Source organism: Tasmannia lanceolata, unplaced genomic scaffold, assembly GCF_043159265.1.
Source record: "Tasmannia lanceolata isolate RefF3 unplaced genomic scaffold, GAP_Taslan_0.1 ptg000018l, whole genome shotgun sequence".
NCBI classification, from domain to species: domain Eukaryota; kingdom Viridiplantae; phylum Streptophyta; class Magnoliopsida; order Canellales; family Winteraceae; genus Tasmannia; species Tasmannia lanceolata.
This window is the reverse complement of record NW_027518695.1, coordinates 33,328,401-33,400,489: the sequence shown is the minus strand read 5'-3', so window position 1 is coordinate 33,400,489 and position 72,089 is coordinate 33,328,401.

Here is a 72,089-nt window from a genome sequence, read left to right as displayed (position 1 = left end):
AAGGATGAAGATTGAAAAAATAGAAAGTTTCTTCTTATAGAATTTTTTTTAAATATCTATCTTTTAGACAATAAAAACTGTAGAGATAGTGTGAAGGAGCTTTTAGCTAAGTTTTGAGATGAGGATGGGATGGTATTAAATCATAAATTTAGTTGATGAAGGATGGGGATTGTAAAAAAGAAAGTTTTTGAATTTAGAAACTATATAAAACATCAATCTTTTAAATATAGAAAACCCTAGAGATGATGTCAACGAGCTTTTAACCATGTTTTGAGATGAGGATTAGATGGTATTGAATCTTAGATTTAGTTGATTAAGGACAGAGATTAAAAAAATAAAAAGTTTCTAATTTTAGAATATTTATAAAACATCAATCTTTTAGCCTTAGTAAACCCTAGAGATGGTGTTAAAGAGCTTTTAGCCAAGTTTTGAGATGATGAAGAGAGGGTATTGTATCTTAGATTTAGTTGATTAAACTTGGAGATTTAAAAAATAGAAAGTTTCTTATTTTAGAAAATTTATAAAACATCAATCTTTAAGACATAGGGAACCCTAGTGATGGTATCAAGGAGGTTTTAGCCATGTTTTGAGATGAGGATGAGATGATATTGAATCTTAGAATTTGTTGATAAAGGATGAAAATTGAAAAATAGAAAGTTTCTTATTTTAGATTTTAAAAACTTTATAAAACATCCATCTTTTAGACATAAGAGACCTTAGATAATGTGTCTGGTGCGTTTAGCCATGTTTTGGGAAGAGGATAAGTTGATATTGAATCTTAGATTTAGTTAATAAAGGATGGAGATTGAAAAAATAGAAAGTTTCCTGTTTTAGAAACTTTATAAAACAATAATCTTTTAGACATAGGAAACCCTTGAGATGGTGTCAAGGAGCTTTCAGCCAAATTTTGAGAGGAGGATGAGATGATATTGAATCTTAGATTTAGTTGATAAAGGATGGACATTGTAAAAATAGAAAGTTTCGTATTTTAGAAACTTTATCAAACATCCATCTTTTAGACATAGGAAAAGCTCCATATCATTCTCATCTCAAAACTAGGCTAAAACATCCAAAACTTTCTATTGATTCTTTATACGACGCCCATCTTTCAGACTTAAAAAACCATAGAAATGATGTCAAGGCGCTTTTACCCAAGTTTTGAGATGAGATTGAGAGGGTAATGAATCTTAGATTTAGATGATGAAGTTTGTAGATTGAAAAAATAGAAAGTTTCTTATTCTTAAAACTTTATAAAACATCCATATTTCGATATAAGAATCCCTAGAGATGATTTCAAGGAGCTTTTAGACAAGTTTTGAGATGAGATGAGATGAGATGATATTGAATCCTAGATTTAGTTGATTAAGGATATAGATTGAAAAAAATAGAAAGTTTCTTATTTTAGAAACTTTATAAGACATCCATCTTTTAGACAAAAGAAACCCTACAGATGGTGTCTAGGAGCTTTTTGCCAAATTTTGGGATAAGGATGAGATGAAATTGAATATTTGATTTAGTTGATGAAGGATGGAGATTAAAAAAATATAAAGTTTCTTAGTTTATAAACTTTATAAAATATCAACCTTTTAGGCATAAGAAACCCTAGAGAATGTGCGGAGGAGCTTTTGGCCAAGTTTTGAGAAAAGGATGCGATGGTATTGAATCTTAGATTTAGTTGATAAAGGATGAAGATCGAAAAAATAGAAAGTTTCTTATTTTAGAAAGTTTATAAAACATCTATCTTTTAAACATAGGAGAACCTGGAGATGGTGTTAAGGAATTTTTCACTATGTTTTGGGATTAGGATGAGATGATATTTAATCTTAGATTTAGTTTATGAAGGATGGAGATGGAAAGAATAAAAAGTTTCTTATTTTAAGAAGTTTATGAAACATCAATCTTTTAGACAAAGGAGACCCTAGAGATGGTGTCAATGACCTTTTAGTCAAGTTTTGGGGTGATGCTGAGAAGGTAATGAATCTTATATTCAGTTGAGGAAGGTGGAGATTGAAAAAATAGAAAGTTTCTTATTTTAGAAACTTTATAAAATATACATCTTTCAGACAAAGGAAACCCTAGAGATGGTGTCAAGGAGCTTTTAGCCATATTTTGGGATGAGAATGAGAGGGTATTGAATCTCAGATTTAGTTGATAAAGGATAGAGATTGAAAAAGTAGAAAGTTTGTTATTTTATAAACTTTATAAAACATCAATTTTTTAGACTTTATAAACCTTAGATATGGTGTAAAGTTGTTATTAGCCAGGTTTTGAAATGCGGTTGAGATGGTATTGAATCTTTGATTTAGTTGATAAAGGATGGAGATTGAAAAAATAGAAAGTTTGTTATTTTACAAACTTTATAAAACATGCATCCTTTAAACATAGGAAACCTTAGAGATGGTGTGAAGGAGATTTTAGTTAAGTTTTGAGATGAGGATGTTGTTAGCCCAAGGGTTCCCCATGGGTTCACTCAATCACCTTGTTTTGATGATTAATAAACGCAAATTGATTAGTCATTTATGGACTAATTGTTTGCCTTGAGTGTTGTGCTATAGACAGGTAATTCACAGGTCAATCCATGCTAGCACACACACACAGATGGCCTAAGCTTGAAGATGAACCAAACAAAGGACAAAGGAGCAAGAGCATACTTGGACAAACCATACCTTGGAGAATCAACCAAGGAGAAGTTTCACACAACCATCTCAAAGCATTGAACAAACAAAGGAAGATCAATGAAGGCCAAAGCTTGTGGATTAACAACCTTCAAAGGAGCTTGAACCCAATGGTGGCATCATCCTTGGAAGGTGTCAAGCAAAGAAGCTCAACCTTGAAGATCCCAAAGCAAGCCAAGCACACCATTGAAGATCAAATGAAGATTGGCTCAAGAGAACAAGAGAGTACTTAGAATGGTAGTATGTATCATCTTTCTCTCTTGTGTTTTCTCTTATCAAGGCACATCTTAAACCCCTAAAAAAATATATTTTTCAAAGAGACTAACACACCCTTTAAGGACTTAAATGGATAAGTGAATGGCCATGGTGGTGTACCAACATGTTGGGACCCATATGGCATTCAGCACAAGAATGACCAAACAGAGTTCCGAAGCAACAACCTGGACCAGCAACTAAATCCTATCAAAACTTATTTAAAGTATTTTCAAATATTTTTAACAGATAGCTCTCATTTTTCTCATATCCGTAGAGTATAAGAACATCGAAATCCGATGAGAAACGAAGGAGATATGAATTTTTCAAATGAGACACTGTTTGTTGGAAATCCAGTCTCGGAGCTCCGAGAACATTCTCGGAGCTCCGAGAAATGATCCAGGTTCTAAAAATAAAAGCTCTATTTGAATTCTCGGAACTCCGAGAATTTGCTCGGAACTCCGAGAATTTGCTCGGAACTCCGAGAAATTTCTCTGAACTCCGAGAAGTGTTTTTGTTCAAAAAAATATAGTCGTTGTGGTCCAACGGCTAGTTGACTGTTTGACCCAAAAATAACCGTTTTGCCCCTAAAACGGTCATATTGAGTTGGGACACCATATATACCCATCTAATGGGTCTAAAACATGAGATGAACATTGTCCAACTTCAAGAAGCCCTAGAAAATCATTTGTGAACTATTTTTGGGTAATTTCTCTCACCAACCTCTTGTGCCTTGATTTGAGAAAATTATTTGAGATTGGTTTAGGCTTAAACTTGTTTATTCTTGAGAGCATCCTTGGAGTTTCAACTTGCATTGTAGCCTACATAGAGGCAAATCTTTTATCTTCTTCTTTATTCAATCGGTGGCAAGGGCATCCGTTGTTTTTAATTCCCTTGGGTGAAGCGCTTAGAACTCGACGAAGAAGGAGAGTCATTGTAAAGGTGGAAGGGCATCCTTATTTAATTCCCTTGGATTGTAAAAGCCTTGGAGCAGGGCGTCGTGGAGGTCTCAATAGTGGAAATCCTCAAGTGCGACTTTCAGAAGAGTGGAGTAGGCCGTTTGCCGAACCACTATAAATCTTTGTGTCACTTGTGTGATTGGTATTTCTCTCACTCCCTCTCTCTCTCTTATTTGATTATTTGTGCATAGAATTGAGTGAGTAGTTAGCATTGATAATCAACCTAAATATCTTAACCTTGCTAACTAGGCTATTAAAATTACCTAATAAAGTTTGCTAATCAACAAGTGTTTTGAACTTATATTAATTTGTAATATTGTTTAAGTTCAACTATTTCAAACTTAATTACACAAGGGATAAGTCTTGGGTGAAATCTTAGGAAAAGTTTTAAAATGGTAAAGGTTATATAAACATCCTATTCACCCCCCTCTCGTTGCCAAACCAAGTCTCTACTTGGATTTCAGATGTGATGGTATTAAGTCACAGATTTAGTTGATGGAGGATGGAGATTGAAAAAATAAAAAATTTCTTATTTTAGAAATTTTATAAAATATCATTCTTTTAGACTTATTAAAACCCTAGAGAAGGTGTAAGGGAGCTTTTAGCCAAGTTTTAAGATGCGGATGAGATGATATTGCATCTTAGACTTAGTTGATGAAGGATGGAGATTGAAAAAATAAAAAGTTCCTTATTTTAAAATTTTTATAAAATATCTATCTTTAAGACATAAAAACCTAGTGATAGTGTCAATGAGCTTTTACCCAAGTTTTGAGATAATGATGCAATGATATTGAATCTTATATTTAGTTGATGAAGGATGGAGATTGTAAAAACATCCATCTTTTAAACACAGAAGACCCTAGTGATGGTGTCAATGAGCTTTTAGCCAAGTTTTGGGATGACGATGAGATGGTTTTGAATCTTAGGTTTAGTTGATGAAGGATGGCGATTGAAAAAATAGAAAGTTTCTTATTTTAGAAAGTTTATATAACATCCATCTTTTTGACATAAGAGACCCTAGAGATGGTGTCTTGGAGCTCTTAGGCAAGTTTTGGGATGATGATGAGTTGGTTTTGAATCTTAGATTTAGTTGATGAATGATGGAGATTGAAAAAATTAAAAGTTTCTTATTTTAGAAACTTTATAAAACATCAATCTTTTAGACATAAAATACCCTAGAGATGATGTCAACGAACTTTTAGCCAAGTTTTGAGACTAGGATGAGATGATATTGAATCTTAGATTTAGTTGATAAAGGATGGAGATATAAAAATAGAAAGTTTCTGTTTTTAGAAGCTTTATAAAACATCCATCTTTTAGACATAAAAAATCCTAGAGATGGTGTCAAGTAGCTTTTAGCAAAGTTTAGAGATAAGGATGAGATGGTATTGAATCGTAGATTTAGTTGATGGAGGATGGAGATTGAAAACATAGAAAGTTTCTTATTTTAGAAACATTATAAAACATCAGTCTTTTAGACTTAGTAAACCTTAGAGATGGTGTGAAGGAGCTTTTACCCAAGTTTTAAGATGAGCATCAGATAGTATTGAATCTTAGATTTAGTTGATGAGGGATGTAGATTGAAAAATAAAAAAGTTTCTTATTTTGGAAATTATATAGAATATCTATCTTTATGACATATAAAACCTTACAGATAGTGTCAAGGAGCTTTTAGCCAAGTTTGATATGAGGATGCGATGGTATTGAATCTTAGATTTAATTAATGAATGATGGAGATTGTAAAAAAAGAAAATTTCTCATTTAGAAACTTTATAAAACATCCAACTTTTAAGCATAAGACACCTTACATATGGTGTCAAGGAGCTTCTAACCATGTATTGGGATGAGGATAAGATGATATTGAATCTTTGATTCAGTTGACGAAGGAAGGAGATTGAAAAAATAAAAAGTTTCTTATTATATAAACTTTATAAAACATCCATCTTTTAGACATAGGAAACCATATAGATGGTGTAAAGGAGCTTTTAGCCAAGTTTTGAGATGATAATGAGAGGGCTTAGATTTAGTCGGTTAAAGATGAAGATTGAAAAAAAAAAAGTTTCTTACTTTAAAAACTTTATAAAACATCAATCTTTTAGACATAGGAAACCCTAGAGATAGAATTAAGGAGCTTTTAGCGACTTTTGAGATGATGATGAAATGATATTAAATCTTAGATTTAGTTGATGAAGGATGGAAAATGAAAAAATAGAAAGTTTCTTATTTTAGAAACTTTATAAAACATCAATCTTTTAGACTTAGTAAGCCGTAGAGATGGTGTCGAGGAGCTTTTAGCTATGTTTTAAGATGAGGATGAGAGGGTATTGAATCTTAGATTTAGTTGATGAAGGATAGAGATTGAAAAATTAGAAAGTCTCTGATATTAAAAACTTTATAAAACATCCATCTTCTACACATAAGAGACCCTAGAGATGGTGTCAAGGAGCTTTTAGCCATGTTTTCGGATGAGGATAAGATGATATTGAATCTTTGATTTAGTTAATAAATGATCGAGATTGAAAAAATAAAAAGTTTCTTATTTTAGAAACTTTATAAGAAATTCAACTTTTAGACTTAGGAAACCCTAGAGATGGTGTGAAGGAGCTTTTAAATAAGTTTTGGGATGAGGAAGAGATGGTATTTAATCTTAGATTTAGTTGACGACAGATGGAGATTGAAAAATATAAAGTTTCTTATTTTAGAAACTTTATAAAAGATTTATCTTATAGACCTAGAAAGCCATATAGATGGTGCCAAGTTGCTTTTAGGTAAGTTTTGAGATGAGGATTAGATGGTTTTGAATCTTAGATTTAGTTGATTAAGGATGACGATCTTTTAAACATAGAAAACCCTAGAGATGCTGTCAAGGTGCCTTTAGCTATGTTTTCCTTTGTCTAAAAGATGGATGTCTTATAAAGTTTAAGAAATAACAAACTTTCTATTTTTTCAATCTCCATCCTTCATCAACTAAATCTAAGATTCAATTCCCTCTCATTTTCATCCCAAAACTTGGTTAAAAGCTCGTTGACATCATCTCTTGGGTTTACTATGTCTAAAAGATTGAAGTTTTATAAACTTATTAAAATAAGTAACTTTTTTTTTTCAATCTCCATCCTTCATCAACTAAATCTAAGATTCTATACATCTCATCCTCATCTCAAAACTTGGCTAAAAGCTCCTTCACACCATCTCTACGATTTACTAAGTCTAAAAGATTGATGTTTTATAAAGTTTCTAAAAAAGAAACTTTCTTCTTTTTAATCTCCATCCATAATCAACTAAATTAAGATTCAATACCCTCTCATTCTCATCCCAAAACTTGGCTAAAAGGCCATTGACATCATCTTTAGGGTTTTAATACCATAAAAGATGGTCCTTCATAAACTAAAACTAAGATTCAATACCATATCATGCTCATATCAAAACTTGGCAAAAAGCTCCTTGACACAATCTAAATGATCTCCTATGTTTAAAAGATGGATGTTTTACAAAGTTTCTAAAATAAGAAACTTTCTAATTTCTCAATCTCCATCCTTAATCAACTAAATCTAAGATTGAATATCATCAAATCCTCATCTCAAAACTTGGCTAAAAGCTCTTTGACAACATCTATAGGGTTTACTAAGTGTAAAAGATTGATGTTTTCTAAAGTTTCTAAAATAAGATACTTTTTATTTTTTCAATCTCCATCTTTCAAAAACTAAATCTAAGATCTAATACCCTCTTATTCTCAACTCAAAACTTGGCTAAAAGCTCCTTGACACCATCTCTAGGGTTTCCTATATCTAAAATATGGATGTTTTATAAATTTTTTAAAATAAAAACTTTCTATTTTTTCAATCTCCATCCTTTATCAACTAAATCTAAGATTCAATACCCTCTCATTCTCATCCCAAAACTTGGCAAAAAGCTGGTTGACATCATCTCTAGGGCTTCAATTCCATAAAAGGAGGTCTTTCATCAACTAAATCTAATTCGATACCATCTCGTCCTAATCTCAAAACTTGGCTGAAAGCTCCTTCACACAATCTCTAAGGTCTCCTATGTCTAAAAGATTGATGTTTTATAAAGTTTTTAAAATAAGAAAGTTTTTATTTTTTCAAACTGCTTCCTTTATCAACTAAATCTAAGATTCAATATCATCTCATCCTCATCCCAAAATTTGGCTAAAAGCTCCTTAACACAATCTCGAGCGTTTCCTATGTCTAAACGATGGATGTTTTATAAAGTTTCTTAAATAAGAAACTTTCTATTTCTTCAATCTCCCGCCTTCATCAACTAAATCTAAGATCAATACCATCTAATCCAAATCTCAAAACTTGGCTAAAAGCTCTTTGACACAATCTCTAGGATTTACTATATGAAATATATTGATGATTTATAAAGTTTGTAAAATTAGAAACTTTTATTTTTTCAATCTCCATCATTCATCAACTAAATCTAAGATTCAATACCATCTCATCCTCATCTCAAAACTTGGCTAAAAGCTCCTGGACATAATTTGTAGGGTGTCCTATGTCTAAACGATAGATGTTTTATAAAGTTTCTAAAATAAGAAACTTTCTATTTGTTTTCAATCTCAATCCTTCATCAACTAAATCTAAGATTCAATTCCATCGCATCCTCATCTAAAAACTTCGCTAAAAGCTCCTTCATACCGTCTCTAGGGTTTACTAAGTCTAAAAGATTAATGTTTTATAATGTTCATAAAATAAGAAGCTTTCTATTTTTTTCAATCTCCATACTTAATCACCTAAATATAAAATTCAACACCCTCTCATTCTCAACCCAAAACTTGGTTAAAAGCTCGTTGACATTATCTCAAGGGTTTCCCATGTCAAAATATGGATGTTTTATAAAGTTTTTAAAATGTGAAACTTTCTATTTTTTCAATCTCCATCCTTCATCAACTAAATCTAAGATTAAACACCATCTCATCCTCATCTCAAAATTTGGCTAAAAGCAACTTTACACCATCTCTAGGGTTTACAAAGTCTAAAAGATTGATGTTTTATAAACCTTCTAAAATAAGAAACTTTATATTTTTTCAATCTCCATCCTTCATCAACTGTATCTACGATTCAATACCAACACGTTCACATCCCAAAAGCTAAAAGCTTGTTGACATCATCTCTTGGGTTTTGTAAGCCCAATGGTTTCCACCTTGGCATTCCCATCTTATTTTGATGATTCCAATACACAAGTGATTTATGATCACTAATGTGTTTGATTGTCTAAGTTGTAGATCACATTGGTGCTAAGACAACATTGCTTGGATTGAGGCCAAGAAGCACTCATTGGACCACATCATGAAGGCCAAAGACAACGAAGTCCAAGAAAAATGAAGACTTGAAGAATCCATTGAAGATCAAGTTATATTTAGATTGTAAAAGATCCAATCTTAGTTTTAGATTTTAGAGGCATAATAAATAAACACACACCCTAAATTTATATGTGATTGTCTTTGTGGTGTTCCAACACCTTGGAACCCTCATAGCAATCCCAACTTGGTGTTAAGTTGGAAGCCCAAAAACATGAAGTGAAAATATGCTCTTCATAATAGGCTTCTCGGAACTCCGAGAGAAATTCTCGGAACTCCGAGAATTCTCGAAACTCCGAGAAATATTCTCGGAACTTCGAGAAATGGTCCAGTAGACTTTTTTTATCTTCTGTTTGAATTCCCGGAACTCCAAGATTTTTTCTTGGAACTCCGAGAACACTATAACGGTCATATTTTGAGCCGTTGGGAATTTTGCTGGAATTACCACAATGCCATTGAACGGTCATATTTTGGTTTTCCTATATATATGGGCATTCTAAACTTCCAAACCATCAATCCTAACACTCTAAAAACCTACTTGAACATCCTTAGAGTGAATCAAACTTGTTTATGCCTCTCATCATCTAAGATTAGGATTCAGATCTATAGGCTATATTTGTACATCTTCTTATAAGTTGTAATCCCTTGTGAGGGATTTTTGTTCTTTCTTTCTTAGTCAAGAAATTGTATTCGGGCGAGTGTTCGGAGAAGCGTAGCCCACTCTCCGTGGTGAAGATTGCCACCAAGGTTAAAGGTGATCGGAATTGGTAATCGGCACCGATCTTCGCCGAAGTTAAGAAGATCACTTAGTGAAGCCATCAACGGGTCTTTGTTGGTGGAGTGGAGTAGGCCTCGCGTTTTGAGGACCGAACCACTTTAAATCTCGGGTGCACTCTCTCTTGAACTCTAGCTCTTTATTTTGCATTGCACCTCTAGATTTAACTTGTGTGCTTGAATTTCATTTTGATCTCTTAATTTCCAATTTAGGTTTGAGTTTTCAAAAGATTAAAACTTCTTAGAAACCTAATTAATTCTCACTCCTCATAGTTGCCGTACTAGGGACCACCCTTGGAATTTCACTTGGTATCATAGCAAAGGCTCTTAAAAGATTTTCTTTTCTAAAAAACTTTGGTAAATTTTTCTTTAAAAATTTCAAACAAGGGAAAGATCATAACTTTCTAATTGTGAAATGGCGGATAGAATTTGAACCGAACTTCCGGAGGGCCATTCCCCAACTAGACCTCCCTTCTTTGATGGGTCCAACTATGGACATTGGAAAACAAGGATGCGCATCTATCTTCTTTCGATAGATGTGGAACTTTGGCATATTGTAGAAAATTGCTACACTTTGCCTTCCAAACCATTTGAAGAATGGAATGTCGTAGAGAAAAGGCATGCAAATTTAAATTACAAAGCCATAAATTCTTTGTTTTGCGCCCTATCTACGGAGGAGTTTAATCGAGTTGCTCTTTTTGATTCCGCCAAGGTTATTTGGGATACACTTGCCGTTACCCATGAGGGAACATCTCAAGTTAAGGATTCCAAAATAAACTTGTTAAAGAGCAAATATGAAATGTTTAGAATGGATCAAAACGAAAGCATTTCCGAAATGTATACCCGTTTTTCTAAAATTTCTAATGAATTAGCAAATCTTGGTAAATCTTATCCTACTGATGAGCTTGTGAGTAAGTTGCTTAGGTCTCTTCCTCCACATTGGGATCCAAAGGTCACCGCGATACAAGAATCAAAGAATCTCAAGACGCTAACCATGGAGGAGCTCGTAGGATCTCTCATCACCCATGAGATGCTCCTCACTAGCCGACAAGAGGAGAAGAAGCCGAAAGAAAAAGAGAGTCGTTCTCTAGCTCTAAAAGCCTTCAAAGCAAACTCATCATCCTCTAGCGAGGCGGATAGCGACGAAGAAGAAGCTTTGAGAAAGTTTAAAAGCTTATGGAGAAAGAAACATAAGAAGGATAAAACGAAGAAGAAAGAAGAAAGTGAAGTAGAGGGAGTTATAAGGTGCTACAATTGCAAGAAGATCGGACACAAAAGACCGGATTGTCCTCTTCTCAAGTCATCTTCATCAAAACACAAGGGAAAGAAGGAATGGAAGAAGCATAAGGCTCTTGCCGTCGGTTGGGATGCGTTAAGCACGTCGGGCAAAAGCTCAAGCGAAGGGGAAGAAAACAAAAAGGACGATCTTTGCTTAATGGCACTCACCCATGAAGATTAGGTAAATTCAAACCCTTCTTATAATTCATCAAGTAGTGATAGTGAAAGAATATCTTATGATGAATTGTGCAATACCTTGCATTGTCAAATTTCTAAAAATAAAGTTCAAAAGAAATCTATTTTAAAATTAGAAAATGAACTTAATTTTTTGAAAAATAAATCTTCTTCCAAATCTCAAGCATAACTTGAAAATTTTAAACTTGAGATTGAAACCCTTAAGGGTTGTTTGGATGAGAAATCTTGCCAAATTGCAAAACTTCAAAATATGGCAAGCTCTTCCAAATCTTATGAAGATGAAGTTAATGATTCTTTAAATCAAATAACACATCTTCATAATGAAAATGAAAGGTTAAGATTATGTCTCCATAGTTTCCTAAATGGTGATAAAATTATTAACATAATCTTGAGGAAGACTAGTCAAAAACCTAAACATGCATATGATAGGACTAGCATATCTAACCCTCATGTTAGATGCCATTATTGTGGAATTAATGGTCATTACCAATTCCAATGTGCATCTAAGATTAGGGATAATCATGGAACCAAGAAATCTTGGGTTCCCAAAGCCCCCATATGATTTTCATCATATGTGCTTAGATTAGGGGCATTCTCTAAAATTGAATATCTTTTTATAGTTATCCCCTCTTGTATTGAAATTGTTTTTCCAATAGGGGGAGTTCTAGGTTTGTCTTTTTCCTTGAAAAAGGGGGAGCTTTTAATTGAATATTTCATCCCTTTGTTTCTCTTTTACCCCAATCTTTTTTATTTATGCCAAAGGGGGAGAGAATTCTAGTGTAAGGAGAATATGAATGCTTTTATTGGAAAATCTCTTGTGCTTGTCATCATCAAAAAGGGGGAGATTGTAAGCCCAATGGTTTCCACCTTGGCATTCCCATCTTATTTTGATGATTCCAATACACAAGTGATTTATGATCACTAATGTGTTTGATTGTCTAAGTTGTAGATCACATTGGTGCTAAGACAACATTGCTTGGATTGAGGCCAAGAAGCACTCATTGGACCACATCATGAAGGCCAAAGACAACGAAGTCCAAGAAAAATGAAGACTTGAAGAATCCATTGAAGATCAAGTTATATTTAGATTGTAAGAGATCCAATCTTAGTTTTAGATTTTAGAGGCATAATAAATAAACACACACCCTAAATTTATATGTGATTGTCTTTGTGGTGTTCCAACACCTTGGAACCCTCATAGCAATCCCAACTTGGTGTTAAGTTGGAAGCCCAAAAACATGAAGTGAAAATCTGCTCTTCATAGGCTTCTCGGAACTCCGAGAGAAATTCTCGGAACTCCGAGAATTCTCGGAACTCCGAGAAATGGTCCAGTAGAATTTTTTTCATCTTCTGTTTGTATTCCCGGAACTCCGAGATTTTTTCTCGGAACTCCGAGAACACTATAACGGTCATATTTTGAGCCGTTGGGAATTTTGCTGGAATTACCACAATGCCATTGAACGGTCATATTTTGGTTTTCCTATATATATGGGCATTCTAAACTTCCAAACCATCAATCCTAACACTCTAAAAACCTACTTGAACATCCTTAGAGTGAATCAAACTTGTTTATGCCTCTCATCATCTAAGATTAGGGTTCGGATCTATAGGCTATATTTGTACATCTTCTTCAAAGTTGTAATCCCTTGTGAGGGATTTTTGTTCTTTCTTTCTTAGTCAAGAAATTGTATTCGGGCGAGTGTTCGGAGAAGCGTAGCCCACTCTCCGTGGTGAAGATTGCCACCAAGGTTAAAGGTGATCGGAATTTGTAATCGGCACCGATCTTCGCCGAAGTTAAGAAGATCACTTAGTGAAGCCATCAACGGGTCTTTGTTGGTAGAGTGGAGTAGGCCTCGCGTTTTGAGGACCGAACCACTTTAAATCTCGGGTGCACTCTCTCTTGAACTCTAGCTCTTTATTTTGCATTGCACCTCTAGATTTAACTTGTGTGCTTGAATTTCATTTTGATCTCCTAATTTCCAATTTAGGTTTGAGTTTTCAAAAGATTAAAACTTGTTAGAAACCTAATTAATTCTCACTCCTCATAGTTGCCGTAATAGGGACCACCCTTGGAATTTCAGGTTTCCTATGTCTAAAAGATGAATGTTTTATAAAGTTTCTAAAATATGAAACTTTTAATTTTTTCATTCTCCATCCTTAATTAACTAAATCTAAGATTCAATATCATCTAATATTTATCCGAAAACATCGCTAAAAGCTCCTTGACACTGTCTCTAGAATCTCTTATGTCTAAAAGATTCATGTTTCATAAAGTTTCTAAAATAAGAAACTTTCTATTTTTTCAATCCCCATCCTTTATAAACTAAATCTAAAATTCAATACCATCTCATTCTCATCTCAAAACTTGGCTAAAAGCTCCTTGACACCTTCTTTAGGATTTTCAATGTCTAAAAGGTTGATGTTTTACAAAGTTTCTAAAATAAGAAACTTTCTATTCTTTCAATCTTTATCATTCATCAAATAAATCTAAGATTCAATACCATCTTATCCTCAACCCAAAACTTAGCTAAAAGCTCCTTGATACCATCTCTGCAGTTTACTCACTCTTAAAGATTTATGTCTTATAAAGTTTCTAAAATAACTAACTTTCTATTTTTTAAATCTCCATCCTTCATCAACTAAATCTAAGATTCAATACCCTCTCATTCTCATCGTAAATCTTTGATAAAAGCTCGTTAACGTCATCCTTAGGGTTTCTTATGTCTAAAAGAGGGTTGTTTTATTAAGTTTCTAAAATAAGAAGTTTCTATTTTTTCAATTGCCTACCTTCATCAACTAAATCTAAGATTCAATATTATCTCATCCTCATACCAAAATATGGCTAAAAGCTCATTGATGCCGTGCTAGGGTCTCCTATCTCTAAAAGATGGATGCTTTATAAAGTTTCTAAAATAAGAAACTTTCTATTTTTTCAATCTTCACCCATTATCAACTAAATCTAAGATTCAATGCCTTTTCATCCTCATCTCAATACGTGGCTAAAAGCTCATTGACACCATCTTTAGGGTTTCCCATGTCCAAAAGATGGATGTCTTATAATGTTCATAAAATAAGAAACTTTCTTTTTTTCAATATCCATCTTTCACCAACTAAGTATAAGATTCAATACCATCTCATCATTATCTCAAAACTTGGCTAAAAGCTCCTTTACACCATCTGTAGGGTGAACTAAGTCCAAAAGAAATATATTTTATAAAGTTTTTAAAGTAAGAAACATTCTGTTTTTTCAAACTCCATCACTCATAAACTAAATCTACGATTCAAAATCATCTCATCCTCGTCTTTAAATTTGGCTCAAAGCCCCTTGACACCATCATTAGGGTTTCTTATGCCTAAAAGCTGGATGTTTTATGAAGTTTTTAAAATAAGAAACTTTCTATTTTTTCAACCTTCATCATTTATTAACTAAATCTAAGATTAAATACCATTTCATCCTCATCTCAAAACTTGGGTAAAAGCAACTTTACACCATCTCTAGGGTTTACAAAGTCTAAAAGATTGATGCTTTATAAACCTTCTAAATTAAGTAACTTTTTATTTTTTCAATCTTTATCCTTCATCAACTATATCTAAGATTCAAAACAAACACGTTCACATCCCAAAACTTAGCTAAAAGCTTGTTGACATCATCTCTATGGTTTCCTATGTCTAAAAGATTGATATTTTATAAAGTTTCAAAAATATGAAACTTTGAATTTTTTCAATCTCCATCCTTCATTAACTATATCTAAGATTCAAAATCATCTCATCCTCATCCTAAAACATTGCTAGAAGCTCCTTGACACCGTCTGTAGAGTCTCTTATGTCTAAAAGATTGATGTTTTATAAAGTTTTTATAAAGTTTCTAAAATAAGAAACTTTCTATTTTTTCAATCTCCATCCTTTATAAACTAAATCTAAGATTCAATACCATCTCATTATCATCTCAAAACTTGGCTAAAATCTCCTTGACACCTTCTCTAGGATTTTCTACGTCTTAAAGGTTGATGTTTTACAAAGTTTCTACAATAAGAAACTTTCTGTTCTTTCTATCTTTATCATTCATCAAGTAAATCTAAGATTCAGTACCATCTTATCCTCATCCTAAAACTTGGCTAAAAGCTCCTTGATACAATCTCTACGGTTTACTCACTCTAAAAGATTTATGTTTTATAAAGTTTCTAAAATAAGAAACTTTTTATTTTTTAAATCACTATCCTTCACCAACTAAATCTAAGATTCAATATCCTCTCATTCTCATCCCAAAACTTTGTTAAAATATCGTTAACATCATCCTTAGGGTTTCCTATATCTAACAGATGGTTGTTTTATTAAGTTTCTACAATAAGAAATTTCGATTTTTTCAATCTCCATCCTTCATCAACTAAATCTAAGATTCAATATCATCTCATCCTCATCCCAAAACATGGGTAAAAGCTCATTGACGCCGTGCTAGGGTCTCTTATCTCTAAAAGAATGATGTTTTCTAAAGTTTCTAAAATAAGAAACTTTCTATTTTTTCAATCTTCACACATTATCAACTAAATCTAAGATTCAATGCCTTTTCATCATCTTCTCAATACTTGGCTAAAAGCCCCTTCACACCATCTTTAGGATTTTCTATGTCTAAAAGATGGATGTCTCATTAAGTTTCTAAAATAAGAAACTTTCTATTTTTTTAACATCCAAATTTCACCAACTTAGTATAAGATTCAATACTATCTCATCCTTATCTCAAAACTTGGCTAAAAGCTCCTTTACACCATCTGTAGGGTGAACTAAGTCTCAGAGAAATATATTTTATAAAGTTTTTAAAATAAGAAACATTCTGTTTTTTCAAACTCCATGCCTCATAAACTAAATCTACAATTCAAAATCATCTAATCCTCGTCTCTAAACTTGGTTCAAAGCACCTTGACACCATCATTAGGTTTTCTTATGTCTAAAAGATAGATGTTTTATAAAGTTTTTAAAATAAGAAACTTTCTATTTTTTCAACCTCCATCCTTTATCAACTAAATCTAAGATTCAATACCATCTCAGCCTCATCTCAAAACTTGGTTAAAAGCACCTTCACACTATCTCTAAACCAGTTTCTAAAATAAGAAATTTTCAATTTTTTCAATATCATCTTATCCTCATCCCAAAACATTGCTAAAAACTTCTTGACACCATCTCTAGGGTCTCCTAAGTCCAAAAGTTAGATGTTTTATAAAGTTTCTAAAATAAGAAACTTTCTATTTTTATCAATCTCCATCATTTATCAACTAAATCTCATATTTAATACCCTCTCATTCTCCTCCCAAAACATGGCTAAAAGCTCATTGACATCTTTTCTAGGGTTTCCTATGTCTAAAAGATTGAAGTTTTATAAAATTTCTATTATGAGAAACTTTCTGTTTTTTCAATCTCCATCCTTTATAAACTAAGTCTAAGATTCAATATCATCTCATCTTCATCTCAAAACTTGGCTAAAGGCTTCTTGACACCATCTCTAGGGTTTCCTATCTCTAAAAGATTATTGTTTTATAAACTTTATAAAATTAGAAACCTTCTATTTTTTCAATCTCCATCCTTCATCAAATAAATCTATTATTCAATACCATCACAACCTCATCTCAAAACTTGGCTAAAAGCTCCTTGACACACTCTCTAGGGTTTTCAATGTCGAAAATATGGATAGTTTATAAAGTTTCTAATAAGAATTTTTCTATTTTCCAACCTCCAACTTTCACCAACAAATTCTACGATTCAAGACCATCTCATCGTCATCCCAAAATTTGGCTAAAAGCACCTTGACACCAACTTTAGGGTTTCATATGTCTAAAAGTTGATGAATTTTAAAGTTTCAAAAATAAGAAACAATCTATTTTTTCATTCTCCATCTATCATCAACTAAATATAAGATTCAAAACCATCGCATCATCATCCTAAAACTAGGTTAAAAGACCCGTGACACCATCTCTAGCGTCTCCTATGTCTAAAAGAAGGTTGCTTTATAAAGTTTCAAAAATAAAAAACTTTCTATTTTTTCAATCTCCATATTTCATCACCTAAATCTAAGATTCAATACCATCTCATCCTCATCTCTAAACTTAGCTAAAAGCTCCTTGACATAATTTCTAGGGTGTCTTATGTATAAACGATAGATGTTTTATAAAGTTTCTAAAATAAGAAACTTTCTATTTTTCAATCTCCATCCTTTATCAACTAAATCTAAGATTCAATTCCATCGCATCCTCATCTCAAAACTTGGCTAAAAGCTCCTTCACCCCATTTCTAGGGTTTACTAAGTCTAAAAGATTAATGTTTTATAATGTTTCTAAAATAAGAAGCTTTCTACTTTTTTCAATCTCCATACTTAATCACCTAAATACAAAATTCAACGCCCTCTCATTCTCATCCCAAAACTTGGTTAAAAGCTCGTTGACATCATCTCTAGGGTTTCCCATGTCTAAATATGGATGTTTTATAAAGTTTTTAAAATGTGAAACTTTCTAATTTTTCAATCCTCATCCTTCATCAACTAAATCTAAGATTAAATACCATCTCATCCTCATCTCAATACTTGGCTAATAGCTACTTTACACCATCTCTAGGGTTTACAAAGTCTAAAAGATTTATGTTTTATAAACCTTCTAAAATAAGAAACTTTATATTTTTTCACTCTCCATCAATCATCAACTATATCTAAGATTCAATACCAACACGTTCACATCCCAAAACTTAGCTAAAAGCTTGTTGACATCATCTCTAGGATTTCCTATGTCTAAAAGATGGATGTTTTATAAAGTTTCAAAAATATGAAAATTTTAATTTTTTCAATCTCCATCCTTCATTAACTAAATCTAAGATTCAATACCATCTGAAAACTTGGCTAAAAGCTCATTTACAGATTCTCTAGGATTTTTTATGTCTAAAAGGTTGATTTTTTTAAAAGTTTCTGAAATAAGAAACTTTCTATTTTTTCAATCTCCATTATTCATCAACTAAATCTAAGATTCAATACCATCTCATCCTCATCTCAATACTTAGCTAAAAGCTCCTGGACATAATTTATAGGGTGTCCTATGTCTAAACGATAGATGTTTTATAAGGTTTCTAAAATAAGTAACTTTCTATTTTTTAAATCTCCATCCTTCATCAACTAAATCTAAGATTCAATTTCATCTCATTCTCATCTCAAAACTTGGCTAAAAGCTCATTGACACCTTATCTAGGATTTTCTATGTCTAAAAGGTTGATGTTTTACAATGTTTATAAAATAAGAAACTTTTTATTCTTTCAATCTTTATCAATCATCAACTAAATCTAAGATTGAATACCATCTTATCCTCATCCCAAAACTCGGCTAAAAGCTCCTTGATACCATCTCTATGGTTTACTAAGTCTAAAAGATTTATGTTTTATAAAGTTTCTAAAATAAGAAACTTTTTATTTTTTAAATCTCCATCTTTCATCAACTAAATCTAAGATTCAATACCCTCTCATTCTCATCCCAAAACTTTGTTAAAAGATCGTTAACATCATCCTTAGGGTTTCCTATGTCTAAAAGATGGTTGTTTTATTATGTTTCAAAATTAAGAAATTTCTATTTTTCAATCTCCATCATTTATCAACTAAATCTAAGATTCAACATCATCTCATCCTCATCCCAAAAATTAGCTAAAAGCCCTTTAACACATTCACTAGGGTCTCTTATGTCTAAAAGATGGATGTTTTGTATAGTTTCTAGGAAAAGAAACTATCGTTTTTTTCAATCTCCATCCTTTATCAAGTAAATCTAAGATTCAAACCCTAGTCGACGAGCTTTTAGCCAACTTTTAGGAAGAGAATGAGAGCGTATTGAATCTTAGATTTAGTTGATGAATGATGGAGATTGAAAAAACAGAGAGTTTCTAATTTTCGAAACTTTATAAAACAATAATCTTTTAGACATAGGAAACCCTATAGATGTAAAGGAGCTTTTAGCCAATTTTGATATTAGGATTAGATGGTACTGAATCCTGGATTTAGTTGATCCAGGATGCTGATTGAAAAAATAGAAAGTTTCTTATTTTAAATACTTTTAAAAACATCCATCTTTTAGATAGAAGAGGCCAAGAGACAGTGTCTGAGGGATTTTAGGAATGTTTTTGGATGATGATGAGATGGTATTGAATCTTTGATTTAGTTGATGAATGATGGAGATTGAAAAAATAGAAAGTTTCTTATTTTAGAAACTTTATAAATCATCCATTTTTTAGACATAGGAAACCCTATAGATGGTGTAAATAAGCTTTTTGCCACGTTTTGAGATGAGGATTAGATGGCATTGAATCTTCGATTTAGTTGATCAATCATAGAGATTGAAAAAATAAAAAGTTTCTTATTTTAGAAACTTTATAAAATATCAATCTTTTTGACGTAGGAAAACCCATAGATGGTGTCAAAGTGCTTTTAGCCAAGTTTTGAGATGAGGATGAGATAATATTGAATCTTAAATTTAGTTGATGAAGGATGGAGATTGAAAAAATAGAGAGTTTCTTAATTTAGAAACTTTATAAAATATCCATCTTTTAGGCATATGAAACCCTAGATATGGTGTCATGGAGCTTTTAGCCAACTTTTGAGATCAGGATAAGATGGTACTGAATCTTAGGTTTAGTTGATAAAGGACGGAGATTTAAAACATAGATAGTTTCTTTTCCTGGAAACTATATAAAACATCCATCTTGTAGGCATTAGAGACCCTAGCGACGATGTTAAAGAGCTTTTAGCCATGTTTTGGGATGAGGGTGAGATGATGTTGAATCTTAGATTTAGTTGATAAATGATGGAGATTGAAAAAATAGAAATTTCTTAATTTTGAAACTTAATAAAACAACCATCTTTTAGACATAGGAAACCCTAAGGATGATGTTAACGAGCTTTTAATAAAGTTTTGGGATGAGAATGAGAGGGTATTGAATCTTAGATTTAGTCGATGAAGGATGGAGATTTAAAAAATAAAAAGTTTCTTATTTCAGAAACTTTATAAAATATAAATCTTTTAGACTTAATAAACCGTAGAGATGGTATCAAGGAGCTTTTAGCCAAGTTTTGAGATGAGGATAAGATGTTTTTAAATCTTAGATTTAGTTGATGAATGATAAAGATTGAAAGAATAGAAAGTTTATTATTTTAGAAACTTTGTAAAACATCAACCTTTTAGACATAGAAAATCCTACAAAAGGTGTCAAGGAGCTTTTAGCCAAGTTTTGAGATTCGAATGAGATGGTATTGAATCTTAGATTTAGTTTATAAAGGATGGGAATTGAAAAAATAAAAAGTTTCTTATTTTAGAAACTTTATGAAACATGAATCTTTTAGACATAAGAGACTCTAGAGACGGTGTTAATGAGCTTTTAGCGATGTTTTGGGATGAGGATGAAATGATATTGAATCTTAGATTTAGTTAATGAAGGATGGAGATTGAAAAAATTAAAAGTTTCATATTTTATAAACTTTATAAAACATTCATCTTTTAGACATAGGAAATCTTAGAGATGATGTCAACAAGCTTTTAGCTAAGTTTTGGGATGTGAACGTGTTGGTATTGAATCTTAGATATAGTTGATAAAGGATGGAGATTGAAAAAATATAAAGTTTCTTATTTTAGAAGGTTTATAAAACATCAATCTTTTAGACTTTGTAAACCCTAGAGATGGTGTAAAGTTGCTTTTAGCAAAGTTTTGAGATGAGGATGAGATGGTATTTAATCTTAGATTTAGTTGATGAAGGATGGAGATTGAAAAAAATAAAAAGTTTCTTATTTTATGAACTTTTTAAAACATCAACCTTTTAGAGAAAGAAAATCCTAGAGAAGGTGTCAAGGAGCTTTTAGCCAAGTTTTGAGATGAGAGTGAGATGGTATTGAATCTTAGATTTAGTTTATAAAGGATGGGGATTGAAAAAACAGAAAGTTTCTTATTTTAGAAACTTTATAAAACATCAATCTTGTAGACATAAGAGACTCTAGAGACGGTGTCAAGGAGCTTTTAACGATGTTTTGGAATGAGGATGAGATGAGATTGAATCTCAGATGTAGTTAATGAAGGATAGAGATTGAAAAAATTAAAAGTTTCATATTTTAGAAACTTTATAAAACATCCATCTTTTAGACATAGGAAACCCTAGAGTTGATGTCAACAAGGTTTTAGCTAAGTTTTGGTATGTGAACGTGTTGGTATTGAATCTTAGATATAGTTGATGAAAGATGGAGAGTGAAAAAATATAATTTCTTATTATAGAAGGTTTATAAAACATCAATCTTTTACACTTTTTAAACCCCAAAGATGGTGTAAAGTAGCTTTTAGCCAAGTATGGAGATGAGGATGAGATAGAATTGTATCTTAGATTTAGTTGATGAAGGATGGAGATTGAAAAAATAAAAAGTTTCTTATTTTAGAAATTTTATAAAACATTTATCGTTTAGACATAGGACACCCTAGAAATTATGTGAATGAGCTTTTAGCTAAGTTTTGAGATGAGGGTGAGATGTATTGAATCTTAGATTTAGGTGATGAAAGATGGAGATTAAAAAAATAGAAAGTTTCATATTTTATAAACTTTATAAAGCAACCTTCTTTTAGACATACGAGACGCTAGAGATGGTGTCACGGGGCTTTTAACCTAGTTTTAGGATGATGATGCGATGGTTTTGAATCTTATATTTAGTTGAAGATAGATGGAGATTGAAAAAACAGATTGTTTCTTATTTTAGAAACTTTATAAATCATCAATCTTTTAGACATAGGAAACCCTAGAGATGGTGTCAAGGTGCTTTTAGCCAAATTTTGGGATGACGATGAGATGGTATTGAATCGTAGAATTTGTTGGTGAATGATGGAGATTGGAAAATAGAAAATTTCTTATTAGAAACTTTATAAACTATCCATATTTTCGACATTGAAAACCCTAGAGAGTGTGTCAAGGAGCTTTTAGCCAAGTTTTGAGAAGAGGTTCTGATGCAATTAAATCTTAGATTTAGTTGATGAAGGATGGAGATTGAAAGAATAGAAAGTTTCTAATTTTAGAAAGTTTATAAAACAACAATCTTTTAGACATAGGAAACCCTAGAGATGGTGTTAAGAAGCTTTTAGCCAAGTTTTGAGATGAGGATGAGATGGTATTGAATCTTAGACTTAGTTGATAAGGATGGAGATTGAAAAAATAGAAAGTTTCTCATAATAGAAATTTTATAAAACATCAATCTTTTAGACATAAGAAACCGTAGAGAAGATGTCAACGAGCTTTTAGCCATATTTTGGGAGGAGAATGAGAGGGTATTTAATCTGAGATTTAGTTGATAAAGGATGGAGATTGATGAAAATAGAAAGTTTCTTATTTTAGAAACTTTATAAAACATCCAACTTTTGGACTTAGGAGACCTTATAGATGGTGTCAAGAAGTTTTTAGCAGTGTTTTGGGATGAGGATGAGATGATATTGAAAAAATTGAAATTTTTTTATTTTAGAAACTAGTTTAGAGATAGTGTGGAGGTGCCTTTAACCAAGCTTTGAGATGAGGGTGAGATGGTATTCAATTTTAGATTTAGGTGATGAAAGATGGAGATTAAAAAAATAGAAAGTTTCATATTTTATAAACTTTATAAAGCAACCTTCTTTTAGACATACGAGACGCTAGAGATGGTGTCACGGGGCTTTTAACCTAGTTTTAGGATGATGATGCGATGGTTTTGAATCTTATATTTAGTTGAAGATAGATGGAGATTGAAAAAATAGATTGTTTCTTATTTTAGAAACTTTATAAATCATCAATCTTTTAGACATAGGAAACCCTAGAGATGGTGTCAAGGTGCTTTTAGCCAAATTTTGGGATGACGATGAGATGGTATTGAATCGTAGAATTTGTTGGTGAATGATGGAGATTGGAAAATAAAAAATTTCTTATTAGAAACTTTATAAACTATCCATATTTTTGACATTGAAAACCCTAGAGAGTGTGTCAAGGAGCTTTTAGCCAAGTTTTGAGATGAGGTTCTGATGCAATTAAATCTTAGATTTAGTTGATGGAGGATGGAGATTGAAAGAATAGAAAGTTTCTAATTTTAGAAAGTTTATAAAACAACAATCTTTTAGACATAGGAAACCCTAGAGATGGTGTTAAGAAGCTTTTAGCCAAGTTTTGAGATGAGGATGAGATGGTATTGAATCTTAGACTTAGTTGATAAGGATGGAGATTGAAAAAATAGAATGTTTCTCATAATATAAATTTTATAAAACATCAATCTTTTAGACATAAGAAACCGTAGAGAAGATGTCAACGAGCTTTTAGCCATGTTTTGGGAGGAGAATGAGAGGGTATTTAATCTGAGATTTAGTTGATAAAGGATGGAGATTGATGAAAATAGAAAGTTTCTTATTTTAGAAACTTTATAAAACGTCCAACTTTTGGATTTAGGAGACCTTATAGATGGTGTCAAGAAGTTTTTAGCAGTGTTTTGGGATGAGGATGAGATGATATTGAAAAAATTGAAATTTTTTTATTTTAGAAACTGGTTTAGAGATAGTGTGGAGGTGCCTTTAACCAAGTTTTGAGATGATATTGAATCTTAGATTTAATTGATAAAGGATGGAGGTTGAAAAAATAGAAAGTTTCTTATTTTTAAAACTTTATAAAACATCCATCTTTTAGACATCAGAAACCCTAATGATGGTGTCAAGGTGCTTTGAGCCAAGTTTAGAGACGAGGATGGGATGACTTTGAATCGTAGATTTAGTTTATGAGGCATGGAGTTTGAAAAAACAGAATATATTAAAAACTTTATAAAATATATTTCTCTTAAACTTAGTTCACCCTACAGATGGTGTAAAAGAGCTCTTAGCCAAGTTTTGAGATAAGGATGAGATGATATTAATCTTATACTTAGTTGGTGAAAGATGAATATTGAAAAAATAGAAAGTTTCTCATTTTAAAAACTTTAAAAGACATCCATGTTTTAGACATGGGAAACCCTAAAGATGGTGTCAAGGAGCTTTGAGCCAAGTATTGAGATTAGGATGCAAAGGCATTGAATCTTAGATTTAGTTGATAATGGGTGATGATTGAAAAAATAGAAAGTTTCTTATTTTAGAAACTTTTTAAAACATCATTCTTTTAGAGATAGGAGACCCTAGCACGACGTCAATGAGCTTTTATCCATGTTTTGGGATGAGGATGAGATGATAGTGAGTCTTAGAGTTAGTTGATGAAGGATGGAGATTGAAAAAATAGAAATTTTTTATTTTAGAAACTTAATAGAACAACCATCTTTTAGACATAGGAAACCCTAAGGATGATGTTAACGAGCTTTTAACAAAGTTTTTGGATGAGAATGAGAGGGTAATTTAATCTTAGATTTTGTTGATGAAGGATGAAGATTTAAAAAATAAAAAGTTTCTTATTTTAGAAACTTTATAAAACATATATCTTTTAGAGTGAGTAAACCGTAAAGATGGTATCAAGGAGCTTTTAGCCAAGTTTTGGGATGAGGATAAGATGGTATTGAATCTTAAATTTAGTTGATGAATGATAAAGATTGAAAGAATAGAAAGTTTCTTCTTTTAGAAACTTTGTAAAACATCAACCTTTTAGACGTAGAAAATCCTAGAGAAGGTGTCAAGGAGCTTTTAGCCAAGTTTTGAGATGAGAATGAGATGGTATTGAATCTTAAATTTAGTTTATAAAGGATGGGGATTGAAAAAATAGAAAGGTTCTTATTTTAGAAACTTTATAGAAGCTTTATAAAACATCAATCTTTTAGACCTAAGAGACCCTACAGGCGGTGTCAAGGAGCTTTTAGCGATGTTTTGGGATGAGGAAGAGATGATATTGAATCTTAGATTTAGTTAATGAAGGATGGAGTTTGAAAAAATTAAAAGTTTCATATTTTTGAAACTTTATAAAACATCCATCTTTTAGACATAGGAAACCCTAGAGATGATGTCAACACGCTTTTAGCTAAGTTTTGGGATGTGAACGTGTTGGTATTGAATCTTAGATATAGTTGATGAAGGATGGAGATTGAAAAAATATAAAGTTTCTTATTTTAGAAGGTTTATAAAACCTCCATCTTTTAGACTTTGTAAACCCTAGAGATGGTGTAAAGTTGCTTTTAGCCAAGTTTTGAGATGAGGATGAGATTGTATTTAATCTTAGATTTACTTGATAAAGGATGGAGGTTGAAAAAATAGAAAGTTTCTTATTTTAAAAACTTTATAAAACATCCATCTTTTAGACATAAGAAACCCAAATGATGGTGTCAAGGTGCTTTGAGCCAAGTTTAGAGACGAGGATGAGATGATTTTGAATCGTAGATTTAGTTTGTGAGGGATGGAGTTTGAAAAAACAGAATGTTTCTTATTTTAAAAACTTTATAAAATATATTTCTTTTGGACTTAGTTTACCCTACAGATGGTGTCAATGAGCTTTTAGCCAAGTTTTGAGATAAGGATGAGATGGTATTGAATCTTATACTTAGTTGGTGAAAGATGGATATTAAAAAAATAGAAAGTTTCTTATTTTAGAAACTTTATAAGACATCCATCTTTTAGACATGGGAAACCCTAAAGATGGTGTCAAGGAGGTTTTAGCCAGGTATCGAGATGAGGATGAAAAGGCATTTAATCTTAGATTTAGTTGATAATGGGTGAAGATTGAAAAAATAGAAAGTTTCTTATTTTAGAAACTTTATAAAACATCCATCTTTTAGAGATGGGAGACCCTAGCACTGCGTCAATGAGCTTTTAGCCATGTTTTGGGATGAGGATGAGATGATATTGAATCTTAAATTTAGTTGATGAAGGATGGAGATTGAAAAAATAGAAATTTCTTATTTTAGAAACTTAATAAAACAACTATCTTTTAGACATATGAAACCCTAAGGATGATGCTAACGAGCTTTTCACAAAGTTTTGGGATGAAAATGAGAGGGTATTTATTCTTAAATTAAGTTGATTAAGGATGGAGATTTAAAAAATTAGAAGTTTCTTATTTTAAAAACTTTATAAGACAAAAATCTTTTAGAGTGAGCAAACTGTAGAGATGGTATCATGGAGCTTTTAGCCAAGTTTTGAGATGAGGATAAGATGGTATTGAATCTTAGATTTAGTTGATGAATGATAAAGATTGAAAGAATAAAAAATTTCTTATTTTAAAAACTTTGTAAAACAACAACCTTTTAGACATAGAAAATCCTATAGAAGGTGTCAAGGAGCTTTTAGCCAAGTTTTGAGATGAGAATGAGATGGTATTGAATTTCAGATTTAGTTTATAAAGGATGGGGATTGAAAAAATAGAAAGTTTCTTATTTTAGAAACTTTATGAAACATGAATCTTTTAGACATAAGAGACTCTAGAGACGATGTCAAGGAGCTTTTAGCGATGTTTTGGGATGAGGATGAGATGATATTTAATCTTAGATTTAGTTAATGAAGGATGGATATTGAAAAAATTCAAAGTTTCATATTTTAGAAACTTTACAAAACATTCATCTTTAGACATAGGAAACCCCAGAGATGATGTCAACAAGCTTTTAGCTAAGTTTTGGGATATGAACGTGTTGGTATTGAATCCTAGATATAGTTGATGAAGGATGGATATTTAAAAAATATAAAGTTTCTTATTTTAGAAGGTTTATAAAACATCGATCTTTTAGACTTTGTAAACCCTAGAGATGGTATAAATTTTGTTTTAGCAAAGTTTTGAGATGAGGATGAGATGGTATTTAATCGTAGATTTTGTTGATGAAGGATGGAGATTGAAAAAATAGAAAGTTTCATATTTTAAAAACTTTATAAAACATCCATATTTAGACATGGGAAACCCTAGAGAAGATGTCAACGAGCTTTTAACCAAGTTTTGGGATGAGAATGAGATGGTGTTGAATTTTATATTTAGGTGATTAAGTATGGAGATTGAAAAAAATAGAAAGCTTCTTATTTTAGAAATATTATAAAACATTAATCTTTTAGACTTAGTAAAACTTTAGAGATGGTGTGAAGGACCTTTTAGCGAAGTTTTGAGATGAGGATGAGATGAAATTGAATCCTAGATTTAGTTGATGAAGGATGGAGATTGAAAAATAGAAAGTTTCTTACTTTATAAACTTTATAAAACATCTATCATTTAGACATAGGACACCTTAGATATTATGTCGAGGAGCTTTTAGCTAAGTTTTGAGATGAGGATGAGATGGTATTGAATCTTAGATTTAGTTGATGACGGATGGAGATTGAAAAAATAGAAAGTTTCTTACTTTTGAAACTTTATAAAGCAACCTTCTTTTAGACATAGGAGACGCTAGAGATAGTGTCAGGAGGTTTTAACCTAGTTTTAGGATGATGATGCGATGGTTTTGAATCTTATATTTAGTTGATGATAAATGGAGATTGAAAAAAATAGATTATTTCTTATTTTAGAAACTTTATAAATCATCAATCTTTTAGACATAGGAAACCTTAGAGATGGTGTCAAGGTGCTTTTAGCCAAATTTTGGAATGACGATGAGATGGTATTGAATCGTAGAATTTGTTGGTGAAGGATGGAGATTGGAAAATAGAAAATTTCTTATTATAAACTTTATAAAATATCCATCTTTTCGACATTGAAAACCCTAGAGAGTGTGTCAAGGTGCTTTTAGCGAAGTTTTGAGATGAGGTTGAGTTGGTATTGAATCTTAGGTTTAGTTGATGAAGGATCGAGATTGAAAACATAGAAAATTTCTAATTTTAAAAAGTTTATAAAACAACCATTTTTTAGACATAGGAAACCCTGGAGATGGTGTCAAAAAGCTTTTTTCCAAGTTTTGAGATGAGGATGAGATGGTATTGAATCTTAGACTTAGTTGATAAATGATGGAGACTACAAAACTAGAAAGTTTCTCATAATAGAAACTTTATAAAACATCAATCTTTTAGACATAGGAAACCCTAGAGAAGATGTCAACGAGCTTTTAGCCATGTTTTGGGAGGAGAATGAGAGGGTATTTAATCTAAGCTTTAGTTGATGAAGGATGGAGATTGATAAAAATAGAAAGTTTCTTATTTTAAAAATTTTATAAAATATCTAACTTTTGGACTTAGGAGACCCTAGAGATGGTGCTAATAAGTTTTTTAGCAATGTTTTGGGATGAGGATGAGATGGTATTGAAAAAATTAAAATTTTTTTATTTTCGAAACTAGTTTAGACATAGTGTGAATGTGCTTTTAACTAAGTTTTGAGATGAGGATGAGATGGTATTGAATCTTAGTTGATAAATGATGGAGGTTGAAAAACTAGAAAGTTTCTTATTTTAAAAACTTTTTAAAACATCCAGCTTTTAGACATAAGAAACCCTACAGATGGTGTCAAGGTGCTTTGAGCCAAGTTTAGAGACGAGGATAAGATGATTTTGAATCGTAGATTTAGTTTTGGAGGGATGGAGTTTGAAAAAACAGAATGTTTCTTATTTTAAAAACTTTGTAAAATATATTTCTTTTAGACTTAGTTCACCCTATAGATAGTGTAAAAGTGCTCTTAGCCAAGTTTTGAGATAAGGATGAGATGGTATTGAATCTTATACTTAGTTAGTGAAAGATGGATATTGAAAAAATAGAAAGTTTCTTAGTTTCAAAACTTTATAAGACATCCATCTTTTAGACATGGGAAACCCTAAAGATGGTGTCAAGGAGCTTTTAGCCAAGCATTAAGATGAGGATGAAAAGGCATTGAATCTTAGATTTAGTTGATATTGGGTGAAGATTGAAAAAATAGAAAGTTTCTTATTTTAGAAACTTTATAATACATCCATCTTTTAGAGATAGAAGACCCTAGCACGACGTCAATGAGTTTTTTGCCATGTTTTGGGATGAGGATGAGATGATACTGAATCTTAGATTTAGTTGATGAAGGACGGAGATTGAAAAAAAAGAAAGTTTCTTATTTTAGAAACTTTATAAAATATTAATCTTTTAGATTTGATAAACCCTAGAGATGGTATAAAGGAGCTTTTAGCCAAGTTTTGAGATTAGGAGGACATGGTATTGAATCTTAGATATAGTTGATGAAGGATGGAGATTGAAAAAATAAAAAGTTTCTTATTTTATAAACTTTATAACTCATCCATCTTTTAAAAATAAGATATCCATAATATGTTGTCAATGAGCTTTTAGCAAAGTCTTGTGATGAGGATGAGATGGTATTGAATCTTAGATTTTGTTGATAAATGATGGAGATTGAAAAAACAGCAAGTTTTTTATTTTAGAAACTTTATAAAACATCCATAATTTAGACATAGGAAACCCAAGAGATGATCTCAACGTGCTTTTAGCCAAGTTTTGGGATGAGAATGAGAGGGTATTGAATATTAAATTTAGTTGATTAAAAAATAGAGATTGAAAAAAAAAAGTTTCTTATTTTAGAAACTTTATAAAACATTAATCTTTTAGACTTAGTAAACCTTAGACATTGTGTGAATGAGCTTTTAGCCAGATTTTGGAATGAGGATGAGATGATATTGAATCATAGATCTAGTTGATGAAAGATAGAGATTGAAAGAAAAGAAAATCTCTTATTTTAGAAACTTTGTAAGACATCCATCTTTTAGACATAGGAAACCCTAGAGATGGAGTGAAGGAGCTTTTAGCCAAGTTTTGATATGAGGATCCGATGGTATTGAATCTTTGATTTAGTTGATACAGAATGGAGATTGGAAAAATTGAAAGTTTCTTATTTTAGAAACTTTATAAAACATCTTTCTTTTAGACATAGGAAGCCCTAGAGATGGTATCAAGGATCTTTTTGCCCGGTTTTGGGATGAGGATGAGATGATATTGAATGTTAGATTTAGTTGACAAAGGATGGAGTTTCTAAAATAGAAATTTCTTATTTTAGAAACTATATAAAACATCATTCTTTTAGATGTGAGAAACCATAGAGATGAAAGTCATAGAGCTTTTGGAAAGAGGATATGATGATATTGAATCTTAGATTTAGTTGATGAAGGATGAATATTGAAAAATAGAGAGTTTCTTATTTTGGCTAAAAGCTCATTGACACCTTCATCAACTAAATCTAAGATTCAATACCATCTCATCATCATCCCAAAACTTGCCTAAAAGCTCATTAACACCATCTCGAGGGTCTCCTATGTCTAAAAGATTAATGTTTTATAAAGTTACTAAAATTAGAAACTTTCAGTTTTTTCAATCTCAATCCTTCATCAACTAAATCTAAGATTTAATACCATCTCATACTAATCTCAAAACTTGGCTAAAAGCTCCTTCACACCATCTCTAGGGTTTCCTTTGTCTAAAAGATGGATGTTTTATAAAGTTTCAAAGTTCATAAACTTTCTATTTTTTCAATCTCCATCCTTTATCAACAAAATCTAAGATTCAATACCATCTAATCCTCATCTCAAAACTTGGCTAAAAGCTCCTTGACACCATCTAGAGGGTTTCCTATATCAAAAAGATGGATGTTTTATAAAGTTTCTAAGATTACAAACTTTCTATTTTTCAATATCCATGTTTCGTCAACTAAATCTAAGATTCAATACCATCTCATCATCATATTAAAACTTGGCTAAAAGCTCCTTGACACCCTCTCCTAGGGTTTCATTCGTCTAAAGGATAGATGTCTTATAAAGTTTTTAAAATAAGAAACTTTTTATTCTTTCGCCATCCTTCATCAACTAATTTTAAGATTCAATACCATCACAGACTCATCCCAAAACTTGGGTCAAAGCTCCTTGACACCATCTCCAGGGTTTCCTAAGTCTAAAAGGTGGATGTTTTATAAAGTTTCTAAAATAAGAAACTTTCTATTTTTTCAATCTACATCATTTATCAAATAAATCTAAGATTCAATACCCTCTCTTTCTAATCTCAAAACTTTGCTAAACGCTCGTTGACATCATCTGTAGGGTTTCAATAGTCTAAAAGATTGATGTCTTATAAAGTTTCTAAATTAAGAAACGTTCTATTTTTTCAATCTCCATCCTGCGCCAACCAAATCTATGATTTCATATCATCTAATCCCCATATCAAAACTTGGCTAAAACCTCTAACTTTTAGACATAGCAAAACCCTAAAGATAGGGTGAAGGAGCTTTTAGCTAAGTTTTGAGATGAGGATGAGATGATATTGAACCTTAGATTTTAGTTGATGAAGGATGGAGATTTAAAATATAGAAACTTTCTTATTTTAAAAACTTTATAAGACTTCCATCTTTTAGACATAGGAGATAGGAGACCCTACAGATGGTGTAAAGGAGCTTTTAGCCAAGTTTTCGGATGAGGATTCGATGGTACTGAATCTTAGATTTTATTGCTGAACGAGGGAGATTGAAAAAATAGTAAGTTTCTTATTATAGAAACTTTAAAAAACATACATCTTTTAAACATAGATAACCCTAGAGATGGTGTTAAGGAGCTTTTAGCAAAATTTTGAGATGAGGATGAGATGATATTGAATCTTAGATTTAGTTGATAAAGGATAGAGATTGAAAAAATAGAAAGTTTCTTAATATAGAAACTTTATAAAACATTAATCTTTTACACTTAGTAAACCCTAGAGAAGGTGTCATTGAGCTTTTAGCCAAGTTTTGAGATGAGGATTAAATTGTATTGAATCTTAGATTTAATTGATGAAGGATGGAGATTGATAAAATAGAAATTTTTTATTTTAGAAACTTTATAAAACATCATTCATTTAGACATAGGAAACCCTAGCGATGGTTTTAAGGAGATTTTAGCCAAGTTTTGAGATGGGAAACAGAGGGTATTGAATCATTGATTTAGTTGATGAAGGATGGAGATTGAAAAAGTAGAAAGTTTCTAATTTTAAAAACTTTCTAAAACATCAATCTTTTAGACATAGGAAACATTAGAGATGGTGTCAAGGAGCTTTTAGCCAAGTTGGGAGATGAGAATGAGATGATATTGAATCATAGATTTAGTTGATGAAGACAATCTTTTATGGTATTGAAACCTTAAAGATGATGTCAGCGAGCTTTTACCCAAGTTTTGGGATGAGAATGAGAAAGTGTTGAATCTTAGATTTAGTTGATGAGGGATGGAGATTGAAAAAATAGAAAGTTTCATATTTTAGAAACTTTATAAAACTTCCATCTTTTAGACATAGTAAACCCTGGAGATGGTGCTAAGGAGCTTTTACCCAAGTTTTGAGATGAGAATGAGAGGGTGTTGAATCTTGGATTTAATTGATGAAGGATGGAGATTGAAAAACTAGAAAGTTTCTTATTTTAGAAACTTTATAAAACATAAATCTTTTACACTTAGTTAACCCTAGAGATTGTGTCAAGAAGCTTTTAGCCATATTTTGCGAGGAAGATGAGATGGTATTGAATTATAGATTTAGTTGATGAATGACCATCTTTTATGGTATTGAAACCCTCAAGATGATGTCAACGAGCTTTTAGCCAAGTTTTGGAATGAGAATGAGAGGGTATTGAATCTTAGATTTAGTCTATGAAAGATGAAGATTGAAAAAATAGAAAGTTTCTTATTTTAGAAACTTTATAAAAGATCCATCTTTTAGACATAGGAAACCCTAGAGATGGTGTCAATGAGCTTTTAGAAAAGTTTTGAGATGAGAATGAGACGGTACTGAATCTTAGATTTAGTTGCTGAAGGATGGAGATTGAAAAAATAAAAAGTTTCTTATTTTAGAAACTTTATTAAACATCAATCTTTTATACTTAGTAAACCCTATAGATGGTGTCAAAGAGCTTTTAGCGAAATTTTGAGATGAAGATTAGATGGTATTGAATCTTAGATTTAGTTCTTGAAGAAGGGAGATTGAAGAAATGGAGAGTTTCTTATTTTAGAAACTTTGTAAAATATTAATCTTTTAGACGTAGGAAACCCTCGAGATTTTGTTAATGAGCTTTTTGCTAAGTTTTGAGATTAGGATGAGATGGTATTTAATCTTAGATTTAGTTGATAAAGTTTGAAAATTAAAAAAACAGAAAGTTTTTTATTTTAGAAACTCTATAGATGGTATTGAATCTTAGATGATATTGAATCTTCGATTTAGTTGATGAATGACTATCTTTTATAGTATTGAAACCCTAGAGATGATGTCAACCATCTTTTAGCCAAGTTTTGGGATGAGAACTAGAGGTTATTGAATTTTAGATTTAGTTGATTAAGGATGGTGATTGAAAAAATTGACACTTTCTTATTTTAGAAACTTTCTAAAACTTTGAAATTCCAAGGGGAGGCTCGAGTACTTACTCTAATGGAAACTAATGAGGAAGCAAAATTAGGTTCCTAAAAATATTTAACCTTTTGAAAACTTCTAACCCAATTTTGAAGATTAAGAGATCAAAGATGAAAATTTAGCACACTGAAATTCCAAGGGTGGTCCCGAATTGGCAACAAATGAGGAGGGAAGAATTAGGTTTCTAACAAGTTTTAATTCTTTTGAAAACTCAAACCCAATTTTGAAAATTAAGAGATCAACAATAAAATTCAAGCACACAAGTTAAATCTAAAGTGCAAATGCAAATAAAGAGCAAGAGTAAGAGAGATTGCACCCGAGATTTAAAGTGGTTCGGTCCTCAAAACGCGAGGCCTACTCCACTCCACCAACCAAACCCAGTATGTGATCTTCTTAACTTCGGCAAAGATCAGTGCCGATTACAAATTCTGATTACCTTTAACCTTGGTGGCAATCTTCACCACGGAGAGTGGGCTACGCTTCTCCGAACACTCGCCCAATACAAGTTCTTTGAGTAAGAAAGAAAGAACAAAAAATCCCTCACAAGGGTCTACAAAATGTAGAAGATGTACAAATTTAGCCTATGATCCAAATCCTAATCTTTAGAGGATGAGAGGCATAATCAAGTTTGATTCACTCTTTGGATGTTCAAATGAAGTTTTAGAGTGTTAGGATTGATTCTTTGGAAGTTTAGAATGCCCATATATATAGAAAAACCCAAATATGACCGTTTGGTGGCATAGTGGTAATTCTGAAAAAAACACCAACAGATATAAATCTGACCGTTATTAGTGTTCTCGGAGTTCCGGGAATACAAACAGAGGATGAAAAATGTCTACTGGACCAAATCTCAGAGCTCCGAGGATTTCTTGGAGTTCCGAGAAGCCTATGTTGAGCAGATTTTCACTTTTGTTTTTGGGCTTCCAATTTCTCACCAACTTGGGATTTCTATGATGGTTCCAAGGTGTTGGAACACTACAAGGACAATCTCTTATACATTTAGGGTGTGTGTTTATTTACTTAATTATGCCTTTCAAAATTCTAAACTAGGATTGGATCTTAATACAATCTAATATAACTTTTGATCTTCAATGGATTCTTCAAGTCTTCATTTGTCTTGGATCTTCGATTTCTTTGGGCTTCATAAGCGGTTCAATGCGAGCTTCTTTGGCCTCAATCCAAGCAATCTTGTCTTAGCACCAATGTGATCTGCAACTTAGATAATCAAACACATTAGTGATTATAAATCACTTGTGTATTGGAATCATCAAAATAAGATGGGAATGCCAAGGTGGAAACCATTGGGCTTACAATCTCCCCCTTTTTTATGATGACAAGCACAAGAGATTTTCCAATAAAAAGCACATTTATTTCCTTACACTAGAATTATCTCCTCATTTGGCATCAATAAAAAAGATTGGGGTAAAAGAGAAACAAAGGGATGAAATATTCAATTTAAAGCTCCCCCTTTTTCAAGGAAAAAGACAAACCTAGAACTCCACCTATTTAGAATTATTTTTTTTTTAACATAAGAGGGGATATTTAAATTATCCATAGAAAGACATTCAATTTTAAAGCAAAAGCCCCTAATCTAAGCGCATATGATGAAAATCATATGGGGGCTTTGAGAACCCAAGCTTTCTTGGATCTACCGCTATCCCTAATCTTAGATGCACATTGGAATTGGTAATGACCATTTATTCCACAATAATGGCATCTAACATGAGGGTTAGATACGCTAGTCCTATCATAACGTGCATGTTTAGGTCTTTGACTAGTCTTCTTTAAGAGTATGTCAATAATTTTGTCACCATTTAAGAATCCATGGAGACATAATCTTAACCTTTCATTTTCATTATGAAGATGGGTTATTTGATTTAGAAAATCAATAAAGTCATCTTCATAAGATTTGGAAGAGCTTGCCACATCTTGAAGTTTTGCAATTTGGCAAGTTTTCTCATCCAAACAACCCTTAAGAGTTTTAATCTCAAGTTTAAAATTTTCAAGTTGTGCTTGAGATTTGGAAGAAGATTCATTTTTCAAAAAATTAAGTTCATTTTCTAATTTTGAAATGGATTTCTTTTGAACTTTATTTTTAGAAATTTGAGAGTGCAAGGTTGAGCACAATTCATCATATGATATTTTTTCACTATCACTACTAGATGAATAACACGAGGGGTTAGAGTTTACCTCATCTTCATGGGTGAGTGCCATGAAGCAAAGATCATCTTTCTTTTCTTCCCCTTCGCTTGAACTCTTTGCCGAGGTGCTAGTAGCATCCCATCCAGCGGCAAGAGCCTTATGTTTCTTCCATTCCTTCTTTCCCTTGTATTTTGAGGAAGATGACTTGAGAAGTGGACAATCCGGTCTTTTGTGTCCGGTCTTCTTGCAATTATAGCACCTTATTCCTCCTTCTACTTCACTTTCTTCTTTCTTCTTCCTTTTATCCTTTTTATGTTTATTTCTCCATAAGCTTTTAAATTTTCTTAAAGCTTCTTCTTCATCGCTATCATCCTCGCTAGAGGATGATGAGTTCGCTTTGGAGGCTTTTAGAGCTAGAGATCGACTCTCTTTTCCTTTCTCTTTCGGCTTCTTCTCCTCTTGTCGGCTAATGAGGAGCATCTCATGGGTGATGAGAGATCCTACAAGCTCCTCCATGGTTAGCGTCTTGAGATTCTTTGATTCTTGTATGGCGGTTACCTTTGGATCCCAATATGGAGGAAGAGACCTAAGCAACTTACTCACAAGCTCATCAGTAGGATAAGATTTACCAAGATTTGCTAATTCATTAGAAATTTTAGAAAAACGGGTATACATTTCAGAAATGCTTTCATTTCGACCCATTCTAAACATTTCATATTTGCTCTTTAACAAGTTTATTTTGAAATCCTTAACTTGAGATGTTCCCTCATGGGTAACGGCAAGTGTATCCCAAATAACCTTGGCGGAATAAAAAAGAGCAACTCGATTAAACTCCTCCGTAGATAGGGCGCAAAACAAAGAATTTATAGCTTTGTAATTTAAATCTGCATGCCTTTTTTCTACGACATTCCATTCTTCAAATGGTTTGAAAGGCAACATGTATCCATTTTCAACAATATGCCAAAGTTCCACATCTATCGAAAGAAGATAGATGCGCATCCTTGTTTTCCAATGTCCATAGTTGGACCCATTAAAGAAGGGAGGTCTAGTTGTGGAATGGCCCTCCGGAAGTCCGGTTCCATTTCTATCCACCATTTCACAATTAGAAAGTTGCCAAAGATCTTATGATCTTTCCCTTATTGAAATTTTTAAAAAATTTACCAAAGATTTATAGAAAAGAAAATCTTTTAAGAGCCTTTGCTCTGATACCAAGTGAAATTCCAAGGGTGGTCCTGAATTGGCAACAAATGAGGAGGGAAGAATTAGGTTTCTAACAAGTTTTAATTCTTTTGAAAACTCAAACCCAATTTTGGAAATTAAGAGATCAACAATAAAATTCAAGCACACAAGTTATATCTAAAGTGCAAATGCAAATAAAGAGCAGGAGTAAGAGAGATTGCACCCGAGATTTAAAGTGGTTTGGTCCTCAAAACGCGAGGCCTACTCCACTCCACCAACCAAACCCGTTGATGGCTTCACTATGTGATCTTCTTAACTTCGGCGAAGATCGGTGCCGATTACAAATTCCGATTACCTTTAACCTTGGTGGCAATCTTCACCACGGAGAGTGGGCTACGCTTCTCCGAACACTGGCCCAATACAAGTTCTTTGAGTAAGAAAGAAAGAACAAAAAATCCCTCACAAGGGTTTACAAAATGTTGAAGATGTACAAATTTAGCCTATGATCCAAATCCTAATCTTTAGAGGATGAGAGGCATAATCAAGTTTGATTCACTCTTTGGATGTTCAAATAAAGTTTTAGAGTGTTAGGATTGATTCTTTGGAAGTTTAGAATGCCCATATATATAGAAAAACCCAAATATGACCGTTTGGTGGCATAGTTGTAATTCTGGAAAAAACACCAACGGATATAAATCTGACAGTTATTAGTGTTCTCGGAGTTCTGGGAATACAAACAGAGGATGAAAAATGTCTACTGGACCAAATCTCGGAGCTCCGAGGATTTCTCGGAGTTCCGAGCTCGGAGCTTCGAGAAATCTCTCGGAGTTCTGAGAAGCCTATGTTGAGCAGATTTTCACTTCTATTTTTGGGCTTCCAATTTCTCACCAACTTAGGATTGCTATGAGGGTTCCAAGGTGTTGGAACACCACAAGGAAAATCTCTTATACATTTAGGGTGTGTTTGTTTACTTAATTATGCCTTTCAAAATCCTAAACTAGGATTGGATCTTAATACAATCTAATATAACTTTTGATCTTTAATGGATTCTTCAAGTCTTCATTTGTCTTGGATCTCTGATTTCTTTGGCCTTCATAAGCGGTTCAATGCGAGCTTCTTTGGCCTCAATCCAAGCAATCTTGTCTTAGCACCAATGTGATCTACAACTTAGATAATCAAACACATTAGTGATCACAAATCACTTGTGTATTGGAATCATCAAAATAAGATGGGAATGCCAAGGTGGAAACCATTGGGCTTACACACACAAGTTAAATCCAAAGTGCAATGCAATTGTAAAGCAGGAGACAAGAGAGAGTGCACCGAGATTTAAAGTGGTTCGGTCCTCAAAACACGAGGCCTACTCCACTCCACCAACCAAACCCGTTGATGGCTTCACTATTTGATCTTCTTAACTTCGGCGAAGATCGGTGCCGATTACAATTCCAATCGCCTTTAACCTTGGTGGCAATCCTCACCACGGAGAGTGGGCTCCTCTTCTCCGAACACTCGCCCGTATACAATTGTCTTGATAAAGAAGGAAAGAACAAAAAATTCCTCACAAGGGTTTACAAGATTTGTAGAAGATGTACAAATTTGAGCCTATGATCCAAATCCTAATTCTAGAGGATGACAAGCATAAACAAGTTTGATTCACTCTTAGGATGTTCAAATAGATTTTTTGAGTGTTAGGATTGATGATTGGGAAGTTTAGAATACCCATATTTATAGAAAAACCCAAATATAACCGTTTGGTGGCATAGTGGTAATTCTGGCAAAAACATCAATGGCTCTTTTTTCTTCCCGATGTAGTGGTCTCGGAGTTCCGAGAAATTCCTCGGTGTTCCGAGAATTTCTCTCAGAGTTCCGGGAATACAAACAGAGGTTAAGAAAATGTTGCTGGACCATTTATCGGAGCTCCGAGAAGCCTATTTCCAGCAGATTTTCAATTCTGTTCATTGATTTATTTGGGCTTCCAACTCTACACCAAGTTCGGATTGTTATGAGGGTTCCAAATTGTTGGAACACCACAAGGACAATATCTTAAACATTTTAGGGTGTGTGAGATTAACTTATTTATGACTCTAAACACCTAAACTAGGATTGGATCTTTACAATCTAAAACGACTTCGATCTTCAATTACGATGCTTCAAGTCTTCATGCATCTTGGATCTCCGATGTCTTTGGTCTTCCTAATGTGGTCCAATGAGAGCTTCTTGGCTCAATCCAAGCAATCTTGTCTTAGCACAATTATGATCTACAACTTAGACATACCAAACACATTAGCGATATAAATCACTTGTGTATTGGAATCATCAAAAGTAGATGGGAATGCCAAGGTGGGAACCATTGGGCTTACAATCTCCCCCTTTTTTATGATGAGAAGCACAAGAGATTTTCCAATAAAAGCACACATATATTTCCTTACACTAGATTTTTCTCCCCCTTTGGCATCTATCAAAAAGATGGGGTTAAAGAAAATCAAAGGGATAAAATTTTTAATTTTAAGCTCCTCCTTTTTCAAGGAAAAAGACAAATATAAAACTCCCCCTATTTAGAGTTTTTATTCAACACAAGAGGGGATATTTAAATAACCATAAAAAGATATTCAATTTTAAGTTCCCCCTAATCTAAACACATATGAAGAGAATCATATGGGGGCTTTGGGAACCCAAGCTTTCTTGGTTCCACCACAATCCCTAATCTTAGATGCACATTGGAATTGGTAATGACCATTGATTCCATAATAATGGCATCTAACATAAGGTTTAGATAGACTAGTCCTATCATAAAATACATGATTAGGTCTATGACTAGCCTTTTTCAAGATTATGTCAATAATTTTATCACCGTTTAAGAATCCATGAAGACATAATCTTAACCTTTCATTTTCATTATGAAGATGGGTTATTTGATTTAGAAAATCATTAGTGTCATCTTCATAAGATTTGGAAGAGCTTGCCACATTTTGGAGTTTAGCAATTTGGCAAGATTTCTTATCCAAACAACCCTTAAGGGTTTTAATCTCAAGTTTAAAACTTTCAATTTGTGCTTGAGATTTAGATATGGAAGAAGATGACTCATTTTTCAAAACATCAAGTTCATTTTCTAATTTTAAAATAGATTTTTTAAGAACTTTATTTTTTGAAATTTAAGAATGCAAAGTAATGCACAATTCATCATAAGATATGTTTCCACTATCACTACTTGATGAATTACAAGAGGGGTTAGAATTTACCTCATCTTCATGGGTGAGTGCCATGAAGCAAAGATCATCTTTATTTGCTTCCCCTTCGCTTGAACTTTTGCCTGAGGTGCTTGACGCATTCCAAGCGGCGACGAGACCCTTGTTTTTCTTCCAATCCTTCTTCTTTCCCTTGTACTTAGAGGAAGATGAGTTGAGAAGAGGGCACTCTGGTCTTTTGTGTCCCGTCTTCTTACAATTATAGCATCTTATTCCTCCTTCTACTTCATTTTCTTCTTTCTTCTTCTTTTTATCCTTTTTGTGTTTCTTTCTCCATAAGCTTTTAAATTTTCTTAACGCTTCTTCCTCATCACTATCCGCTTCACTTGAGGATGATGAGTTCGTCTTGGAGGCCTTTAGAGCTAGAGATCGACTTTCTTTTTCTTTCTCTTTCGGCTTCTTCTCTTCTTGACGGCTAGTGAGGAGCATCTCATGAGTGATAAGAGATCCTACAAGCTCCTCAATGGTTAGCGTCTTGAGATCCTTTGATTCTTGTATGGCGGTTACCTTTGGATCCCAATGTGGAGGAAGTGACCTAAGCAACTTACTCACAAGCTCATCAATAGGATAAGATTTACCAAGATTAGCTAATTGATTTGATATTTTAGAAAATCGGGTATACATTTAAGAAATACTTTCATTTTGACCCATTCTAAACATTTCATATTTGCTCTTTAACAAGTTTATTTTGGAATCCTTGACTTGTGATGTTCCCTCATGGGTAACGGCAAGCGTATCCCAAATAACCTTGGCGGAATAAAAAAGAGCTACTCTATTAAACTCCTCTGTAGATAAGGCGCAAAATAAAGAGTTTATAGCTTTGTAGTTTAAATTTCCATGCCTTTTCTCTACAACATTCCATTCTTCAAATGGCTTGGAAGGCAAAGTGTATCCATTTTCAACAATATGACAAAGCTCCACTTCTATCGAAAGAAGATAGATGCGCATCCTTGTATTCCAATGTCCATAGTTGGACCCATCAAAGAAAGGAGGTCTAGTTGTGGAATGTCCTTCGGGAAGTCCGGTTCCATTTATATTTGTCATTTCACAATTAGAAATTTTGCCAATGATCTTATGATCTTTCCCTTGTTAAATTTTTAAAACAAATTTACCAAAGATTTCAAGAAAAGAAAATCTTTTAAGAGCCAAAGCTCTGATACCAAGTGAAATTCCAAGGGTAGGCCCGAGTACTTACTCTAATGGCAACTAATGAGGAGGCAAAATTAGGTTCCTAACAAGTTTTAACCTTTTGAAAACTTCTAACCCAATTTTGAAGATTAAGAGATCAAAGATGAAAATTTAGCACACAAGTTAAATCCAAAGTGCAATGCAAATGTAAAGCAAGAGACCAGAGAGAGTGCACCCGAGATTTAAAGTGGTTCGGTCCTCAAAACACGAGGCCTACTCCACTCCACCAACCAAACCCGTTGATGGCTTCACTATTTGATCTTCTTAACTTCGGCGAAGATCGGTGCCGATTGCAATTCCAATCGCCTTTAACCTTGGTGGCAATCCTCACCATGGAGAGTGGGCTCCGCTTCTCCGAACACTCGCCCATATACAATTGTCTTGATAAAGAAGGAAAGAACAAACAATCCCTCATAAGGGTTTACAAGATTTGTAGAAGATGTACAAATTTGAGCCTATGATTCAAATCCTAATTCTAGAGGATGACAGGCATAAACAAGTTTGATTCACTCTTAGGATGTTCAAATAGAGTTTTTGAGTGTTAGGATTGATGATTGGGAAGTTTAGAATACCCATATATATAGAAAAACCCAAATATGACCGTTTGGTGGCATAGTGGTAATTCTGGCAAAAACACCAACGGCACTTTTTTCTTCCCTAAGTAGTGGTCTCGGAGTTCCGAGAGAATTCTTGGAGTTCCGGGAATACAAACAGAGGTTAAGAAAATGTTACTGGACCATTTCTCGGAGCTCCGAGGAATGTCTCGGAGCTCCGAGGAATGTCTCGGAGTTCCGAAAAGCCTATTTCCAGCAGATTTTCAATTCTGTTCATTTATTTATTTGGGCTTCGAACTCTACACCAAGTTGGGATTGTTATGAGGATTCCAAAATGTTGGAACACCACAAGGACAATCTCTTAAACATTTTAGGGTGTGTGAGATTAACTTATATATGCCTCTAAATACCTAAACTAGGATTGGATCTTTACAATCTAAAACAACTTCGATCTTCAATTCCGATGCTTCAAGTCTTCATGTATCTTGGATCTCCGATGTCTTTGGCCTTCCTAATGTGGTCCAATGAGAGCTTCTTGGCCTCAATCCAAGCAATCTTGTCTTAGCACAATTATGATCTACAACTTAGACATACCAAACACATTAGCGATATAAATCACTTGTGTATTGGAATCATCAAAAGTAGATGGGAATGCCAAGGTGGGAACCATTGGGCTTACAAACATCCATCTTTTGGACATAAGAAACCCTAGAAACATTGTAAAGGAGCTTTTAGCCAAGTTTTGAGATTAGAATGAGAGGGTATTGGATCATAGATTTAGTTGCTGAAGGATAGAGATTGAAAAAATAAAAAGTTTCTTATTTTAGAAACTTCATAAAACAGTAATATTTTTCTTTTCGTAAACCTTAGAGATGGTTTCAAGGAGCTTTTAGCTAAGTTTTGAGATGAAGATTAGATGGGATTGAATATTTGATTTTATTGATAAAGGATGGAGATTGAAAAAATAGAAAGTTTTTTATTTTTCAAACTTTATAAAACATCCATCTTTTAGAAATAGGAAAACCTCGAGATGGTGTTAAGGGGCTTTTAGCCAAGTTTTGAGATGAGAATGAGAGGGTATTGAATCATAGATTTAGTTAATTAAGTATTGAGATTGAAAAATTAGAAAGTTTCTTATTTTAGAAACTTTATAAAATATTAATCTTTTACACTTAGTATACACTAGAGATGCTGTCAAGGAGCTTTTAGCCAAGTTTTGAGATGTGCATTAGATGATATTGAATTTTAGATTTTGTTGATGAAGCATGTAAATTGAAAAAATAGAAAGTTTCTTAATTTAGAAACTTTATAAAAAACCATCTTTTGGACATAGGAAACCATAGAGATGGTGTTAAAAAGCTTTTAGCCAAGTTTTGAGATGAGGATGAGACGGTATTAAATCTTAGATTTAGTTGATAAATGATAGAGATTGAAAAATTAGAAAGTTTCTTATTTTAAAACATCCATCTTTTAGACAAAGGAGACCCTAGAGATGGTGCCCAGGAGCTTCTAGCCAAGTTTTGAGATTAGAATGATATGGTATTGAATCATAAATTTAATTGATGAACAACCATCTTTTACGGTATTGAAACCCTATAGATGATGTCAACGAGCTTTTAACCATTGTTTGGGATGAGAATGAGACGGTATTGAATCCTAGATTTAGTGGATGAATGATGGAGATTAAAAAATTAGAAAGTTTCTTATTTTAGAAACTTTGAAAAACATCCATCTTTTAGACATAAGAAACCCTAGAGATGGTGTCGAGGAGCTTTTAGTCAAGTTTTGAGATGATAATGAGAGGGTATTGAAACTTACATTTAGTTGTGTGGGACCCGATCCCGCGAGAGGGGTGGGGCGCGAGCCGCCATGCCTCTCTTGGTCTCTCGTACCCATGCGATTGGCGTGTGCATTTTTATTATTGATTTTAATTCATCTTTTATGTGAACTTGGGATCACTAAGGCCATCCGAATTCCACACAAAAGAGAGTGACAGAGTCGCCACCTAGATGTGGGATCTAGGACCCATAATTAACCAGAAATCTAGACTCGTTACCTGGTTATAAGAATGGAAGGTATGGGGAGTTATCCACCACATGCACCATTCCTGCCCGATAATCGGTCTTCAATTCCAAAAGTTAACTCTTTTAAATTTATTTTAAATGGCTCACTCAACTCTTTGTTAATGTGCGAACTGTGTGACATGCATCCTATGATCTAATTTCAATGTAGATCCTAAATGTGTATCTTGATTTCTTAATTTGTTTGAATTCAATATAAGTGAAAGTTCTCCTAAAATTCTAATTTCCTGGAAAAATGCTACGTGATTTAATTAAGCATTTACAAGAAAATTAATATACAAAACCCCACAATTTGTTGTGGAGCCGACTCGCGGTTGGTATGCCATCAGACATCCAAGCTTCCTACGTACCCAAGCCTCATTGGGATCAGAGTCGACGTAGTTCGGTGTGCCTAAGCTAAGCTACTTATGCCTAACTCAACTAAGACACCGACCTAGACGGGATTGACTGTTTCAACAGTTTTAAGAGAAGTTATTTAATTCAAGTTGAGGATTTTATTATCTTAGGATTTCAATCTAAGATGCTATATGATCCTATCTAAATGAAAGTTGTTCCTTAGACTAATGCAGGTTAACCTACATCCTAGATAACTAGGCTTGTCCTAGGGAAAATTTGGGTGACTAGTGTAACTAGATCTATGGCACGGTTGCTATCTATAGCAAACGCCCGTGATGAGACTGGACTCCTAACTCTAGGACTCCCTAACACCTAGGACTCCCTAAAACCTAGGACACGACATGACGTAAGTGTTCCTAAATAGGGCTCTAATGGTTCTTATGACGGAAACCGTAATCCAACGGTTCCGAAAGACATGAGATGAATTGATTCAAGTTCTTGTAGTTAATGAATTTCAGATTTCAAGGATTTTCGATTCCTAAACATTTAAGGAATACCAAAGGCTCTATGGTTCATAAATTTCGACATTGAATCACAACCATGGAAGGAAATCGTGCTCTCAACCCTTGTATAATTTAGCACGTAAATTATAGTATCTTATTGCCTGGCATATTTCTCAGGATTTCCGTGGACAGTGGACCTCGAAGCCAATATCATACTATAATTTACGCACTCCAATTATGCTGGATCGATCGCAATTAGTATACGATTATGGTTACGGTCTCGGTAGTTAAATTATCACAGCATAGCCAATTTACAAAGGCAATCTATGAACCCTAAGGTTTCTGTTTCAAAGAGTTATGGATTGAATTTATGATGAAAATTTAAGGTTTTTTGGAGATTTTTACTGACTTTTGTATTGATTTTATATTAAATTGTGATTTAATATCATTAAGACCAGATTGTTAGGAATACACAGTAACCCTAAGCAATCAAACTCCAAATCAGTTAAAACGTTTCCAGTAACAAGATATGGATAATTGTAGCTTACTGGAAAAATGTCATAAATTATCATTAAGATTTCATATCAATTTCTGATTTTCCAAAATTTAAATCAGATTATAGATTAACACATCAACTTGTAGCATATCAATTTCAAATTAAGCCAAACTTTCACAGAATAAAGATAATCATGAGATTAGACTACTGTATGACTTTTATGAACTTTTATTACGATTTGATGCCAATTGAAATTCACACAAAAATCAGATGAAACCAAAGAATTACTTGAAAAGCAAACCTAATAGTATCCTAAAATCAAATAAAAAATTCCAGTAGATAAATAATAGATTATAAAATTTTCTATCAAAATTTCAAAACTTAAAAATTAAATCTCCTCAATAAAATCGATTTTTAAATAGAAAAGGGGGATTTATTTCCTAGAAATTGAAACTCATTTATTAAAATAAATTACAAAACCATATTAAAACTTTGCAAAACCAATTTAAAAGTTTTATCTAACATTCCAGTAACCTGAGTTACTGGTTTGTAAAGAAAAATTTCAAAATTTTACTAATTTAATACAAAAAAGAATTACGGCACGTAAAACGAAAAGCGATTAGAAAATAAATAAAAAAACCTTTTTTCAAAAAAACAATCTGATGAAAAATTCAATTTATTATTAAAAAATAATTCTGGAGAGTTTCATTAATTTTTAAAATATTTTGATATTTATTAAAAATGGCCGAAATTTAAAATAACTTAAAACCGGATTAAAAAAATTCAAACATATCCGAAAATTTTTGGGTATTCTGGAAATCAAAACATTAGCTCGGAAATAAAATTGTATAAATTTTGGAACTGGTTTGATATACTTTTGGATTCGTTCATCAAGAAATAACCCCTTTCGGGGTTATTGTTTGAAAATTAGAATGAAAATTAAAACGGCCAAACCGTGATTGAAAATTAAGTTTCCAGTAGTATTTTATTTTATAGAAATCCCAAAAAATATCAGTTTTCAAAGAAACCCACGTTTTCTAACACTTGCTTTGATAATCCGATTTAAATCAATATTGAATAACAAACGAAAGAAAATCATTATTAAATGGAGAAAATTTAATTTTTGGATCAAATTTTGGATTTTTAAAACTCATAATCTATATTATAACATACTGGAATTTCAAGAAAAAATTCATTGATTTGATCTATCAAAAGTAAAACCCTAGCATGCTTTTCTACTTTTGATATTACAAAGATAAAGATCCTACAATTGATCGCGCTAATTGTCTCTAGGGTGCGTAGATCCGAGGTATACGCTTTGTCGCACTCTTTTATATGATGAAGAAGACCTAAAGAACACTCGAATAATTCTTGATTGTGTGATGCCTTGGAGAAGAAGAAGGAATTCAAGAATTCCTTTTGTGAAGAGCACTTGAGAGAGAGATCACACTTCAAGAAACAAGAGATTTTATTTTATTTTCTTCTTCTTGGGAGGAGAGAGAAAAAAACGAATTTTGATCTTTTTCCAATCCTTTTTTAGGATTGTTTGCTTTGATTTTCTACAAAAAAGCTAGGGTTAAGAGAGAAATAGTAGTTCCCAATGTGAGAGCTCTCATTTTTGGCTTGTTTCCAATTTTCCCCTCTTGCTTGCTTTCTTTCTTGTTTCCAAATTGGATTTGATTCCAATCTTAATTTATTATCAATCAAGACATGCTATTCTTTATTCGACATTGCTTCTTTGGAAGAAAACCTTTTTTTAGCAATCAATTCCTCTTTTCCTTCTTTCCTTCTTTTTTTTTTATTCTTTTTTTTTTAACAAATATGATGTCACCATTGTGACATCATCAAGGTTGGATGATCAATTCATGTGGGTCAGCCATGTGGGGCGCCCACCATGGTGGTCGACCCATATGGGTGAACTCACATGAGCTCCATCTTTACGGGCTTTAACCCAATGGGCCATTTCACACGGGTTTCGGGTTTTTCCGTAAAAATTCAATAAAATCTTTCTAAATTCAACATTCTATATATGGACCCAACCCATTTGACATTTATGGTGCATCCCTCACACATGATCGAACCATCTTTTTTGGGAAAATAATTTTTCGGACCAAAATGCCCCTATTTGACAATTACACATCTAAATGTGACCAAAATAACCTTAAATTGGTTCACCCCTAAAGGGAAATGTTAAAAATGGAAAGTCTTTGTGATCAAACTTCAAAAATAGAAACTTTTAAAGTTGGGTCCTTTTGATGAGCAATATCAAACAGGATCATTTGGTACCCCCTGAAAATACCCAAAATGCCCTCAACACTTAGAATTTTTTAATTAAGCGAAACTCCTGAGAAATTCTAAATTTAGCAGGTTTTCCAAAATTCAGAAAATCATTCATAATCTCTCAGACATATTTTGGGGATCAAAAGAATTACACAGGAAAAGACCGAATTACCCCGAGGTGCTAGAATTTGGCGAGACTAGGAAAAACCTTGAGAAATTCTAAAAATAACAGATTTTCAAAAATTTATGAACGGACTCACAACTTAGGGACTAAATATGATATGTTTGGAAATGTCTAAAATACCCCCGAAGTGCAAGACTAAGAGAAAATCTTGAGAGATCTAAATTTAGCAGGTTTCCCAAATCTTACGAAATTACTCTTAATCCATCAGCCGTACCCTCGAGATGGTTTTGGACATATGAGAAATGATTGAAATATCCTGAAAATGTGGAAGGCCCATGAGTTTCTAAAAATAGCAGCTTTTTTTAAAATTTGTAAAATCACTCAAGATTTCTCAAATATAACTCGGGGGTCAAATGAGACACATCGGGAATGACCAACATCCCCTGCAATTCAAAATAGGCAAAAATGAGGGAAACCCTGAAAATTCTAAAAATAGCAGGTTTTTTTCATTTGCTTGGAAACTTAAACTTTCATCTTCCGGAGGCCAAAGGAACCCCCTAGAGACCTTCAGGATCGCGAATCAACTTCAAAACTCCCATAATGAGGTGAAATATCCTAAAATGCATGGATGCCTAATCTAATGCTGAATACCGATTCAAAACTCGATGATACTACCGAATCTTTTGCTTTTTAAAGCGTAGCAAAATGGGGGTGTCTACAAGTTGCTGAAGGATGGAGATTGAAAAAATAAAAGTTTCTTATTTTACAAACTTTATAAATCATCAATATTTTACACAGTAAATCCTAGAGATTGTGTCAAAGAGCTTTTAGCCAAGTTTTGGGATTTGGATTAGATGATGTTGATCTTAGATTTACTTTATGAAGGCGGGGGATTGAAGAAATAGAAAGTTTCTTAATTAAGAAACTTTATAAAACATCCATCTTTTAGACATTAGAAACCCTCGAGATTGTATTAAGGAGCTTTTAGCCAAATTTTGAGATGAGGATGAGATTGTATTGAATCTTAGATTTAGTTGATAAAGGAAGCAGTTTCAAAAAATAAAAACTTTCTTATTTGACAACTTTATAAAACATTAATCTTTTAGACATAGGAGACCCTAGAGATGGTGTGAAGGAGCTTTCAGCCAAGTTTTGAGATTAGGATAAGATGGTATTGAATCTTAGATTTAGTTGACGAAAGACCATCTTTTATGGAATTGAAACCCTAGAGATGATGTCAAACAGCTTTTTGTCAAGTTTTGGAATGAGAATGAGAGGGTATTGAATCTTAGATTTAGTTGATAAAGGATGGTGAAATCCAAGTAGTGACTTGGTTTGGCAACATAGAGGGGGGATGAATAGGATGTTTATAAAACTTTTACCTTTTGAAAACTTTTACTAAAATTTCACCCAAGACTTATCCCTTGTTTAATTAAGTTTGAAATAGTTGAACTTAAACAATATTACAAATTAATATAAGTTCAAAAACCCTTGTTGATTAGCAAACTTAATTAGGTGATTTATAGCCTAGTTAGCAAGGTACCAATATTCAATCAAAACCAAAATGCTAACTACTCACTCAATTCCAAATATGTAAGAATGCAAGCACAAATAAATAAGAAAGTGAGAGGGAGAGAAAGATAGAGAAATACCAACACAAGTGACACAAAGATTTATAGTGGTTCGGCAAACGGCCTACTCCACTCTACTCAAGGTCGCACTTGAGGATTTCCACTATTGAGACCTCCACGACGCCCGGCTCCGAGGCTTTTACACTCCAAGGGAATTAGATAAGGATGCCCTTCCACCTTTACAATGACTCTCCTTCTCCGCCGAGTTCTAAGCGCTTTCTCACAAGGGAATTAAACATGGATGCCCTTGCCACCGATAGAATAAAGAAGAAGATAAAAGCTTTGCCTCTATGTAGGCTACAATGCAAGTTGAAGCTCCAAAGATGCTCTCAAGAATAAACAAGTTTAAGCCTAAACCAATCTCAAAAGATTTTCTCAAATCAAGGCACAAAGAGTTTGGTTGGTGAGAGAATTTAACCAAAAATAGTTCACAAATGATTTTCTATGGTTTGTTGAAGTTGGACAATGTTCCTCAAGTGTTTTGGACCCTTGAATGGGTATATATAAAGTCCCAACTCCATGTGACCGTTTGGGGGGTAAAACAGTCAAAACTGGGTCAAAAAATCAACTAGCCGTTGCACCCCAACGGCTATATTTTTTTGAAGAAAAACATTTCTCGGAGTTCCGAGAAAACTTCTCGGAGTTCCGAGCGAAATTCTCGGAGTTCCGAGCAAATCTCGGAGTTCCGAGAATTCAAACAGAGCCTTTAAATTTAGAATCTGGTGCATTTCTCGGAGCTCCGAAAATGTTCTCGGAGTTCCGAGCTCGGAGCTCCGAGAATAATTCTCGGAGTTCCGAGACTGGTTTCCAGCAAATAGTGTCGAACTTGTAAAATTCATATCTCCCTCATTTCTCGTCGGATTTTGACGTTTCTATACTCTACGGATATGAGAAAAATGAGAGCTATCTGTTAAAAATATTTTCAAAAATATTTGAAAATTTTTTAAATAAGTTTTGATAGGATTTAGTTGCTGGTCCAGGTTGTTGCTTCGGAACTCTGTTTTGTTCATTCTTGTGTTGAATGCCATATGGGTCCCAACATGTTGGTACACCACCATGGCCATTCACTTATCCATTTAAGTCCTTAAAGGGTGTGTTAGTCTCTTTGAAAAACATATTTTTAAGGGTTTTAAGATGTGCCTTGATCAAGAGAAAACACAAGAGAGAAAGGTGATACATACTACCCTTTTGAACACTCTCTTGAATGAACTCTTGAGCCAATCTTCATTTGATCTTCAATGTGGTTCTTGGATTGCTTGTGGGATCTTCACTTGAGCTCCTTGCTTTAACATCTTCCAAGGATGATGCCACCAATGTGTTCAAGCTCCTTTGCATGTTGATCCTCAAGCATGTGTTGTGTTGCATTGTGTAATGGCGATATGACATGTCAAGCATGTCAAGTTCCTGTCTAAGACACAACACTCAAGGCAACTGATCAGTCCATAAACGACTAATCAATTTGTATTTGTTAATCATCAAAACAAGGTGATTGACTGAACCCATGGGGAACCCTTGGGCTTACAATCTCCCCCTTTTTGATGATGACAAACCAAATTGATTAGATAGGTGGGAGGAACCTCTTATGAGGATTAGATGGACAATTTAATCATGACTACTCCCCCTCAACATATGCATGAGATATATTCAACAAGGTATAATACAAGAATGCATATGATAATGGATCTAATCAATTATACAAATTCTCCCCCTTTTGGCATAAGCAAAAAGGAAGAATTAAGCACTTAAGCACAATACATAAAGCATCAAGATATACAATGAGAATATGATGCTCCCCCTAGTTTCTTATCATGATTTACCAATTAAATTAATGTATATATGGCATGATAAGATATAATCAACATAGGAAAGGAATGACACAAAACAAATCAAGCCTATGTTGGAAAAACAAAGAGACATTCCAAATTTAGCACAACTTTTTAGGGTATATCTTAGTATATATATAATTCCAATATAAATCTACCCTATGACCCAAAATATAGTAATAGATTAGCAAGTTAAAGCTTATATTTTACTTATCATGAAAGAAATTAAGCAAGTTTTAGACTTAGCATGATAAGCCCCCTTTTGTTTTTAAAATTCCTATTAGAATCTTATCATGAGGTGATGTGTAAGTATAGACTCATCATGATAAGCAAGAATATATATATTTCAAGTTAAAAATATATTCTTAAATTGTCATGCATAGAAATGGACATTTGATCCTAATATGGCTAACTATTAGGATATATGGCATGACAGTGAAACTTATCATGAAAATACAAATTTTCAAGTGAAAGTACACATGATAAGCAATCAAATTCATAGAGATTAAGATTACAAAGTATAATTTTCTCCTATGAATGGGAAACAAGAAAGATATTCAAGATTGAGCACAAAATTCAAAAAGATGAACATTTAAGCCTTTTTTTTTTTGTTTTTTTTTTTGTTTTTTGTTAAAGTATGAACATATAAGCACGTATAGGTGGGGAATGAAAAAATGAACTATATAAGCAAGTCATTATAGTCATTTTAAACATGAATATAGCAAAGGTAATCTCTCCCCTTTGTATTTGTCATTTGCCTTATATAAAAACAAGGTATGACATTACACAATAGGCCAAAGATATGACAATTGAATGCTTGGCCATCAAAACTTATTCTTGGAATAGATGATACCAATCTAGATCATCCAAGATAAGTCTAAAAGCCTAAAAGATATGACTTTAAGTCCTAGGCTATGGGCTTTTTGTCTTAAAACAGTCACATGCTAGATGATACCAATTTAGGAGCATAAGACAAGCCCGAACTAACCACATATGGAGCAATCATGGCTCCTAATGAGTGTACTTATCATAATCCAAATGATATATACATTGGGTATCATATGATAAGCCACTAAGGACAAATCTTGACCTTTAAGCTCCCCCTTTGAAAGAGAGTCATGCAATGCATGAATCCAAAGTGTAGTCCTAACATAGACTCTAAGGATCTTCAAATGAATGATTTTAGATCAACCCTTGGGCTACGAAGACACTTTACTCTCCAAGTGTCGGTTTATCATGATAAAATGATAGTCATAGTCTAGCTCATCATGATAAACAAGCATAGCACAAAAGATGTTCAATCTTTGGCTCATGCTCCCCCTAAATGTGATATAATATTTTTCAAATTTAAGTTTTACTTCCCTAAGTATGCAACATATATAACTAGCCAGGGAGATCACATGTAAATGTATACCTATTCATGTTTGAGAGGTAGGCACAATGCCAATTTGTTAAATATTTTAATTACGGTGAGTGTACCATCTCCCTCTTAGAATCTAAGAAGGCTAAGGGCACCAATTGAGTGACTTTTAAGTTAAAGTTTGACATCTCATACATGTAGATATAATCAACCAAGGGGTGATATCTATAGAATATATATATATATATAAGAATTCCAATTTGACTTGATTCTATAGAACTTAGACATAGAAGAATGGACATTAAAGAACCATGTCTAAGAGAGACATCCATGGCTCATGAGTGAGAGTATACCACTATGGGTAATCATGAGGAAGATATGATCTATATCAAAGCTTCCATGGATAGTCTACCATGTTTGGACACAATGATCATGATACATAAGGTACATGGTCCAAACATCTTCTTCCTACATTCACATACCACAAATGTAAAGATAAGGCATTAAGCACATAGTGCATAAGCCCATTGAAAACCAAGATGTGTGGGAGATATATGTTCCCATCATAATCTAGTGTACACAATCACCATAGTGAATTTTAATTTTACTCGTGAGTAAATGCCCAAATATGATTCTAGATTCCTATGATATTTTCATTTCAAGTGATACATTGAATCTAGGCATATTTTCAACTTCCTTACAAATTATATCCTTTTATGAATTTTGGGAAGAGATCAAGGATTTTAAAACCATTTAGGTTCAAGTCTTAAACCTATGGGTTTCCTTTGGTTTTGCTAGAAAGATGTGATCATTTAATGTAATTACTAGCAACTACCAATATGGGTTCAAATGCTAAGGATATACTTGTAGATTTAATTTGAACACATGGGCAAGTGATGTGGTTGTATATTCTATTAGGATCAAATTATGGTTTTCACATTAAATTCTATAGTGGCATGAATGTAGATGAATACTAAGTGCAATAAGATCTAAATCATAGTGTGTGCACTTAGAGTAGAACGTATAGATACATGAGAATCAAACAAGAATAAGTACATGGTATCTACACAAACAAATCTATCAAAAGATATTTCATTTTAAGCTCATTACCCCTAAATCTACTAATCATATGATGTGATTCAAGTAGGGGATTTTGGAACCCAAACCATCTTGGTTCCAAGCAAGTTTGCTCTAGGTGATAAGTCATTTTTAACCCAAACAAACTTACTGCTTTTTACAAATCTAAACATACATTTAGATTTGTAATGTCCAAATCTACCACAAAAATCACAAGACATATATGAGTAGGTAGATGGACGGGATGAACATGATGATCTACAAGAATGGTCATGATGGCAATTATGTTTTACACTTTCTTGTAGTTTGTAATTTTCCAACTCAAGTTTCTCATTCTTGATTTTCAAATCATTGATTTCCATTTTGAAGTTATTTGTTTCAAGAGATGAGGAATTCTTGATTTTATCTTCTTCTTCTTTAAGGAGTTCATTTTCTTCTCTTAGTGATTTAATGGTTTCACTTAGTTCGATAAAATTATTTTCAAACATTTCATTCTCTTCACTAAGATGTGCATGGTCTATTTCTAGTGACCTAAACTCCTTGTGAATACTAGCTAAATTATTTTTCAAGTTTGAATTCTTAGTTAGTTGATCCTCAAGTTTCTTATTCAAATCTTGAAAAGCACAATGTAGTTCTTCAAATGTGAAATCAATATTTTCCAAAGCATTTTCATTAGATTTCTCAATTATTCCACTTAAGCATAGGATTTCACTTTGACAAGATTTTTCAAGTTTGTTTAAAATCTCTTTAGCATTAGTACATGAGGATACCTTCTCATAAATGTGTGGTGGTAATGCACAACATGTTGCAATTAGGGCTTTCGTATTTAATAAAGATAATTTTTTATTATATTCATTTAATCCTTTAGATTTAGCATTTAAAATAAATCCATTTTCAATTATCTTTACCATATCTTTATCTAAACCTTTTAAGTATGTCTTCATATGGATCAACCATGATCCATAATCCGAACCATCCAAAATAGGTAGTCTAGATCCCATCTTTTAAGTTGCCAAAAAAAACTAGATCGTTCAACTCTTAACCGGTTAGGGTCTTAATCAAGAGCCCAAGCTCTGATACCAATTGAAATCCAAGTAGTGACTTGGTTTGGCAACCTAGAGGGGGGGGGGGGTGAATAGGATGTTTATAAAACTTTTACCTTTTGAAAACTTTTACTAAAATTTCACCCAAGACTTATCCCTTGTTTAATTAAGTTTGAAATAGTTGAACTTAAACAATATTACAAATTAATATAAGTTCAAAAACCCTTGTTGGTATTCCTTAAATGTTTAGGAATCGAACTTGTAAAATTCATATCTCCCTCATTTCTCGTCGGATTTTGACGTTTCTATACTCTACGGATATGAGAAAAATGAGAGCTATCTGTTAAAAATATTTTCAAAAATATTTGAAAATGTTTTAAATAAGTTTTGATAGGATTTAGTTGCTGGTCCAGGTTGTTGCTTCGGAACTCTGTTTTGTTCATTCTTGTGTTGAATGCCATATGGGTCCCAACATGTTGGTACACCACCATGGCCATTCACTTATCCATTTAAGTCCTTAAAGGGTGTGTTAGTCTCTTTGAAAAACATATTTTTAAGGGTTTTAAGATGTGCCTTAATCAAGAGAAAACACAAGAGAGAAAGGTGATACATACTACCCTTTTGAACACTCTCTTGAATGAACTCTTGAGCCAATCTTCATTTGATCTTCAATGTGGTTCTTGGATTGCTTGTGGGATCTTCACTTGAGCTCCTTGCTTTAACATCTTCCAAGGATGATGCCACCAATGTGTTCAAGCTCCTTTGCATGTTGATCCTCAAGCATGTGTTGTGTTGCATTGTGTAATGGCGATATGACATGTCAAGCATGTCAAGTTCCTGTCTAAGACACAACACTCAAGGCAACTGATCAGTCCATAAACGACTAATCAATTTGTATTTGTTAATCATCAAAACAAGGTGATTGACTGAACCCATGGGGAACCCTTGGGGAACCCTTGGGCTTACAGATGGAGATTAAAAAAATAGAAAGTTTCTTATTTTAGAAAATTTATAAAACATTCATCTTTTAGACATAGGAAACCTTAAAGATGGTGTCAATGAGCTTTCAGCCAAGTTTTGAGTTGAGAATGAGAGGGTATTAAATCTTAGATTTAGTTTTTGAAAGATGGAGATTGAAAAAATAAAAATTATCTTATTTTAGAAACTTTAGAAAACATCAATCTTTTACACTTAGTAAACCCTATGGATGTTGTCAAAGACCTTTTAGCCAAATTTTGAAATGAGGATTTGATGGTATTCAATCTTAGATTTAGTTGATTAAGGATGGAGATTGAGAAATTAGAAAGTTTCTTATTTTAGAAACTTTGTAAAACATCCATCTTTTAGACATAGGAAACCCTCGAGATGGTCTTAAGTAGCTTTTAGCGATGTTTTGAGATGAGGATGAGATGGTATTGAATCTTACATTTAGTTGATAAAGGATGGAGATTGAAAAAATAGAAACTTTCTTATTTTAGAAACTTTAAAAAATATCCATCTTTTAGACATAGGAGATCTTATAGATGCTGTCAATGTGCTGTTTGCCAAGTTTTGAAATGAGCATGATATGGTATTGAATCTTAGTTTTAGTTGATGCAGGACCATCTTTTATGGTATTGAAACCCTAAAGATGATGTCAATGACCTTTTAGCCAAGTTTTCGGATGAGAATGAGAGGGTATTGAATCTTAGATTTAGTTGATTATGGATGGAGATTAAAAAGAAGAAAGTTTCTTTTTTTAGAAACTTTATAAGACATCAATCTTTTAGACTTAGTAAACCCTAGACATAGAGTCAAGGAGCTTTTAGCCTTGTTTTGGATTGACGAGGAGATGATATTGATTCTTAGATTTAGTTGATGAAGGATAGAGATTGAAAAAATTAAAATTTTCTTATTTTAGAAACTCTGTAAGACGTACATCTTTTAGACATAGGAAACCCTAGAGATGGTGTGAAGGAGCTTTTAGCCAAGATTTGAGATGATGATGAGGTGGTATAGAATCTTAGATTTAGTAGATGAAGGATGGAGATTGAAAAGATAGAAAGTTACTTATTTTAATAACTTTATAAAATTTCAATCTTTTAGACATAGTAAACCCAAGAGATGATGTCAACGAGCTTTTAGCCAAGTTTTGGGATGAGAATGAGAGGATATTGAATCTTATTTTTACCTTATGAAAGGTCGAGATTGAAAAAATAGAAAGTTTCTTATTTTTGAAACTTTATAAGACATCCATCTTTTAGGCATGGGAAACCCTAGAGATGGTGTGAAAGAGCTTTTAGCCTAGTTTTAAGATGATGATAAGAATGTATTAAATCTTAAATTTAGTTGATGAAGGATGGAGATTGAAATTTTAGAAACTTTATAAAACATCCATCTTTTAGACATAGGGGACCTTAGAGACGGTGTCAAAGGGCTTTTAGCCATGTTTTGGGATGATGATGAGATAATATTGAATCTTAGATTTAGTTGAGGAAGGATGGAGATTGAAAATATAGAAAATTTTTTATTTTAGAAACTTTATAAAATATCAATCTTTTAGGAAACCCTAGAAAAGATGTCAACGAGCTTTTAACTAAGTTTTGGGATGAAAATGAGAGGGAATTGAATGTTAGATTTAGTTGATGAAGGATGAAGATTGAAAAAATAGAAAATTTGATATTTCTTAAACTTTATAAGACATCCATCTTTTAGACATAGGAAACCCCAGAGATGTGTCAAGGAGCTTTTAGACAAGTTTTGATATGATGATGAGATGGTATTGAATCTTAGATTTAGTTGATTAAGGATGGAGATTAAAAAATAGAAAGTTTCGTATTTTAGTAACTTTATAAAACATTCATCTTTAATAAGACATTCATCTCAAAACTTGGCTAAAAGCTCCTTGACAACATCTCTAGGGTTTTCTACTTCTAAAAGATGTATGTTTTGTAATTGAAATTAACAAGAGGGGGGTGAATTGATTTTAACACTAAATTGTGCCTTTTGAAAATTTAAGTATTGAACTTAATTTGATTTTTCTTCTCTTGATTAGATTTTTGGTTAGTGCAAATAAGATTAAAACAAAATAAAATGCCAAACCAAAAAAGAATGAAAGTGCAAGAACAAGAAAAAACACACCGATATATAGTGGTTCGGCCAAAGCCCTACTCCACTCTTCTTAAGATCGCCCTTAAGGTTTTCCACTATGTGAGACCTCCACGATGCCCGGCTCAGAGGCGATTACACTTCCAAGGGATATTAAATAAGGATGCCCTTACACCTTTACACCGACTGTACTTCTTCGCCGAGTTCTAAGCGAATGCTCTCTAGGGTATTAAGAAAGGATGCCCTAGCCACCTTTACAATAATAGAAGTTGAGTAGCTTGGCTTCTCTTGAAAGCTTGATGCACGTTGTAGTCCCTTGAATGCTTCTCTTAAGAAGGTTGCAAGTTGAAGCTCTAAATCCAAACTCAATAGATTTGCAAGTGCAAGGCAAGTTTGGGAAAAATAAAATCTTAAGCTTAAAAGGATTGCAAGTTTGCTTGAATGCTTAAGGGGGTTTTTCAAATGTTCAAGAGAGAGGAAATGATCCTCTTGATGTTGTATATATAGCCTCTTGTCAAAATATGACCGTTTGGGGGTGTTGTTATCAAAAACCAAGTTTTAATTTAAATCCCAACGGCTATATTCTCAGCTGTCGGGAGGTTCTCGGAGTTCCGAGAACCATTCTCGGAGCTCCGAGAAATTCTCGGAGTTCCGAGACATATTCTCGGAGTTCCGAGAGAACGGCCAGAAGATGAAAAATTCTACTGGACCATTTCTCGGAGTTCCGAGAAAATGGCCAGAAGCTACTGGACCATTTCTCAGAGTTCCGAGCTCGGAGCTCTGAGAAAAATCTCGGAGTTCCGAGAAGCCTAAAAACAAGCAGATTTTTGAGATTTTATTGCTTATGTGTTTTTGGGGTTTTGGAACTCAACTCCTATGATAATTTTGGAATGTTTATGAGGGTCCCAACATGTTGGTCCACCACATACTCATTCACTAACCCATTTTAGTTCTTAAGTGTTTATGAAAACTCTTTTGAAAACCTTGCCTTGAACTAATAAATCTAAAGAGAAAGGATGTACAATGATACCTGTGTAACCTTCAACTTTTCTTTAGTCTTGATCTTCAATTGATCTTCCATCTTGTGTATGCTTGCTTGAGAGATGATGTGAGCTCCACTTAGCTCCTTTGACTCTTGTGTTGGTACGTCTTCAAGCATGACCATATAGTGTGTTGGTTTCTTCAATGATCAATCCTATCTTAAACACAACACTCCAAGACAAATTGATTAGTATTCAATAACACAATCAATTATGTTTAGAATCATCAAAACAAGATAGAGAGTAGACCCTTGGGCTTACAGTAATGTTTCTAAAATCAGAAACTTTCTGTTTTTTCAATTCTCATCTTCATCCTAAAACTTGGCTAAAGGCTCCTTTACACAATCTATAAGGTTTCCTATGTCTGAAAGATTGATGTTTTATAAAGTTTCAAAAATAAAAAACTTTTTATTTTTTCCCCATCCTTCATCAACTAAATCTAAGACTCAACACCATCGCTAACTCATCCCAAAACTTGGCTCAGCGGTCATTGACAACATTTCTAGGGTTTACTAAGTGTAAAAGATTGATGTTTTACAAAGTTAAGAAACTTTCAATTTTTTCAACATCCATAATTCAACAAATAAATCTAAGATTCAATACCGTCTCATTCTTAACCTAAAACTTGGCTAAAAGCTCCTTCACACCATCTCATTCTCATCCAAAAACTTGGCTAAAAGCACTTTGACATCTTTTCTTGGGTTTCCTATGTCTAAAAGATGGATGTTTTATAAAGTTTCTAAAATAAGAAACTTTATATTTTTTCAATCTCCACCCTTCACCAACTCAATCTAAGATTCAGTACCATCTAATCCTTATCTCAAAACTTGTCTAAAAGTTCCTTGACACCATCTAGAGGGTTTCCTATACCTAAAAGATAGATGTTTTATAAAGGTTCTAAGATTAGAAACTTTCTGTTTTTCAATATCCATCCTTCATCTACTAAATCAAAGATTCAATACCATCTCATCCTCATATCAAAACTTGGCTAAAAGCTCCATGACACCATCTCCTAGGATTTCATATGTCTAAAAGATAGGTGTTTTATAAAAATTCTAAAATAAGAAATTTTTACTTTTTCGCCATCATTCATCAAATAAATTTAAGATTCAATACCTTCGCTAACTCATCCCAAAACTTGGCTCAAAGCTCATTGACACCATCTCTAGGATTTCCTATGTCTAAAAGATGAATGTTTTGTAAAGTCTTTCTATTTCTTAAATCTCCATTCTTCATCAACTAAATCTAAGAGTCAATTTCATCTTATCCCCATCCCAAAACTAGCCTAAAAGCTCCTTGACACTAACTCTAGGGTTTCTTATGTCTAAAAGATGGATGTCGTATAAAGTTTCTAAACTAAGAAATTTTCTATTTTTTCAATCTCCACCATGCGTCATTTAAATCTAAGATTCTATATCATCTCAAAACTTAGCTAAAAGCACCTTGACAGCATCTCTAGGGTTTTCTATGTCTAAAAGATAAATATTTTATAAAGTTTCTAAAATAAGAAACTTTCTATTTCTTCAATCTCCACCCTTCATCAACTAAATCTAAGATTAAATTTCATCTAATCCTCATCCCAAAACTTGCCAAAAAGCTCCTAGACACTATCTCTAGGGTTTCCTATGTCTAAAAGATTGACGTCTTTTATAATTTCTAAATTAAGAAACTTTCTATTTTTTCAATCTCCATCATCAGTTAACTAAATCTAAGATTCAATATCATCTCATCCTCATCTCCAAACTTGGATAAAACCTCCTTGGTAGCATCTCTAGGGTTTCCTATGTCTAAAAGATGGATGTTTTTTATAAAGTTTCTAAAATAAGAAACTTTATATTTTTTTCAATCTCCATCCCTCATCAACTAAATCTAAGATCCAATACCATCTAATTCTCAACTCAAAACTTGGCTAAAAGCTCATTGACACCATCTAGAGGGGTTTCTTATGTCTAAAAGAGAGATGTTTTATAAATTTTCTAAGATTATAAACTTTCTGTTTTTCAATCTCCATCCTTCATTAACTAAATTTAAGATTCAATACCATCTCATCCTCGTATCAAAACATGGCTAAAAGCTCATTGACACCATCTCTTGGGGTTTCATATGTCTAAAAGATAGATTTTTTATAAAGTTTCTAAAATAAGAAACTTTTTATTTTTTCACCATCCTTCTTCAACTAAATTTATGATTCAATACCATCGCTAACTCATCCCAAAACTTGGTTCAACGCTCCTTGACACCATCTTTAGGGTTTCCTATGTCTAAAAGGTGGATGTTTTATAAAGTGTCTAAAATAAGAAACTTTCTATTTTTTTTAATCTCCATTTTTCATCACCTAAATCTAGAATGAAAATCATCTTATCTTCATCCCTAAACTTGGCTAAAAGCTCATTTACACCATCTACAAGGTCTCATATGTCTAAAAGATGGATGTTTTATAAAGTTTCTAAAATAAATAAAAATTTATTTTTTTAATCTCAATCTTTTATCAACTAAATCTATTATTCATTACCCTCTCATTCTCATCTCAAATCGTGGCTAAAAGCTCGTTGACATCATTTGTAGAGTTTCAATACTATAAAAGATCAATCTTAAAGCTCCTTAACAACATATCTAGGGTTTACTAAGTCTAAAAGATTGATGTTTTGTAAAGTTTCTAAAATACGAAACTTTCCATTTTCTCAATCTCCTTTCTTCATCAACTAAATCTAAGATTTAATACCCTCTCATTCTCAACTCAAAACTTGGCTAAAAGCCCCTTGAATCATCTCCAAGGTTTCCTATGTCTAAAAGATGAATGTTTAAAAAAGTTTCTAAAATAAGAAACTTTCTATTTTTTCAATCTCCATCATTCATCAACTAAATTTCAGATTCAGTTTCATTTCATCCTCATCCCAAAACTTGTCTAAAAGCTCAATGACACCATCTCTAGGGTTTCTTACGTCTAACAGATGGATGTCTTGTAAAGTTTCGAAAATAAGAAACTTTCTATATTTTCAATCTCCATCTCCGTTAACTAAATCTAAGATTCAATATCATCTCATTCTCATCTCAAAACTTGGCTAAAAGCTCATTGACACCATATCTAGGGTTTCCTATGTCTAAAACATTAATGTTTTGTAAAGTTTCCAAACTAAGAAACTATCTATTTCTTCAATCTCAATCTTTAATCAACTAAATCTAAGATTAAATTTCATCTCATCCTCATCCTAAAACTTGGCTAAATGCTCATTCACACTATCTCTACGGTTCCCTATGTCAAAAAGATGGATGTCTTATAAAGTTTATAAATTAAGAAACTTTCTACTTTTTAAATCTCCATCATGCTTAAACTAAATCAAAGATTTAATATCATCTCATCCTCATCTCAAAACTTGGCTAAAAGCTTCTTGACAACATCTTTAGGATTTTCTATGTCTAAAAGATGTATGTTTTATAATGTTTCTAAAATCAGAAACTTTCTGTTTTTTCAATTCTCATCCTTATTCTAAAACTTGGCTAAAAGCTCATTCACAACATCTATAGAGTTTCATATGTCTAAAAGATGGATGTTTTATAAAGTTTCTAAAATCAGAAATTTCTATTTTTTCATTCTCCATCCTTCATCATCTAAATTTAAGATTCATTACCATCGGATCCGAATCTCAAAACTTGGCTAAAAGCTCATTGACAGACTCTCTAGGGTTTCATATGTCTAAAAGATAGATGTTTTATAAAGTTTCTAAAATAAGAAAAATTTTATTTTTTCACCATCCTTCATCAACTAAATCTAAGATTCAATACCATCCCTAACTCCTCCCAAAACTTGGCTCATAGCTCCTTCACACCATTTCTAGGGTTTACTAAGTGTAAAAGATAAATGTTTTGTAAAGTTTCTAAAATAAGAAACATTATAGTTCTTCAATCTCCATCATTCGTTAACTAAATCTAAGATTCAATTTCATCTCATCCCCATCCCAAAACTTGGCAAAAAGCTCCTAGACACTATCTCTTGGGTTTTCTATGTCTAAAAGATGTGTGTCTTATAAAGTTTCTAAATTGAGAAACTTTCTATTTTCTCAATCTCCATTATGCGTCAACTAAATCTAAGATTGAATATCATCTCATCCTCATCTCAAAACTTGGTTAATAGCTCCTTGACAGCATCTCTAGGGTTTTCTATATTTAAAAGATGAATGTTTTGTAAAGTTTCAAAAATAAGAAGCTTATTAATTCTTCAATCTCCATCCTTCATCAACTAAATTTAAGATTAAATTTCATCTCATCCTCATCCTAAAATGGCCTAAAAGCTCTTTGACACTATCTCTAGGGTATCCTATGTCTAAAACATGGATGTCTTAAAAAGTTTATGAATTAAGAAACTTTCTATTTTTTCAATCTTCATCATGCGTCAACTAAATCTAAGTTTCAAATTCATCTCATCCTCATCTCAAAACTTGGCTAAAAGCTCCTTGACAGCATCTGTAGGGTTTTCTATATCTAATAGATGTATGTTTTATAAAGTTTCTAAAATCAGAAACTTTCTATTTTTTCAATTCTCATCCTCAACCTAAAACTTGGCTAAAAGCTCATTGGCGTCATCTCTAGGGTTTCCTATATCTAAAAGATTGATGTTTTATAAAGTTTCTAAAATCAGAAACTATTTGTCTTTTGAATCTCCATCCTTCATCCACTAAATATAAGATTCAATACCCTATCATTCTCATCCTAAAACATGGCTAAAAGCCCGTTGACATCATCTCTATGGTTTCAATACCATACAAGATGGTTGTTTTATTAAGTTTCTAAAATAAGAAACTTTCTATTTTGTCAATCTCCATCTTTCATCAACTAAATCTAAGATTCAATACCATCTCATCATCATCCCAAAACTTAGCTAAAAGAACATTGACACCATCTCTAGGGTCTCCTATGTCAAAAAGATGGATGTTTCATAAAGTTTCTTAAAAAATAAACTTTCTATTTTTCATCCTCCATCCTTCATCAATAAAATCTAAGATTCAATACCATCTCATCATCATCCCAAAACTTGGCTAAAAGCTCCTTGACACCATCTCCTAGGGTTTCATGTGTCTAAAAGATTGATTTTTATAAAATTTCTAAAATAGGAAACATTTTATTTTTTTGCCATCTTTCATCAACTAAATTTAAGATTCAATACCATCGCTAACTGTAGACACCCCATTTTGACCAAACCCTCATTTTTAAAATTGAATAAAATTCTGAAGTCGAGCAAGTGCCTTAAAGTCAACCTGAGTCCCGAAAGATTGATCCTTATGTAAATTCTGAAAAGGTAGAAGAGGGGTGCATTATTGAAAAATGGGAGTGCCTATATCAATCTGCATGCTATATTAAAGCGGAAAAGACAAATTGAGTCATTGCAGATATTGAATCATGAAAAGGAGGTTGTCCCAAGCGAGAAAAGGGAGCATATATATCATTTTCCATTTTACCGTGGACGACCCCTAAAAGGTGCAAGCAAATGGTCATAAATATATATATTCAAGGGGCTGTCCAGGGAGTGAAAATGGGAGGAGAAAAAAATACATTGTCATTTTAGGGTATCATTTTCTTACTTGGACCACCCAATGGGCAACAAAAATTTGAAGCAAGATAATTGTCATGGGTTGTTCAAGGAGGAAAAGGGGGGGTCGAATATATTGTTTTCCTTGGACTTTTTGTTTTACCCGAATCACCTCTTTGGTACAAAACGTATGCTTAATCATTTTGAAAGGGAGGCTGTCCAAAGCAAGTCAAGGGGGTTAAAATTTATCCCATTTCATATAAATAGGGAATTCTTCATTTCTCACCAAAGAAAAAAAAAAGCAGCGAGAGAGAGAGAGAGAGAGAGAGATAAGAAATTGGGGTTTTGAGGTCTCTTCTCCGACAAGATCCCGCCAGAATCCAGCCATCGTGCCGGGAATCCTACCTCTGAAACTTCTCACTATTATTATCTCTATCTTGTCTTCTTTGATTTCTTTTTTTCTCATCATCATCCTCACTACAAACCCTCTATTGCATGTCTGCCCTTGCAATCTCAATTCCGGTCATCTTCTCCGGCAATCCTCTTTGATCTCCAGCCAGTTTTCTACCTCCATCTCGATCTTCTTCTTCATTCTACCATTGCCACTTCATCCACCAAATTCACCGGAATCCGGCCATCCAGCCATTTTTTCGGCCGATCTCCTCTCCGGGCAGCCATTCTTCACCTTCTTGATCATCCATCACCATTATCTCTTTCATTGTCTCTTGAAAACTCGAGTTTCAAGTAGAGGGAAGCTAGAAACTGGAAAATAAAAAAGAGAGATATTCATCTTCTCCGGTGAATTTCGCCGGAATCCGGCAGCCCTATCCTAGATTTCATCATCATCTATACCGTTTCGGGTCCGTTGATCTTGTATAGATCTGGCAGATCTTTGGCGAATTCCTTCATTCAGTCAGATCTGAAAATTTCGAACAAATTCCGTCCTTCTTCGGTCAGATCTGCAAATTTCTCCGTCTCCGATGAATTCCTTCCTTCTCCGATCTCTTGTTATTTCCATTTTCCCCGGTGGATCTCGCCGGAATTTGATAAAATCCAAGATTTAATCACTCCCTGCAATTATGTCAATTCCGGCAAATCTACTGCCATCTTTTCCCCTTTGTAAAGATATCATAAGAGAGCAATGGTTATGGTCATTCTTTCAAGGTGAAATCTGAACATCTTCTTCAAATAGCAGACCATCAAGAGTTCTATCATTCTCATTTGCAGGTAATAGTATTCTGACAATTTCTTTCATCTTTATTTTCATGGTTAATGGAAGTGGATGCTATTTTTGCCATTGATAGTGTGTTTGAAGATAGTAAAGAAAGAAATGAGTAGTAGTTCTGTTGGTTTCATATGTTCATTCTTGAAGAATATTTGGATTTTACCTGTTCAGTTTGTTAGGTCCTTGAGGTTTTACATTTGTTTTGAACTGTACATTTAAATGTTTAGAAAAGTCTCAACATGTGTATGTATTTAGCAGATTTTGAAACCGCACAAGTTCATTCTCTTAAATTCGTGTTTGAATACATATGAGATGAAATGTCAAGGATTTTAGATCTTTGTTCTTTGTAGATGCTTCTAGGATTTTCACCAGAAGTTTTATTTGCGATTTCATAGTCATTGGGAAGTTCAAAATGAAATGATTCTGACACAATTGTCAGGACATGATAACAACTCTGTTGGAATTTTAACTTGTTAGTTAATATAGTTAATGGTAGTTACACATAGTCTAAATCTGATGTCTCTAATTGAATGAACTAAAATGATCAGTTGTTTCCTTTAAAGAATAAATGGATGAGTAGTTGGTTTCAAGTTTTAGTAGCACTAGGGCCAAGTCCATTTTGTTGATGACCTTATTTTTGAGTATTTTAAATTTCTCTTTGGAAAATTATAATGAACTTATTTTGAAATCGATTTTTTTTAATTCCTTATACATTCAGTCATGTATTACCTTGCTTTTCTTACATATGTTTCTAAGTTGTCTATACTGTTTTGGTGACTAAAATGTATTATTAAGGGTAGCTGTAATTTAACTTGTCATTATATTGGCAAGTCTTTCTTTAGGAAGAAACCTTCTTAGCCTTTTAAATACCCTTTGAACCCTTCCCCTTTCTCATTCCTTTCTCATTGCAAGGGCGATGAAGGCGCTAGCCCAAGCCCATCCTTAGGGGACTTGTTTAGTCCAAGTAGCATACCCCTCCTTTGTATAGTAGACTTGCCTAGTCTTTTAGACGCCTTTTAGATATTAGAACACTTTTCATTGCAAGCGCGATCATAGGGATACTTGGAGCCCACCTTTGTGTATAGGAGACTTGCCCAGTCTCGTTAGAGCCCTTATTAGTGAGTCTTTGACTTATTTGCTGCTCTCATTTTGGTAATGATTTTAGAGAGTCTCTGACTCATTTGTACTCCCTCCCTAGTGTTATTAGTTAGGAGTTTTTTCATTAGAGACTAACTCAGTCATATAGAGCCTTCCCTGCTTAGGACCTTAGATTGTTTTCCCTGTTCTTGGGACATTCTTTACTTGTTGTGATTCGTCTCTTTGAGACGCTAATTGCTTATTCGGGGTTTCCCCTTTTGCTTGAGGGCTTCGCCCTAGTTTGTTGCGTGTTCCCTTTAAGAGTGAAAGCATCTAAAGATCCAAAAGCATTGGAATATTTTAAAATCCAAAAACATTAGAAATTTGAAACTCAAAAACATTTGAAAACTTTAAAAATATCAAAAATATTTGAAAAATATTAAAACCCTTAAATCATTTAGAGAAGTTAAGTTTTCGTGAGCATAGTTAGGAAGTTTGGTTCCGAACTACGTTGGCTTGATCCCTTTCCATATGGTACGTAGTGCAGCTTGGGATCCACATCCCAAGTCCAGCCAAACCTTTAAAAAATAAATTTGCCAAACCTTCAGAAAATGCAAAAATATTTCAAACCCTTTTTCAAAGAGATCTTCCCCTAGAGTTAGGAGTCTGTTCTAGATATTTTGGGTGTTTTAGAGTTAGGAGGCTGTCCTGATTTGTATTGATATGGTGTGTCCTGTCGTGTGAGTGTCCCTAGAGTTAGGATGCCTCAAGTTGATCGGTTAGACATTTAGTCGAACTGATGTCTAGACTAGGAAGCATATAGTCAGCCCATGGTTTTCATTAGGTTGCACAGCCTAGATACACATAGGATATAGGGCCCACCTGCATTAGCTTAAGGTTAATCAACTTGCATTAGTTAAGGCATATAGAGAGTCCTAAAAATTATAATTCACTTAAACTTAAGCAATCGTACAAAAAGCTTTAAGAATCAGTCGAGTCTAGTGGATCGAGTCTAGGATATTGGTTCTAGACGGTTAGGCATTGTAGTTTAGAATAGGTCATCGAACTACGTTGATTTTGATTCTTCCCGAGGCCGGGATACGTAGAGCAGCTGGGATGGACGGCCATCTTGGTCCGAGTCAAGTCTTGCATTAGAGTTTTAGGATATGTCTTGTCGAGTCGTGTATAGAGTTGAATTATGTTGTGTGTTTTGTTGTGTTTTCTTACTTTCATGTACAGATCCTTATACCTTTAGCTGTAACATGAATGTGTTTGTCCATCAGAACTTAGACACCAATTAGGCATGTCACTCATAACCTAGCTGTGCTTAGGTGACACCTCTTTCATTATTTTGTGTGCACTTATTATTTCATCCCCGAGCCATGCATGTTTAGGTAGACGTTCGCTCGAGGATATTTGTTCCCATTTTACATGATTTTCGCCCAAAACTCTTCAAGGTTAATAATAAATAGCATAAGAGACCAAGTGTTCGCACTTGGACGAATTGGGGGTGCTCTTCGGACCTTCTCCATTCGTAATCAGGCACTGACCTATATGTATTTCTGGTTATCCATTGCACAGAGGATTTGGTTTTGGGTTCCATTGCCTATCCATGGATGGCGACCCTGATTTTGTTTAGATACATCTTGAATCTGGACTTGTTCCCGAATCGAGAGGTACTTCATTTATATAACCACTTGTGCTTTGCTATGAGGATGGCATCCATTCCGAGAGTTCTTTGGTAGAGGTCTCCTTCATGAGGAGATCTAGAGGATGTAGGGACTCGTTTTCTCATCATCCTCGGATCGGGTTCCACACTAACTCATCCCAAAACTTGGCTCAAAGCTCCTTGACACCATCTCTAGGGTTTCCTATGTCTAAAATAAGAAACTTTCTATTTTCTCAAACTCTATTTTTCATCAACTAAATCTAAGATTCAAAATCATCGTATCTTCATCCCAAAACATATCTAAAAGCTCTTTGACACCATCTTTAGAGTCTCATATGTCTAAAAGATGGATGTTTTATAAAGTTTCTAAAATAAGAAATTTTCTATTTTTTCAATCTCCATCTTTTATCAACAAAATCTAAGATTCATTACCCTCTCATTCTCATCTCAAAACTTGGCTAAAAGCTCTTTAACATCATCTGTAGAGTTTTAATACTATAAAAGATCAATCTAAAAGCTCCTTGACAACATCTCTAGGGTTTACTAAGTCTAAAATATTGATGTTTTATAGAGTTTCTAAAATATGAAACTTTTTATTTTTTCAATCTCCATTCTTCATCAACTAAATCTAAGATTTAATACCCTCTCATTCTCAAGTCAAAACTTAACTAAAAGCATCTTGACATCATCTCTAGGGTTTCCAATGTCTAAAAGATTGATGTTTTATAAAGTTTTACTTTTTCAATCTCCATCATTCATCAACTAAATCTAAGATTCAATTTCATCTCATCCTCATCCCAAAACTTGGCTAAAAGCTACTTTACACCATCTCTAGGGTTTCCTATGTCCAAAAGATGGATGTCTTATAAAGTTTCAAAATTAAGAAACTTTCTATTTTTTCAATCTCCATCCTCCGTTAACTAAATCTAAGATTTAATATCATCTCATTCTCATCTCAAGACTTGGCTTAAAGCTCCTTGACACCATCTCTAGGGTTTTCTATGTCTAAAAGTTGAATGTTTCGGAAAGTTTTTAAAATAAGAAACTTTCTATTTCTTCAATCTACATCCTTCATCAACTAAATCTAAGATTCAATTTCCTCTCATCCTCCCAAAACTTGCCGAAAAGCTCCTTGACACTATCTGTAGGGTTTCCTGTGTCTCAAAGATGGATGTCTTATAAAGTTTCTAAATTAAGAAACTTTCTATTTTTTCAATCTCCATCATGCGTTTACTAAATCTAAGATTCAACATCATCTTATCCTAATCTCAAAACTTGGCTAAAAGCTCCTTTACAGCATCTGTAGGGTTTTCTATGTCTAATAGATGTATGTTTTATAAAGTTTCTAAAATAAGAAACTTTATATTTTTTCAATTCTCATCCTTAACCTAAAACTTGGCTAAAAGCTCTTTGACACCATCTATAGGGTGTCCTATGTCTAAAAGATTAATGTTTTATAAAGTTTCTAAAATAAAAAACTTTCTGTTTTTTCTTTCTCCATCCTTCTTCAACTAAATTTAAGATTCATTACCATCGCATCATCATCTCAAAACATAGCTAAAAGCTCTTTGACACAATCTCTAGGGTTTCCTATGTCAAAAAGATAGATGTTTTATAAAGTTCCTAAAATAAGAAACTTTTTTTTCTCCCCATCATTCATCAACTAAATCTAAGATTCAATACCATCGCTAACTCATCCCAAAACTTGGCTCAGAGCTCCTTGTCACCATTTCTACGGTTTACTAAGTCTAAATAATTGATGTTTTACATAGTTTCTAAAATAAGAAACTTCCTATTTTTTCAATCTCCATCATTCATCAAGTAAATCTGATTCAATATCCTCTCATTGTCATCCCAAAACATGGATAAAAGCTAGTTGACATCATCTCTAGGGTTTCCTATGTCTAAAAGATGGATGTTTTATAAAGTTTCAAAAATAAAAAAAATTTTGTCTTTTCAATCTCCATCCTTCATCCACTAAATCTAAGATTCAATACCCTCTCATTCTCATCCCAAAGCATGGCTAAAAGCTCGTTGACATCGTCTCTAGGGTTTTAATACCATAAAAGATGGATGTTTCATAAAGTTTCAAAAATAAGAAACTTTCTATTTTGCCAATCTCTATACTTCATCAACTAAATCAAAGATTCAATTCCATTTCATCATCATCCCAAAACTTGGCCAAAAGCACAATAACACCATCTCTAGGGTCTTCAATGTCTAAAAGATGGATGTTTTATAAAGTTTCTAAAATTAGAAACTTTCTGTTTTTTCAATGTCAATCATTCATCAACTAATTCTAAGATTCCATACCATCTCATCCTAATCTCAAAACTTGGCTAAAAGCTCCTTAACACCATTTTTAAGGTTTCCTATGTCTAAAAAACGGATGTTTTACAAAGTTTCTAAAATAAGTAACTTTCTATTTTTTCAATCTTCATCCTTCATCAACAAAATCTAATATTTTAAACCATCTCATCATCATCCCAAAGCCAGGCTAAAAGCTCTTTGACACCATCTCTAGGGTCACATAAGTCTAAAAGATGGATGTTTTATAAAGTTTCTAAAATAAGAAACTTCCTATTTTTTCATTCTCAATCATTCAATAACTAAATCTAAGATTCAATACCATCTCATCCTCTTCCCAAAACTTGGCAAAACGCTCATTCACACCATCTCTAGGGTTTCATATGTCTAAAAGATGGATGTTTTATAAGTTTCTATGATTAGAAACTTTCTATTTTTCAATCTCCATCCTTCATCAACAAAATCAAAGATTCAATACATTCTCATCCTAGGATTAAAACTTGGCTAAAAGCTCCTTGAAACCATCTCGTAGGGTTTCATATGTCTAAAAGATAGATTTTTTATAAAGTTTCTAAAATAAGAGACTTTTTATTTTTTCGCCATCCGTCATCAACTAAATTTAAGATTCAATACCATCACTAACTCATCCCAAAACTTGGCTCAAAGCTCCTTGACACCATCTCTAGGGTTTCCTATGTCTAAAAGGTAGATGTTTTATAAAGTTTCTAAAATAATAAACTTTCTATTTTCTCAATCTCCGTTTTTCAATAACTAAAACTAAGATTCAAAATCATCTTATCTTCTTCCTAAAACATGGCTAAAGCTCATTGACACTATGTATAGGGTCTCATATGTCTAAAAGATGGATGTTTTTATAAAGTTTCTAAAGTAAGAAATTTTCTATTTTTTAAATCTCCATCATTTATCAACTAAATCTAAGATTCTTTACTCTCTCATTCTCATCTCAAAACTTTGCTAAAAGCTCGTTGACATCATCTGTAGAGTTTCAATACTATAAAAGATAATTCTAAAAGCTCCTTGACAACATCTCCAGGGTTTACTCAGTCTAAAAGATTGATGTTTTTAAAAGTCTCTAAAATACAAAACTATCTTTTTTTTTCAATCTCCATTCTTTATCAACTAAATCTAAGATTCAATACCCTCTTATTCTCAAGTCAAAACTTAGCTAAAAGCTCATTGACATCATCTCTAGGGTTTTTTATGTCTAAAAGATGGATGTTTTATAAAGTTTCAAAAATAAGAAACTTTTTATTTTTTCAATCACCATCATTCATCAACTAAATCTAAGATTCAATTTCATCTCTTCATCTTCCCTAAACTTGGCTAAAAGCTCCTTCACACCATCTCTAGGGTTTCCTACGTCTAAAAGATGGATGT